This window comes from Medicago truncatula, chromosome 6 (assembly GCF_003473485.1).
Source record: "Medicago truncatula cultivar Jemalong A17 chromosome 6, MtrunA17r5.0-ANR, whole genome shotgun sequence".
Classification (NCBI taxonomy): Eukaryota; Viridiplantae; Streptophyta; class Magnoliopsida; order Fabales; family Fabaceae; genus Medicago; species Medicago truncatula.
Genome location: NC_053047.1, coordinates 24407452 through 24479540, shown reverse-complemented (window position 1 = coordinate 24479540; position 72089 = coordinate 24407452). Strand labels below are relative to the sequence as shown.

At 36.9% G+C, this 72089-nt stretch overlaps 1 protein-coding gene, 1 non-coding gene and 1 pseudogene across 2 annotated transcripts; all 3 read left to right on the top strand.

Annotated features, from left to right (window-relative positions):
• The first annotated feature begins 30468 nt into the window (after window positions 1-30468).
• LOC120575803 (lysine-specific demethylase JMJ25) lies at window positions 30469-32309 on the top strand. Its single transcript, XM_039827019.1, has 6 exons — window positions 30469-30492; window positions 30716-30854; window positions 31022-31026; window positions 31223-31287; window positions 31384-32142; window positions 32276-32309. Exons 1-5 carry the CDS (start codon window positions 30469-30471, stop codon window positions 32129-32131), a joined length of 981 nt encoding a protein of 326 aa, XP_039682953.1. The 3' UTR covers window positions 32132-32142; window positions 32276-32309.
• Window positions 32270-35410, top strand: LOC25479687 (lysine-specific demethylase JMJ25-like; annotated as a pseudogene).
• A 16936-nt stretch (window positions 35411-52346) lies between these two features.
• LOC112418414 (small nucleolar RNA R71) lies at window positions 52347-52453 on the top strand. The gene has a single exon (XR_003008628.2). It is a non-coding gene; the product is annotated as a small nucleolar RNA R71 (small nucleolar RNA).
• Window positions 52454-72089: the final 19636 nt, after the last annotated feature.

The following is a 72089-nucleotide window of genomic DNA, read 5'->3' as shown; positions in this document are numbered from 1 at the left end:
AAAGCTCGTTACAATTCATGGAGAGGAAGCATACCTGGTTAGTCAGCTATCATCTTTCTCTTGCATAGAAGCAGGGTCTGCAGAGGGAACCGCTTTTCAAGGTTTAACTGTCGAAGGTACGGAGCCCAAAAGGGATGGAGCTGCTATGGCTTCTTTGAAGGATGCACAGAGAGCCGTCCAAGAAGGTCAAGCTGCCGGCTGGGGCAGGTTAATACAACTCCGTGAGAACAAGCATAAGGAAGGTCTTTGCTTTTCCCCAACTTCAGGAGTCTCCACCAGAACATTCTACAGTGCTGGGTTTGTCAACACAATCACCGAAGAAGCAACTGGATTTGGCCATAGGCCTGTATTTGTTACACCAGGAGGCATTGCGAGAGATTGGGATGCCATCGACATTCCCTCAATCATGCATGTTTCTGAGTAATATGCCTTGTTGCTTAAGTATCTTGTTTTTCAAAATAACAATCCTCTCGCTCTGCCCAAAGCGAGAGTGATATTTTCTGTAAGGGCATGTTTGTTTCGGCATCGCCGTTGTTAATAAAAATTATCGTTTCTTTCACGACTGCTATTTTTAGTGCTTTTTCCTTGGAAATAATGGTAATGCCAGAAAAAACCAAAATATCTGTATTTTCTTATTAATTTCAAAAATCTGCATAAAAAACCTCTTTCTAAAATCATCCAACCATTTTACGCAGATTGAACTATAATAAACCTGTTGGGCACAGTAACCCTGCTTTCCCTCCGAATTTTGAATTCCCGGTGTACGAAGCTGAAGATGAGGAAGGTGATGACATACCGTATGAGATCACTCGGCTACTTGAGCAAGAAAAGAAAGCCATTCAGCCTCACCAGGAAGAGATTGAGCTTATCAACATAGGTACCGAGGAGAACAAGCGAGAAATCAAGATCGGTGCTGCTCTAGAGGAAGGGGTTAAAAAGAAGATCATCCAGCTCCTCCGGGAATATCCGGATATTTTTGCATGGTCGTATGAAGATATGCCAGGTCTAGATCCTAAGATTGTGGAGCATCGGATCCCCACAAAGCCTGAATATCCTTCTGTCAGGCAGAAATTGAGAAGGACTCATCCAGATATGGCACTCAAGATTAAGAGCGAGGCTCAAAAACAGATTGATGCGGGTTTCCTCATGACGGTTGAGTATCCTGATTGGGTTGCCAATATTGTACCTGTGCCAAAGAAGGATGGTAAAGTCCGGATGTGTGTTGACTTCAGAGACCTGAACAAAGCCAGTCCAAAAGACAATTTCCCATTACTTCATATTGATGTGCTTGTTGACAATACTGCTCAGTCCAAGGTGTTCTCCTTCATGGATGGTTTCTCCGGTTACAATCAGATCAAAATGTCCCCTGAAGATAGAGAAAAGACGTCTTTTATCACTCCATGGGGTACTTTCTGCTACAAAGTGATGCCGTTCGGCCTAATAAATGCTGGTGCTACCTACCAAAGAGGGATGACTACTCTGTTTCATGACATGATTCATAAAGAAGTCGAGGTATATGTGGACGACATGATTGTAAAGTCAACAGATGAGGAGCAACATGTTGAATACTTGACAAAGATGTTCGAAAGGTTGAGAAAGTACAAGCTTCGATTGAACCCTGATAAATGTACGTTCGGCGTCAGATCGGAAAGTTACTAGGCTTCATTGTCAGCCAAAAGGGCATTGAAGTCGATCCTGATAAAGTCCGGGCCATCCGAGAAATGCCAGCTCCACAGACCGAGAAGCAAGTCAGAGGTTTCCTCGGACGATTGAATTACATCTCCCGATTTATATCTCACATGACCGCAACCTGCGGGCCGATCTTCAAGCTACTCAGGAAGAATCAGCCTATTGTATGGAATGATGAATGCCAAGAAGCTTTTGATAGCATCAAGAACTACCTGCTGGAACCACCTATCCTTGTCCCACCCGTGGAAGGAAGGCCTTTGATTATGTATTTCGCAGTATTTGATGAATCCATGGGATGCGTACTTGGTCAGCAAGATGAGACTGGAAAGAAAGAACATGCTATCTACTATCTAAGCAAGAAGTTCACCGATTGTGAAACTCGGTATACAATGCTTGAGAAGACTTGTTGTGCTCTGGCCTGGGCCGCTAAACGCTTGCGTCATTATTTGGTGAATCATACAACTTGGTTGATATCTAGAATGGATCCGATAAAGTATATTTTTGAGAAAGCTGCTGTTACTGGGAAGATTGCACGCTGGCAGATGCTTTTGTCTGAATATGATATTGTGTTCAAAACTCAAAAGGCAATCAAAGGTAGCATTCTTGCCGATCATCTTGCCTACCAACCTCTTGATGATTATCAACCAATTGAGTTCGATTTCCCCGATGAAGAGATCATGTATGTAAAATCAAAAGACTGCGAAGAACCGTTGATTGGTGAAGGTCCAGATCCCAATAGCAAGTGGGGTTTAGTCTTTGATGGTGCTGTCAATGCTTATGGTAAAGGAATTGGGGCAGTCATTGTATCCCCGCAGGGGCATCACATCCCTTTTACCGCCCGGATTCTGTTCGAATGTACAAACAATATGGCCGAGTATGAAGCATGTATCTTTGGGATTGAGGAAGCAATTGACATGAGAATCAAACACCTCGACATCTACGGAGATTCTGCACTCGTCATCAACCAGATAAAGGGTGAATGGGAGACCCACCATGCCAAGTTGATTCCTTATCGTGATTATGCGAGGCGTTTGCTGACATATTTTACAAAGGTTGAGCTGCACCATATCCCTCGTGATGAGAACCAAATGGCTGATGCTCTTGCTACTCTATCCTCCATGTTTCGAGTAAACCATTGGAATGATGTACCAATAATCAAAGTGCAACGCCTTGAAAGACCTTCGCATGTGTTCGCTATTGGGGATGTGATCGATCAGGCTGGTGAAAATGTGGTTGACAATAAACCCTGGTACCACGACATCAAACAGTTCTTGCTAAGCCGAGAGTATCCGCCAGGTGCTTCCAACAAAGACAAGAAGACCCTGAGAAGATTGGCCAGTAGATTCCTGTTAGATGGAGATATTCTGTACAAGAGAAACTATGACATGGTATTGTTAAGATGTGTTGATGAACACGAAGCGGAGCAGTTAATGCATGATGTACACGAAGGTACCTTCGGGACCCATGCTACGGGGCATACTATGTCAAGGAAGTTGTTACGGGCAGGTTACTACTGGATGACCATGGAGCATGATTGCTACCAGCACGCCCGAAAGTGCCACAAATGTCAAATCTATGCTGATAAGATTCATGTGCCTCCGCACGCTCTCAATGTTATTTCATCCCCATGGCCGTTTTCAATGTGGGGCATCGACATGATTGGAAGAATTGAACCAAAGGCTTCAAATGGTCATCGTTTCATCTTAGTGGCAATTGACTACTTCACCAAGTGGGTTGAAGCAGCATCTTATACCAATGTGACCAAGCAAGTGGTAGCCAAGTTCATCAGGAACAACATCATCTGTCGATATGGTGTTCCCAGCAAGATCATTACCGACAATGGTACCAACCTGAACAACAATGTGGTGCAAGCTCTTTGTGAAGAATTCAAAATTGAGCATCATAACTCTTCTCCCTATAGACCTCAGATGAATGGTGTTGTAGAGGCCGCCAACAAGAATATCAAGAGGATCGTCCAGAAAATGGTAACCACTTACAGGGACTGGCATGAGATGTTACCCTATGCTCTGCATGGCTACCGCACTACAGTGCGCAGTTCAACCGGGGCAACCCCTTTCTCTCTTGTATATGGTATGGAAGCAGTTCTTCCTTTGGAGGTGGAGATCCCATCTCTCCGTGTGATCATGGAAGCAAAGTTATCTGAAGCTGAATGGTGCCAAAGCCGGTATGATCAGTTGAATTTGATTGAGGAAAAACGTATGGATGCCATGGCTCGTGGGCAGTCATATCAAGCAAGAATGAAGACTGCCTTTGACAAGAAAGTCCATCCTCGAGAATTCAAGACGGGGGAACTTGTATTGAAAAGGAGGATAAGCCAGCAACCCGACCCAAGGGGCAAGTGGACGCCTAACTATGAAGGTCCTTATGTTGTCAAGAAGGCCTTCTCCGGTGGTGCTTTAATTCTTACACACATGGATGGTGTAGAACTTCCAAATCCCGTGAATGCTGATATAGTCAAGAAATACTTTGCCTAGAAATATGAAAAGAACAGCGTGGTAGGTCGAAAACCCGAAAGGGCGGCCTAGGCAAAAATGCGCTTCCCGGTGGATCGAAAACCCGAAAGGGCGGTCCAGGCAAAAATAAGGGACAAAAAAAATATATGAAAAACTCGCTGAGATTGTACGCAACTCAGGCAAGAATGAGCGTCTCGATGAGCCGAAAACCCGGAAGGGCGGTTCATGCAAAAATGAGATTGAAACAAGAGGCAAGTAACTATATCTGGCCAACCACCGTTCCCTTGGGGCATCTGCAGCTGTTAATGACTATCTTCATCAAAAGCTCCTATGCTTGCGAATTCAAAGTTTCTAGGAAATGTAATGATTGCTGTGTTCAATGTGCCACCAACCAATAAAAATTACCATTTTCCAAGCTTTGTAAATCCGTGGAGTCACGCCTTCGGCTGACCACCACTCTTATACATCAATTTGAGCCTGTGCTTTTGTTTGAAACTCTACTTTCTTTTTACTTTCAAAGTTATGTACAAAAACATTTTCCTTCTATTTTTGATAATGACAAATGTTTGAAACAAACATCTTGAAAATTGAAAAAGTTTTTGAAAGCAAACCTAAGCAACAGGGTACATTCAAACGAACGTGCATGAGCGAGTGTATGTTGGTGTCTATTTCAATATATGTTACAAGCAGGTTCTCCTCCAGGATAGTCTGTGGTCAATGGCAAGAATGAAAAAACAGAATGAAAATGCATGAAAATGAGTAGGCTCGCTAAGTTGGAAACCCGGAAGGGCGGCTTAGGCAAAAATGAGCACCCCGCTGGATTGACAACCCGAAAGGGCAATTCAGGCAAAAATGGGGCATTGAAAAGAATTTATTTCCCCAGTGCATCGAAAACCCGAAAGGGCGATCCAGGCAAAAATGGGATGCAAAAAATGATGAATGAAAATTGAGAAAATAACATGCAAAAAGCATTGACCATAGATGCGACATCCACGATACACCCGACACTGAAATGCCCGGTAATGACGGCATTATCCCCAATAGAGTCTTCCGAGATTCTATCCCCAGCAAGTTGCATAGCTACCTGCCCTCAGTCATGGTTCCGATACGTCTCCCAACGACGTTATCTCCAAAGAGGATTTCCAGGAATGTGTAATATAGCACGAGCCACTACGTGCCCAATACTCCAGTGTCTTGCCTATCTCTACGGAACTGTGTCTACAAACTGCCAACAGTCATGCATTACAAGCATTCATACATGCATAATCATGCATATTACGTGCCCATGCATTTAATGAAATTGTTATATCATCCATGCATATTGCATTTCCAATGTCAACATCAGTCTCAATTCAATACTAATGTCGGGTTCTCTGTCAAAACCTTGTGAGCCAATAATATTGGTCAATTTCTACCTTTCAAATCAAATCGGCGTCAAGTCAATCTCAATCTATATTTTGTCAAAAAAAAAAAAAAATCCCCAGTGAATATGTTTCTGTTTGGTCAAGTAACCAGTTCGCCTCCAAGAACAACTTGCACCCGTTTGCTTTTCAATGTTATCGGGCGAGTTACCAGTTCGAATCCAAGAACAGCTTGCACCTGTCTATGTGTTTATGATTTTGGTCAAGTGGCTAGTTCAAGTCCAAGAACAGCTTGTACCTGTCTATCTGTTTCTGTTCGGTCAAGTGGCTAGCTCAATCCAATAGCAGCTTGCACCTGTCTATTTGTCTTTGTCTCCGGTGGAGTAACCAGTTCGCATCCAAGAACAAGCTCGCACCTGTCTATTGGCCTTTGCTTTCAGTCGAGTGACCAGTTCGCATCAAGAACAACTCGTACCTGTCTACCCTTTCCATGTCCCCGGTCGAGTGACCAGTTCGAATCCAAGAACAACTCGCACCTGTTTGTCTGCTTTTATTCCCGGTCAAGTGCCCAGCTCAATCCAAGAGCAGCTTGTACCCGTCAATTTGTTCCTAGTCCCCTACCTATTCTGTTATCTGTTATCTTGCCAATGTCTACCAATCCCGCAATGGATACGACATCTTTTGTTAGTTCCAACTCTCGTTTGTCTCGCATTCATAATCCAAATGTTGCATGGCATTCATGATAATTGAAAATGTGCAAGCGTATTTTTACGTCCAAACACAGTGCAAATGTTAATATTTAAGTATCTTCGTCCCGTCAAGCCAAAGACTCCGTCTCTTGACCCTCCAGACAAAGAAACTTAAATAGGGGCAGCTGTTATACCCTGATTTTGGACCTAAAAATACTCGTTCAAATTTCTTTTTTAAACACTGATATTTGTCAATTCGCTGTTGTTTTACTCTGAATCTTTACTCTCTTTTCATCTGCATATTTTACTGTCTTTGTCTCAAAGTACGTTCAAGCTCGATTTTCTTGCATAAAATTATTCAAAGTGTCTTTTCTTGCATTATAAGTCATTTAAGAGCTCTCTGAAACATCGCATTACTTTTTCTTGCATTTTCTTTCAAAAATCATACAAAAGGGTATTTTGATCATTTCCTGCAGTGGAACCCATTTTAGTCCCTGTGTTTGCCTCTGAGTCTTTTCAACTTGTCTGTACAAATCATTGTTGAGTCTTTGTTTAAAAATCATTTCAAAAATTGCATTTGAGTCAGTTTGGGTCAGTTTAGTCCCTAGGGGCATTTTGGTCTTTTCCTATCAAAATTTCGATAGGGAGGTATTTTAAAATACCTCATGTCAGTAATTGGTTCGTTTTAGTCCTTTTGTTGATTTTATTTTTTTGTTTCGCTTTACGTTTTGTTCAATTTACCAATTTTTAATTCAATTTTATTTTTATTACATTCTGGTCCCTCAAATAGTTTCCAGAATTGCATTTTAGTCCAAAAATTCTTAAAATTACTTTTTAGTCCTTTTTTTTATATTGCAGTTTAGTCCTCAATTTCACTTTTTTGCAGAAAGGTCCTTAAATCACAAATTTGCACAAGGCCGAGCCAACCAAGTCCAATAACAGGTGTCACCATTTCATTGGTCCAGGAATAAACATGGCAGTCTATAAATAGCTTTATTCTGCACAGATCCACTGATTCATTGACACATCACCAAAAACGAATCTCAACTTTCTCTCTCCATTCAGTTAGATCAAAACAGAAAATCACAGAGAAATCACCAAGAACATTCATAGAACCCTAAATTTCCAGAACCACAAATCAAAGCCAATTGCAATAGAATTCGTTGTTGTTCTCAGAGATTCACACAGAATCATCATCATTGAACCTTTACCTCTGCAATTCAAGGCGCGAATCCGCCATTGTTGACGGCAGACTCAAGCACCGATCACAGAGATAAAAGTAAAGAAGAAGAGGGAAGGAATTAGAGATTCAAACCGGCGAAGAAGATAAAGAAAACAAACCGGTGGAAAACACCGATTTATTTTCGGTTTCAAAGCGATAAAGCAACAAGACGAAGTTTTTCGAAGATCTCCGCTGAAATCTCCAATCAAAATCTCAGGTAACACTGAAACCGAATCTTTTTGCCTTAAAAAGTATCAACAAGGACGAAACAGTGCAGATCCATAAGATTTTGAACGGTTACATTAAAAAAAAAACAACAAAATCTAAAAAAAATTCAAAACCGCAAACATAAAATTCAGATCTACGTTGATTCGAACCTTGCATGCAAAATCTAGTGCCATATTCGTGTTCAGGACAAAAAAGGATATCTGAAAATATAAAAAAAAATTGAAAACGGAGAAGTTCGTTCAACTCCGGCGGCGGCGCCGCCACCCTTGGCCGGCCGGCCACCACGCCGGAGGAACAAGCTTCACCGGAGAAGATGAAGATCTTCCACCTTTTTTCCAGAATCCGGCGAGAGGGAAGAAGAGAGAGGTGAGAGCTTCTCTCACTAGGTTGAGAGAAGAGAGAGAAAGAACAAAGAAAAATGAAAAAAACCGGTGTGAACATGTATATATAGACGACTGAACCGGACCGGTTCAAGACCGGTCCAATCCCTTCAATCTTGAGCGTTGGATCTAGGGTTTCCCTCCCTGGATCAATCCAACGCTCCCTGTGCTTCCAGGCTTTTAGGTTTTGGGCTTGGGCCTTTTTTCTTTGCAGTTTCTTACGTTTTTGCTTTTTTCTTGCTATTTACACCTTGTTTTCTTGCTGATTGAACCCCTGCTTGCTCAATTTTTCTCTCAAAAAATTCTAGAAAAATTCCTATTGTTTTTTAATTCATTCTTGGTACTGTTGTGATGTTTTTGCATGTAAAAAAATGATAAAAACATAGGCGTTATTTTCTTGGTTAATTTGTTCTTTTTGGCCTAATTTTGTGAATTTCTTGCCATATTTTTCTTCATAAATTTTGGCACATGTTATGAACAATTAGTATGCAATTTTATGATAAATGTGATGTTGATTTTATGATTGTGCTACTGTTTTGGTATGATTTGTGTGTTTCTTGCATTTCAAGCAACTTTTCTTCTCAATATGTCTTGGTTATTTTCACCATTTCTTCACCATTCTATTTCATATTCAATTGATTACTTTTTCCTATCACTCATGTTATATTTTTCATCTTGTTTTGCTAACATTGTTGACTCATGTTTCACTCATCTCATAGCATCTCACCACATCATTCTCATTTCTATTAGATTAGGTTTTATTTCTTGCAATTTTTCCTTTTTTTGTATTTCCAATGGTTATGTAATATTTTAGGCTAGTTTAAATTCGTCTTTTAAATCCTTGCAAGACCATAGCATGTATTTAGGACTCGATGTAAAGGACTATGGACACTATAAGTGATGTACACCGACACAAGCACCGACACATGCACACACCCCACATGGATATTCTAGATGCATGATTAGGGAATGTATGTTTAGATGTATGCTTAGGTTTTACAACGCTTAGACAAAAATCATTTTCCCAAAAAATGTGAATAACCTCACTTGAAAACCTTTTTTCCAAAATAGGAGTCAAAACTCCTCATTTTCCTTTTATTTTCTTAAGTAAAAATCTTAATGAATTTTAATCATACTTAGACTTTATTTTGCAAAATAACTAATTCCACCTCACATTTTCCAAATCTCACGCCCTTGAGGCCTCTCATCTCCATTCTTCAAAATTCACCGACAAAAACAAAAACAATTTTCGAAAATGAACTACGTTTGGTTTTGATCCCTTAAAAGGGTACGTAGGCAATGAGTTAAAACTCCTCCAAGCCAAGTAAAAATAAAATCTCAACCATCTTCTCTCCCCCATTCTTCACTCAAATAAAACTTCTTTTTTAAGTAGGCAATAAAAATAAAGCGTAAGAATAAACTTAGGAGAACGGTTCTTATGGAATACCATAATCGTTCCGGGTGCCTAACACCTTCCCGTAGCGAAAACGACCCCCGAACTTAGACTCTAAGGGTTTTTTCTCAATTTTGCCCTTCCCAAGAAAAAATAGAGAATATCAAAGATTGAAAGGTTCAAGCCTAATTAATGACTTGACACCCGAAAATCGCGATAACAGAAATGGCGACTTCACTGGGGACTCTTTTTAAGCGGGTCACGCCTAGTTTTCCTTAGTTTATATTTACGCTTTGTTTTATTGTTTACATATGTGAATACTTGTTTATCTTCATTTGACGTGTGGGGTGAGAATATCAATGGGCTCATTCTCTTTCCGAATCTCGACAACTTTGTGGATATGAATGCTATTGAGATCTTCCATTCCAAGAATCCGGTTCCTACTTTGCTAGCTGACACATACCATGCTATCCATGACCGGACTCTCAAAGGTCGTGGGTATATCCTTTGTTGCGTGCCTCTCCTATATAGGTGGTTTATTTCTCACCTTCCGAGCTCTTTCCATGACAACTCGGAGAATTGGTCCTACTCACAGCGGATTATGGCTCTCACTCCTAACGAGGTGGTCTGGATCACTCCCACCGCTCAGGTTAAGGAAATTATTACTGGTTGTGGAGATTTTCTCAATGTACCTCTTCTTGGTACCCGTGGGGGAATCAACTACAATCCTGAGCTTGCTATGAGACAGTTTGGGTTCCCAATGAAGGCAAAGCCCATCAATCTTGCTACATCTCCAGAGTTCTTCTACTATTCGAACGCCCCCACCGGACAAAGGGAGGCTTTCATAGGGGCTTGGTCTAAGGTCTGTAGGAAGAGTGTGAAGCATTTGGGTGTGAGATCCGGTATTGCTCATGAGGCATATACTCAGTGGGTAATAAATCGAGCTGAAGAGATTGGTATGCCTTACCCTGCTATGAGATATGTGTCTGCATCTGCTCCATCTATACCTTTACCTCTACCTCCCACAACTTAGGGAATGTATCAGGAGCATCTAGCCATGGAGAGTCGTGAGAAACAGATGTGGAAAGCCCGATACAATGAAGCTGAGAATCTAATCATGACTTTGGATGGCAAGGATGAGCAGAAGACTCATGAGAACCTGATGTTGAAGAAGGAATTGGTTAAGGTCCGAAGGGAACTTGAAGAAAAAGATGAGTTACTTATGCGGGACTCCAAGAGAGCTAGAGGACGATGCAACTTCTATGCTAGATACTGCGGTTCGGATTCGGAGTCTGAGTCTGAGGATCATCCCACCACTTCCTATGCTTGAGAGTTTTATTTGTTTATATTTCAAAGTCTTCCCTTGGCTTAATATTTCAAAGGGATTCGCCTTGTAAACACTTTGTTTTGCTTTGCTTGTTTAGATATTGTTTACAAAGCTCCTAATTTGTCTAAAAATCCTTCGATGACCAAAAAAAGAAACTTTTTTTGCATTTGCATTTGTACATATCATGCATCATGTGCATCATTCATCGAGTCACAAAAGGTTTCCAAGTGCTCACTGCCTCCTGGTTCTTCTGCCACAGATTGAAAGGTGGCTCGTGCTCGGAAAGTTTACGAACCTGACAGAATACATCGGACTAGACTCTACAGAAAGAAGAATTTGGTAGCTATGGAAGAGGAAAATGCTCAGCTCCGTACCAAGTTAGCTTCTCTGAGGGAAGAATTGGCTAAGGCCAATGATACCATGACTGCTCTGCTAGCCGCCCAGGAACAATCAGCCACAGCTATTCCTATAGCCGCAGCTATCCCTATAACTACAAGTGTGATCCCAACTGCATCTACTGACGCTCGCTTCGTCATGCCAACTGGGTTTCCGTATGGACTTCCACCGTTTTTCACTCCTAGTACTGCAGCAGGCACTTCTGGTACTGCTAACAATGGTCCGATTCCCGCAACAAACGCTGTCTCCATCAATACTACTTTGCCTCAGACAACGGCAACTGTCACTGAGCCTCTTGTGCATGCCTTACCTCAAGGTGTTAACATCAACACACATCACGGAGACATCCCCGTGATCAAAACCATGGAAGAAAGGATGGAGGAACTTGCTAAAGAACTCCGTCATGAAATCAAAGCTAACCGAGGGAACGGGGACTCTTTTAAGACTCATGATCTCTGCTTGGTACCAAAGGTGGATGTCCCCAAGAAGTTCAAGATCCCGGATTTCGACCGATACAATGGGCTGACTTGTCCCCAGAACCACATCATCAAGTATGTCCGAAAGATGGGTAACTACAAAGACAATGATTCACTCATGATTCACTGCTTCCAAGATAGCTTAATGGAAGATGCTGCAGAATGGTATACTAGCTTGAGCAAAAATGACGTTCATACCTTTGATGAATTAGCCGCTGCTTTCAAAAGCCACTATGGGTTTAATACCAGATTGAAGCCAAACAGGGAATTCCTCAGATCTCTCTCCCAAAAGAAGGAGGAAAGCTTCCGCGAATATGCACAAAGATGGAGGGGGGCAGCTGCCCGCATTACTCCCGCTCTTGATGAAGAAGAGATGACCCAGACATTCCTAAAGACTTTGAAAAAGGATTATGTTGAGAGAATGATCATCGCTGCCCCGAATAACTTCTCGGAGATGGTCACCATGGGGACTCGTCTGGAAGAAGCCGTCAGAGAAGGAATCATTGTATTCGAGAAAGCTGAATCCTCCGTGAATGCATCAAAGAGGTATGGTAACGGACACCACAAGAAGAAAGAAACGGAAGTAGGGATGGTATCTGCCGGGGCCGGTCAATCCATGGCTACTGTTGCTCCTATTAATGCTGCCCAAATGCCCCCGTCGTACCCATATGCGCCGTACTCTCAGCATCCTTTCTTTCCACCATTCTATCATCAGTATCCTTTGCCACCGGGTCAACCTCAGGTACCCGTTAATGCAATTGCTCAACAGATGAAATAACAGTTGCCGGTTCAACAACAACAACAACATCAACAAGCTAGACCTACTTTCCCTCCGATACCAATGTTGTATGCCGAGTTGCTTCCAACTCTACTCCTCAGAGGGCACTGCACAACCAGACAGGGCAAGCCCCCACCTGATCCGTTGCCTCCCAGGTTCAGGTCCGACCTCAAATGTGATTTCCATCAAGGCGCCCTGGGTCATGATGTCGAAGGGTGCTATGCTTTGAAGTACATCGTGAAGAAGCTCATTGATCAAGGAAAGCTAACTTTTGAGAATAATGTCCCGCATGTCCTCGACAATCCTCTTCCAAATCATGCCGCTGTGAACATGATTGAAGTATGTGAGGAAGCTCCTAGACTTGATGTCCGTAATGTCGCAACTCCTCTGGTGCCTCTACACATCAAGCTATGCAAAGCTTCTCTGTTTAGCCATGATCATGCCAATTGCCTAGGATGCCTTCGTAATCCTTTGGGTTGCTATACCGTTCAAAATGACATCCAGAGCTTGATGAATGATAATTTTTTGACTGTCAGTGATGTCTGTGTGATTGTGCCAGTTTTTCATGATCCGCCTGTCAAGAGTATGCCTTTAAAGGAGAATGCTGAGCCTCTAGTGATAAGGTTTCCCGGACCGGTACCTAATACTTCAGATAAGGCTATCCCTTACAAATACAATGCTACCATGATTGAAAACGGAGTAGAAGTGCCCCTGGTATCCTTGGCCATGATGAGCAACATCGCCGAAGGAACTTCAGCAGCCCTGAGAAGCGGAAGAGTCCGTCCACCGTTGTTTCAAAAGAAGGCAGCTACGCCTACCATACCACCCATTGACAAAGCAACCCCGACTGATGTTTCTCATGTTACCAGAGACGCGAGCCAACCAGGCCAGTCTATAGAGGATTCTAATCTGGACGAGATTTTGAGGTTGATCAAAAGAAGTGATTACAAGATTGTGGATCAGCTGTTGCAAACCCCGTCGAAGATATCCATTTTGTCTCTACTCCTGAGTTCCGCTGCTCACAGAGATACCCTTTTGAAAGTATTGGAGCAAGCTTATGTGGATCATGAGGTCACTGTGGATCACTTTGGTAGCATAGGGGGAATATTACCGCCGGCAGCAATCTGTGGTTTAGTGAAGATGAATTGCCCGAAGCAGGAAAGCATCATAATCTGGCCTTGCATATCTCCGTGAATTGCAAGTCCGACATGCTATCAAATGTGTTAGTGGACACTGGCTCATCTTTGAACTAATGCCTAAGTCAACGCTGGATTAGCTGAGTTATCGGGGAACTCCCTTGAGGAGGAGCACTTTTCTGGTTAAAGCCTTTGATGGAACCCGTAAGAGCGTTCTCGGGGAGATAGACTTGCCGATAACTATTGGTCCCGAAACCTTTCTGATCACGTTCCAGATCATGGATATCAATGCCTCTTATAGCTGTCTCTTGGGAAGACCGTGGATACATGACGCTGGGGCGGTGACCTCTACCCTGCACCAGAAGTTAAAGTTTGCAAAGAGTGGAAAGCTCGTTACAATTCATGGAGAGGAAGCATACCTGGTTAGTCAGCTATCATCTTTCTCTTGCATAGAAGCAGGGTCTGCAGAGGGAACCGCTTTTCAAGGTTTAACTGTCGAAGGTACGGAGCCCAAAAGGGATGGAGCTGCTATGGCTTCTTTGAAGGATGCACAGAGAGCCGTCCAAGAAGGTCAAGCTGCCGGCTGGGGCAGGGTAATACAACTCCGTGAGAACAAGCATAAGGAAGGTCTTTGCTTTTCCCCAACTTCAGGAGTCTCCACCAGAACATTCTACAGTGCTGGGTTTGTCAACACAATCACCGAAGAAGCAACTGGATTTGGCCATAGGCCTGTATTTGTTACACCAGGAGGCATTGCGAGAGATTGGGATGCCATCGACATTCCCTCAATCATGCATGTTTCTGAGTAATATGCCTTGTTGCTTAAGTATCTTGTTTTTCAAAATAACAATCCTCTCGCTCTGCCCAAAGCGAGAGTGATATTTTCTGTAAGGGCATGTTTGTTTCGGCATCGCCGTTGTTAATAAAAATTATCGTTTCTTTCACGACTGCTATTTTTAGTGCTTTTTCCTTGGAAATAATGGTAATGCCAGAAAAAACCAAAATATCTGTATTTTCTTATTAATTTCAAAAATCTGCATAAAAAACCTCTTTCTAAAATCATCCAACCATTTTACGCAGATTGAACTATAATAAACCTGTTGGGCACAGTAACCCTGCTTTCCCTCCGAATTTTGAATTCCCGGTGTACGAAGCTGAAGATGAGGAAGGTGATGACATACCGTATGAGATCACTCGGCTACTTGAGCAAGAAAAGAAAGCCATTCAGCCTCACCAGGAAGAGATTGAGCTTATCAACATAGGTACCGAGGAGAACAAGCGAGAAATCAAGATCGGTGCTGCTCTAGAGGAAGGGGTTAAAAAGAAGATCATCCAGCTCCTCCGGGAATATCCGGATATTTTTGCATGGTCGTATGAAGATATGCCAGGTCTAGATCCTAAGATTGTGGAGCATCGGATCCCCACAAAGCCTGAATATCCTTCTGTCAGGCAGAAATTGAGAAGGACTCATCCAGATATGGCACTCAAGATTAAGAGCGAGGCTCAAAAACAGATTGATGCGGGTTTCCTCATGACGGTTGAGTATCCTGATTGGGTTGCCAATATTGTACCTGTGCCAAAGAAGGATGGTAAAGTCCGGATGTGTGTTGACTTCAGAGACCTGAACAAAGCCAGTCCAAAAGACAATTTCCCATTACTTCATATTGATGTGCTTGTTGACAATACTGCTCAGTCCAAGGTGTTCTCCTTCATGGATGGTTTCTCCGGTTACAATCAGATCAAAATGTCCCCTGAAGATAGAGAAAAGACGTCTTTTATCACTCCATGGGGTACTTTCTGCTACAAAGTGATGCCGTTCGGCCTAATAAATGCTGGTGCTACCTACCAAAGAGGGATGACTACTCTGTTTCATGACATGATTCATAAAGAAGTCGAGGTATATGTGGACGACATGATTGTAAAGTCAACAGATGAGGAGCAACATGTTGAATACTTGACAAAGATGTTCGAAAGGTTGAGAAAGTACAAGCTTCGATTGAACCCTGATAAATGTACGTTCGGCGTCAGATCTGGAAAGTTACTAGGCTTCATTGTCAGCCAAAAGGGCATTGAAGTCGATCCTGATAAAGTCCGGGCCATCCGAGAAATGCCAGCTCCACAGACCGAGAAGCAAGTCAGAGGTTTCCTCGGACGATTGAATTACATCTCCCGATTTATATCTCACATGACCGCAACCTGCGGGCCGATCTTCAAGCTACTCAGGAAGAATCAGCCTATTGTATGGAATGATGAATGCCAAGAAGCTTTTGATAGCATCAAGAACTACCTGCTGGAACCACCTATCCTTGTCCCACCCGTGGAAGGAAGGCCTTTGATTATGTATTTCGCAGTATTTGATGAATCCATGGGATGCGTACTTGGTCAGCAAGATGAGACTGGAAAGAAAGAACATGCTATCTACTATCTAAGCAAGAAGTTCACCGATTGTGAAACTCGGTATACAATGCTTGAGAAGACTTGTTGTGCTCTGGCCTGGGCCGCTAAACGCTTGCGTCATTATTTGGTGAATCATACAACTTGGTTGATATCTAGAATGGATCCGATAAAGTATATTTTTGAGAAAGCTGCTGTTACTGGGAAGATTGCACGCTGGCAGATGCTTTTGTCTGAATATGATATTGTGTTCAAAACTCAAAAGGCAATCAAAGGTAGCATTCTTGCCGATCATCTTACCTACCAACCTCTTGATGATTATCAACCAATTGAGTTCGATTTCCCCGATGAAGAGATCATGTATGTAAAATCAAAAGACTGCGAAGAACCGTTGATTGGTGAAGGTCCAGATCCCAATAGCAAGTGGGGTTTAGTCTTTGATGGTGTTGTCAATGCTTATGGTAAAGGAATTGGGGCAGTCATTGTATCCCCGCAGGGGCATCACATCCCTTTTACCGCCCGGATTCTGTTCGAATGTACAAACAATATGGCCGAGTATGAAGCATGTATCTTTGGGATTGAGGAAGCAATTGACATGAGAATCAAACACCTCGACATCTACGGAGATTCTGCACTCGTCATCAACCAGATAAAGGGTGAATGGGAGACCCACCATGCCAAGTTGATTCCTTATCGTGATTATGCGAGGCGTTTGCTGACATATTTTACAAAGGTTGAGCTGCACCATATCCCTCGTGATGAGAACCAAATGGCTAATGCTCTTGCTACTCTATCCTCCATGTTTCGAGTAAACCATTGGAATGATGTACCAATAATCAAAGTGCAACGCCTTGAAAGACCTTCGCATGTGTTCGCTATTGGGGATGTGATCGATCAGGCTGGTGAAAATGTGGTTGACAATAAACCCTGGTACCACGACATCAAACAGTTCTTGCTAAGCCGAGAGTATCCGCCGGGTGCTTCCAACAAAGACAAGAAGACCCTGAGAAGATTGGCCAGTAGATTCCTGTTAGATGGAGATATTCTGTACAAGAGAAACTATGACATGGTATTGTTAAGATGTGTTGATGAACACGAAGCGGAGCAGTTAATGCATGATGTACACGAAGGTACCTTCGGGACCCATGCTACGGGGCATACTATGTCAAGGAAGTTGTTACGGGCAGGTTACTACTGGATGACCATGGAGCATGATTGCTACCAGCACGCCCGAAAGTGCCACAAATGTCAAATCTATGCTGATAAGATTCATGTGCCTCCGCACGCTCTCAATGTTATTTCATCCCCATGGCCGTTTTCAATGTGGGGCATCGACATGATTGGAAGAATTGAACCAAAGGCTTCAAATGGTCATCGTTTCATCTTAGTGGCAATTGACTACTTCACCAAGTGGGTTGAAGCAGCATCTTATACCAATGTGACCAAGCAAGTGGTAGCCAAGTTCATCAGGAACAACATCATCTGTCGATATGGTGTTCCCAGCAAGATCATTACCGACAATGGTACCAACCTGAACAACAATGTGGTGCAAGCTCTTTGTGAAGAATTCAAAATTGAGCATCATAACTCTTCTCCCTATAGACCTCAGATGAATGGTGTTGTAGAGGCCGCCAACAAGAATATCAAGAGGATCGTCCAGAAAATGGTAACCACTTACAGGGACTGGCATGAGATGTTACCCTATGCTCTGCATGGCTACCGCACTACAGTGCGCAGTTCAACCGGGGCAACCCCTTTCTCTCTTGTATATGGTATGGAAGCAGTTCTTCCTTTGGAGGTGGAGATCCCATCTCTCCGTGTGATCATGGAAGCAAAGTTATCTGAAGCTGAATGGTGCCAAAGCCGGTATGATCAGTTGAATTTGATTGAGGAAAAACGTATGGATGCCATGGCTCGTGGGCAGTCATATCAAGCAAGAATGAAGACTGCCTTTGACAAGAAAGTCCATCCTCGAGAATTCAAGACGGGGGAACTTGTATTGAAAAGGAGGATAAGCCAGCAACCCGACCCAAGGGGCAAGTGGACGCCTAACTATGAAGGTCCTTATGTTGTCAAGAAGGCCTTCTCCGGTGGTGCTTTAATTCTTACACACATGGATGGTGTAGAACTTCCAAATCCCGTGAATGCTGATATAGTCAAGAAATACTTTGCCTAGAAATATGAAAAGAACAGCGTGGTGGGTCGAAAACCCGAAAGGGCGGCCTAGGCAAAAATGCGCTTCCCGGTGGATTGAAAACCCGAAAGGGCGGTCCAGGCAAAAATAAGGGACAAAAAAAATATATGAAAAAACTCGCTGAGATTGTACGCAACTCAGGCAAGAATGAGCGTCTCGATGAGCCGAAAACCCGGAAGGGCGGTTCATGCAAAAATGAGATTGAAACAAGAGGCAAGTAACTATATCTGGCCAACCACCGTTCCCTTGGGGCATCTGCAGCTGTTAATGACTATCTTCATCAAAAGCTCCTATGCTTGCGAATTCAAAGTTTCTAGGAAATGTAATGATTGCTGTGTTCAATGTGCCACCAACCAATAAAAATTACCATTTTCCAAGCTTTGTAAATCCGTGGAGTCACGCCTTCGGCTGACCACCACTCTTATACATCAATTTGAGCCTGTGCTTTTGTTTGAAACTCTACTTTCTTTTTACTTTCAAAGTTATGTACAAAAACATTTTCCTTCTATTTTTGATAATGACAAATGTTTGAAACAAACATCTTGAAAATTGAAAAAGTTTTTGAAAGCAAACCTAAGCAACAGGGTACATTCAAACGAACGTGCATGAGCGAGTGTATGTTGGTGTCTATTTCAATATATGTTACAAGCAGGTTCTCCTCCAGGATAGTCTGTGGTCAATGGCAAGAATGAAAAAACAGAATGAAAATGCATGAAAATGAGTAGGCTCGCTAAGTTGGAAACCCGGAAGGGCGGCTTAGGCAAAAATGAGCACCCCGCTGGATTGACAACCCGAAAGGGCAATTCAGGCAAAAATGGGGCATTGAAAAGAATTTATTTCCCCGGTGCATCGAAAACCCGAAAGGGCGATCCAGGCAAAAATGGGATGCAAAAAATGATGAATGAAAATTGAGAAAATAACATGCAAAAAGCATTGACCATAGATGCGACATCCACGATACACCCGACACTGAAATGCCCGGTAATGACGGCATTATCTCCAATAGAGTCTTCCGAGATTCTATCCCCAGCAAGTTGCATAGCTACCTGCCCTCAGTCATGGTTCCGATACGTCTCCCAACGACGTTATCTCCAAAGAGGATTTCCAGGAATGTGTAATATAGCACGAGCCACTACGTGCCCAATACTCCAGTGTCTTGCCTATCTCTACGGAACTGTGTCTACAAACTGCCAACAGTCATGCATTACAAGCATTCATACATGCATAATCATGCATATTACGTGCCCATGCATTTAATGAAATTGTTATATCATCCATGCATATTGCATTTCCAATGTCAACATCAGTCTCAATTCAATACTAATGTCGGGTTCTCTGTCAAAACCTTGTGAGCCAATAATATTGGTCAATTTCTACCTTTCAAATCAAATCGGCGTCAAGTCAATCTCAATCTATATTTTGTCAAAAAAAAAAAAAAATCCCCAGTGAATATGTTTCTGTTTGGTCAAGTAACCAGTTCGCCTCCAAGAACAACTTGCACCCGTTTGCTTTTCAATGTTATCGGGCGAGTTACCAGTTCGAATCCAAGAACAGCTTGCACCTGTCTATGTGTTTATGATTTTGGTCAAGTGGGTAGTTCAAGTCCAAGAACAGCTTGTACCTGTCTATCTGTTTCTGTTCGGTCAAGTGGCTAGCTCAATCCAATAGCAGCTTGCACCTGTCTATTTGTCTTTGTCTCCGGTGGAGTAACCAGTTCGCATCCAAGAACAAGCTCGCACCTGTCTATTGGCCTTTGCTTTCAGTCGAGTGACCAGTTCGCATCAAGAACAACTCGTACCTGTCTACCCTTTCCATGTCCCCGGTCGAGTGACCAGTTCGAATCCAAGAACAACTTGCACCTGTTTGTCTGCTTTTATTCCCGGTCAAGTGCCCAGCTCAATCCAAGAGCAGCTTGTACCCGTCAATTTGTTCCTAGTCCCCTACCTATTCTGTTATCTGTTATCTTGCCAATGTCTACCAATCCCGCAATGGATACGACATCTTTTGTTAGTTCCAACTCTCGTTTGTCTCGCATTCATAATCCAAATGTTGCATGGCATTCATGATAATTGAAAATGTGCAAGCGTATTTTTACGTCCAAACACAGTGCAAATGTTAATATTTAAGTATCTTCGTCCCGTCAAGCCAAAGACTCCGTCTCTTGACCCTCCAGACAAAGAAACTTAAATAGGGGCAGCTGTTATACCCTGATTTTGGACCTAAAAATACTCGTTCAAATTTCTTTTTTAAACACTGATATTTGTCAATTCGCTGTTGTTTTACTCTGAATCTTTACTCTCTTTTCATCTGCATATTTTACTGTCTTTGTCTCAAAGTACGTTCAAGCTCGATTTTCTTGCATAAAATTATTCAAAGTGTCTTTTCTTGCATTATAAGTCATTTAAGAGCTCTCTGAAACATCGCATTACTTTTTCTTGCATTTTCTTTCAAAAATCATACAAAAGGGTATTTTGATCATTTCCTGCAGTGGAACCCATTTTAGTCCCTGTGTTTGCCTCTGAGTCTTTTCAACTTGTCTGTACAAATCATTGTTGAGTCTTTGTTTAAAAATCATTTCAAAAATTGCATTTGAGTCAGTTTGGGTCAGTTTAGTCCCTAGGGGCATTTTGGTCTTTTCCTATCAAAATTTCGATAGGGAGGTATTTTAAAATACCTCATGTCAGTAATTGGTTCGTTTTAGTCCTTTTGTTGATTTTATTTTTTTGTTTCGCTTTACGTTTTGTTCAATTTACCAATTTTTAATTCAATTTTATTTTTATTACATTCTGGTCCCTCAAATAGTTTCCAGAATTGCATTTTAGTCCAAAAATTCTTAAAATTACTTTTTAGTCCTTTTTTTTATATTGCAGTTTAGTCCTCAATTTCACTTTTTTGCAGAAAGGTCCTTAAATCACAAATTTGCACAAGGCCGAGCCAACCAAGTCCAATAACAGGTGTCACCATTTCATTGGTCCAGGAATAAACATGGCAGTCTATAAATAGCTTTATTCTGCACAGATCCACTGATTCATTGACACATCACCAAAAACGAATCTCAACTTTCTCTCTCCATTCAGTTAGATCAAAACAGAAAATCACAGAGAAATCACCAAGAACATTCATAGAACCCTAAATTTCCAGAACCACAAATCAAAGCCAATTGCAATAGAATTCGTTGTTGTTCTCAGAGATTCACACAGAATCATCATCATTGAACCTTTACCTCTGCAATTCAAGGCGCGAATCCGCCATTGTTGACGGCAGACTCAAGCACCGATCACAGAGATAAAAGTAAAGAAGAAGAGGGAAGGAATTAGAGATTCAAACCGGCGAAGAAGATAAAGAAAACAAACCGGTGGAAAACACCGATTTATTTTCGGTTTCAAAGCGATAAAGCAACAAGACGAAGTTTTTCGAAGATCTCCGCTGAAATCTCCAATCAAAATCTCAGGTAACACTGAAACCGAATCTTTTTGCCTTAAAAAGTATCAACAAGGACGAAACAGTGCAGATCCATAAGATTTTGAACGGTTACATTAAAAAAAAAACAACAAAATCTAAAAAAAATTCAAAACCGCAAACATAAAATTCAGATCTACGTTGATTCGAACCTTGCATGCAAAATCTAGTGCCATATTCGTGTTCAGGACAAAAAAGGATATCTGAAAATATAAAAAAAAATTGAAAACGGAGAAGTTCGTTCAACTCCGGCGGCGGCGCCGCCACCCTTGGCCGGCCGGCCACCACGCCGGAGGAACAAGCTTCACCGGAGAAGATGAAGATCTTCCACCTTTTTTCCAGAATCCGGCGAGAGGGAAGAAGAGAGAGGTGAGAGCTTCTCTCACTAGGTTGAGAGAAGAGAGAGAAAGAACAAAGAAAAATGAAAAAAACCGGTGTGAACATGTATATATAGACGACTGAACCGGACCGGTTCAAGACCGGTCCAATCCCTTCAATCTTGAGCGTTGGATCTAGGGTTTCCCTCCCTGGATCAATCCAACGCTCCCTGTGCTTCCAGGCTTTTAGGTTTTGGGCTTGGGCCTTTTTTCTTTGCAGTTTCTTACGTTTTTGCTTTTTTCTTGCTATTTACACCTTGTTTTCTTGCTGATTGAACCCCTGCTTGCTCAATTTTTCTCTCAAAAAATTCTAGAAAAATTCCTATTGTTTTTTAATTCATTCTTGGTACTGTTGTGATGTTTTTGCATGTAAAAAAATGATAAAAACATAGGCGTTATTTTCTTGGTTAATTTGTTCTTTTTGGCCTAATTTTGTGAATTTCTTGCCATATTTTTCTTCATAAATTTTGGCACATGTTATGAACAATTAGTATGCAATTTTATGATAAATGTGATGTTGATTTTATGATTGTGCTACTGTTTTGGTATGATTTGTGTGTTTCTTGCATTTCAAGCAACTTTTCTTCTCAATATGTCTTGGTTATTTTCACCATTTCTTCACCATTCTATTTCATATTCAATTGATTACTTTTTCCTATCACTCATGTTATATTTTTCATCTTGTTTTGCTAACATTGTTGACTCATGTTTCACTCATCTCATAGCATCTCACCACATCATTCTCATTTCTATTAGATTAGGTTTTATTTCTTGCAATTTTTCCTTTTTTTGTATTTCCAATGGTTATGTAATATTTTAGGCTAGTTTAAATTCGTCTTTTAAATCCTTGCAAGACCATAGCATGTATTTAGGACTCGATGTAAAGGACTATGGACACTATAAGTGATGTACACCGACACAAGCACCGACACATGCACACACCCCACATGGATATTCTAGATGCATGATTAGGGAATGTATGTTTAGATGTATGCTTAGGTTTTACAACGCTTAGACAAAAATCATTTTCCCAAAAAATGTGAATAACCTCACTTGAAAACCTTTTTTCCAAAATAGGAGTCAAAACTCCTCATTTTCCTTTTATTTTCTTAAGTAAAAATCTTAATGAATTTTAATCATACTTAGACTTTATTTTGCAAAATAACTAATTCCACCTCACATTTTCCAAATCTCACGCCCTTGAGGCCTCTCATCTCCATTCTTCAAAATTCCTCTTTTTTCTTTTCAAACTTAAAATCAACCGACAAAAACAAAAACAATTTTCGAGAATGGACTACGTTTGGTTTTGATCCCTTAAAAGGGTACGTAGGCAATGAGTTAAAACTCCTCCAAGCCAAGTAAAAATAAAATCTCAACCATCTTCTCTCCCCCATTCTTCACTCAAATAAAACTTCTTTTTTAAGTAGGCAATAAAAATAAAGCGTAAGAATAAACTTAGGAGAACGGTTCTTATGGAATACCATAATCGTTCCGGGTGCCTAACACCTTCCCGTAGCGAAAACGACCCCCGAACTTAGACTCTAAGGGTTTTTTCTCAATTTTGCCCTTCCCAAGAAAAAATAGAGAATATCAAAGATTGAAAGGTTCAAGCCTAATTAATGACTTGACACCCGAAAATCGTGATAACAGTATTCATATTAACATTATATTTCGAATCTCTACTATTATTATAGTTTTTCATTAATAATCAAAGTTTCAATACAATTTGTTGGAACAAAATGTGTTTAACATCACCCTTTGAGTTTTGATGATAACAATGTATTAAAAATTGTCAATTGGATATGCTAATATTTGTTCAAGTGTGCAGGACCACAGACAAAAATTTAGTGTCTCTTTAAAGCACATGTTCTGAAGAACAAATGAGAACAATGAAATCTACAAGAAAGAAGCTTGAAGCATCTGAAGAAAAGAGGTTCTAAAGACAAGTGGTTCTGAAGATCATCAGAAGCTGACATCATCATAAGCACTCTCCTCAGAAGCAGAAGTCATTAGAAGCTGGAGACTGGAAGCTTCAGATTTTGTCAAAGACATTGGATGTTGGAGACTGGAAGCTGAAGACTGTAAGCTTCAGAGGAATTTGGAAGGCATTGGATGCTTATTCTTTGGAGAACTTTGGAAAAGGACAATAGTACAATTGTACATCCACTACCTCCACTACTCTGTTTTGTGCCTGCAATAGTACAAGAACAACATCTGTGACTACACTGGTATTCCTTCATATATGGAATGAATTTGAAATTAATCCTTCAGAGGACAATAACCAAATCAGGCAAAAGATCATTGGTGATTTGATCAAGCTTCAAACGACTCTTTTTTTATGTGCTGGCAATCAACAACGTCTCTTTCGCACCTCTATAAAAAGGAGTGAAGACCTGAAGAATTGCAAGACTCTTACAATAGTTTACAAGTGCCAAAACTCTGTTGAAATTGTTCCACATCAAAGTTCACTTAGAATTTCTTAACAACTTTCATATCTTAGAAATTCTAGAGTCTTAAAGAGTCTGTATCTGATTTGTATTGTGGACACCAATGATTGTATATCAAGTGTTCAACCTCAAACAAATTTCTTTGTAATTCTGTTTGAATAGAAGTCTCTTGCAGTTGTGCTTGAGCATAAGAAGTCTCTTGATTTAGTTCTTCAGCATAGGAAATCTCTTGCATTTGTGCTTGAGTAATTTGAAGTCTCTTGCTAGTTTTAGCAGTGAGCAATTGTAAACAGATATTTGATTTTTAGTGAACTCTCCTTAGAAGTGCAAGGGGGACATGACTACTTCCGGATTGTGGAAGGAACCTCTATAATTGCTTTGTGTCTTTCTTCTCTCTCTCTCTCTCTCTCTCTCTCTCTCTCTCTCTCTCTCTCTCTCTATATATATATATATATATATATATATATATATATATATATATATATATATGTTTTTATCCGCTGCATTTAGATTCTAAACATCACTTAAGAAGCTGAACTCTATCTGCTTCTGAACAGTGACTTCAGTAGGAGAAAACGATGAAAAAGTTAACACAATTCAAACCCCTTCTTGTGTTTTTCTCACCTTCACAATTAAGTATAAGAAAATAAATAGTGGAACTAGCGAGAAATGTGGCTTCCCCTGCGAGAGTGTGAGCCACCACATTAGCTTGTCGCCGAACAAACTCCACCCGAGAGTTGGTAAACTTGGACGAGAGCAAAGACCGGAAAGCCGTGATAATGTTGCCAAATTCAGTTATGTCTTCCCGACCCGAGTAAAGAGCGTCTTTTGTGGTTTTGGAGTCGACTTCAAAATCAATATTATCTAAGTGCATATCACTCGCCGATTGAAGCGCATGGTAAAGGCTTAAAGCTTCACCTATGTCAACCGGATATACATCAATAAGGTGACTGTTCTAGCCAAAACAAAGACTCCATCTTCGTCAAGAATGAAAATGCCAACGCCTGTTTTGTTACCTTGACTGGAGAACGCCGCATCAACGTTGCATTTCATACGGCCATCCTTGGGAGGCTGCCACCGCGGCTGGACAGCAGCTGGAACAGCACCAGCAGCAGCTGGAACATCACTAGCAGCAGCGCTAACAACTGCTGGTTGGATTACAGCAGGAATAACAACTATTACGGCAGAGATATCAGTGCTAACAGTGTTGGTTGCGTACCTACAGGAGCAACATACAAGCTTGCAACATACAAGCTTGCAACAGTAAGGCCATTTGCAAGATGCCAATCGTCAATCAAGGACCACGCTCTTTCCACCACTATTGCTCAAGTTTCCGTGACGTCTTGCCACACCTTTAAGTTCCTATGCTTCCAAAGACTCCAAAATATTGCAACCAACCGTTGAGAAAGTGTGGCAGATAAAGAATATAACAATGCAAAAATTGCCTCAATGGCCGAGGGTGACGATGCCAACACACCTTGAATCTCATGCCATAAACCTGCCATAGATCATACCTGAACTGCAAAAGAGCACTCAAAAAATACATGAGATAAATCCTCATGATTAGAGTCACAACTTACGCACTGAGTGGGACATTGAACACCTTTATCCAACAACCGAACACGAGTTGGTAAACAGCCCCGACACATACTGTAACGCCCTATTTTATTATTTATTTACTTTAATTGAGTTTAGATGTCTTTTTATAATTTAGTCGATTTATTTTGATGAGTGATATTTTGTTATGTTATATGTTGGTATATATTAGTATAAAATGTTATGTTATCTGGTGTAGAAATATATTTGTTAATTGGTGTAGAAATATTATGTTATTTGGTGTGGAAATATATATGTTATGTGGTGTAGAAATATATTTGTTATTTGGTGTAGAAATATATATGTTATATGGTGTAGAAATATATTTGTTATTTGGTGAAGAAATATATATGTTATCTGGTATAAAAATATATATGTTATCTGGTGTAGAAATATATTTGTTATTTGGTGTAGAAATATACATGTTAAAAATATATATGTTATCTGGTGTAGAAATATATTTGTTATTTGGTGTAGAAATATACATGTTATCTGGTGTATAAATATATTTGTTATTTGGTAAAGAAATATAAATGTTATAGAAATATATTTGTTATGGAGATATATTTGTTATTTGTTATAGAAATATATATATATATATATATATATATATATTATATATATATATTATATATATATATATATATTAGGATAGAATATTGAGACATTGAGGGCAGATTTGAAAAATAAGTAGGTTAATGATTTATATAAAAAGAGAGTTATATAGGTATATTTACATTGATTAGAAATATTGTACAATGAAAATAGAAAAGTAGGAATAATAGGTTTAATGTTATGAATATCTATAAATGATGAATGAGTTTTATTATGTTGAATAGAATTAATATATATCCAAGGATGAAATAAAGAGAAAAGATAATGCGGTAGATGATTAGTATATAGGAGATGAAAAGGAGTCTTACGTGATAAGTTGGTTTGTGACTAAGAAAGTTTCTTTGTTATGGGATTTGGTTTAGTTTTGAAGTGTATTGGTTGGATGATAGAGGTTTTCGTGTGAATTTGTGTTGTTTATAATGTATATTATGCTATTATTGAATTGAATCCCCTTCTACAAAATTTTTTTTTTTATAACTTTGTAAAAAGTTTTTTGACGTCTCCTTTCTCGTTGGTTTGAACGTCACGGATGTTGTTTTTGTTTTGATTGATTTATGTAAAATAAATTTGATCGCATGTTTAGTTTTTACTCTGATTTATGCAAAAAAAATTCAAGTAGCGAAAACGGGGTGTTACACATACGCCAAATCAGATTTTTTACTTTCGGGGGAGTTTTAAGCTTCCAAATGCCAGTCCAATATCCCGGTTTGTGAAGGTGGGACAAATCTACTAACTCATTGACACACAGTCGATAAGCACTACGCACCAAATAACACTCGTTCTTCTCAGCCTTTCAAAGTAATGTGTCATGCTGAACCTGCTCAGAGAGAGGGGTGTTTAGAATCTTAGCAGCCAAGTCCTCACTAAAGACTTGTCTGACAATAGGTTCGTTCCACTGTTTAAAGTAGGGATCCATAAGGCTATTTACGGATGCATGACTCACATACTTAGCTCTTGATATGTTACTAGGAATGGTTTTCCCATTAAGCAGCCATGACTCATTTAAAATGGGAATATGATTCCCGTGACCAATGCTCTAACGCGCTCCTCCACGAACTATGAAGCGAGCCCGGAGAATGCTACGCCACACATAGCTCGGATTATGGCCAATAGTAGCTGTGAGGTAGGAATTCTTAGGGAAAAATTGCGCCTTGAATATTCGAGATACAAGTAAAAGTGTTTTTAAAAGACAAAGTATATTGAATCTCTGCAGCTAAGAACAAGGCGTGCGAATATAAATTAAATGTCAACATAAATCGAACTCTAAATAAACTTCAATTGTACCCAAAAAAAAAAAAATCGAACTCTAAATATCTCTTCAGTAATTCTCATATCATGTTTGTCTACTTTTCTTTTCATTTCTTTTTCTTTCTCTTCTCTATCTCCAAGGGATTAGGCTTGGTCCTTTCTCTTATAATTATTTTTCTGCTTTCTTAATAATATTTTTATGAATCGGCTGCAAACGATGATAGTTTTTGGGAGGTGTCAATCTAATTAGGATATCATCGGTTTTATAAAAAAAAAACTCTAAATATCTATTTTAATCAAATTTTTTTTTTCTTTCGGGATAATCATATCTATATTTCGAAGCAAATTGTTGTTTTGAGACAATGTAGGTACAATGTAGCCCTTTAAATGTTCAAATAACACTAATTATGCTCTTAATTTAAAATGCACATAAGGTGTTTGATAAAATGTATAAGTGAGGTTTATTGCATGGGTAACACTCGACTTGGTGTATATATTCCTCTTGACATTTGACCTATTGTATGTATTTCTCATGAGCCATGTCACTTGGTTCATTGCATTAATAACACTTGAATTGTTGCATGCATTACTCTTAACACTTGGGATGCATTTTAGATGTCCAATAATACAAATGACATGGTCTTTTTGCTGAAGGACAAAGAAAGGTAGGATTGTCATTTTAAAAGTTATACATCTTGGCGCCTAACATAGGGCATTTCAGTAAAAAAACTGAACCCATCTTGCGTTCGGCGGAGCTTCAGTGTTTTCGTGTTCACTTTTCTCCATTGTTCGGTTATTCCAAAATCAATTGTTTTCACTATCACTGATTTTCAACTTTTGAGATAGTGAATAAGTTGGTTTAAATATGTATTTGATCCTTGCAATTAGGGGTTGTTTAAAAATTGGTCCCTGTATTCACTAATTCTTGCAAACTAGCCTTGCAATCATTAATTATTTAAAATTTAGTCCTTTGACCAACTTAATAACTGCCACGTCACTAATTTGATGACGTGGCAATCACTGCCAAACATGAAATTTCAATTTTGCTCTTAAGAAGAGGATAAAATATTGAAGAAAGAATTGGAAACCCAGGGGTAAAATTGGAATTTCATGTGGCGTGGCAGTGATTAAGTGGGGAGAGGGACGAAATTTTAAATGATTAAACAATACAGGGGTAAATTGCCAGGATTAGCGATTACAGGGACCAATTTTTAAACGACCCCTAATTGCAAGGATCAAATACATATTTAATCCTAAATAAGTTATATTTTGGATCAAAAATATTATTTTAGCACGTCTTTATAATATTATTATGAAGAAAAAAATTTGTAATTTGAATATTCAAAAATCAAACTAAATTAAATCATACTAAAATGGATTGGATCAAATATTTTAATATAATTATCCAAAATCGAACTAAACGCATGTAATCAAAATTATTCAAGTCACACTTCAAACACTTATTAAAACTTAGATAAAAAGTTTACACCCTCCCGTCACTCATATAAGCAAAAAATTACATTTTAGATTCATTCATTTAATGATGTATGTGGTCTATAATAAAGATCATGTGCATCATTAAATGAATGAATGTAAAAAATAGATTTTTGCTTATAATAGTGACCGAAGGGTGTACAAGTTTAGCTCAACTGATAAAAATATCGAAATTGTTAGATCAGACGTCGTGATTGAAGTTCGAACTTTAACACCTCCATTAATACGTGTGAGTTCCAATGATGATTTGTCATTTTGTATATTAAAAAAAAAACTTGAAAAATAAAATCTGGGTTGATTTATTTAATTTTTAGATTTAGATAGCTTTCCATCAAATATCAATCGATCAAAAAAAAAGATGGATTTCCATCAACAAACACAATCGTTGGGTTAGATTTAAAAACCCCCCTACCTTGAAAACACAAGTGTGAAGTGTCAAGTTTAATCGCATTGCATGTTTCTGCGATAGTCTTTTAGTACTCGTTTGGTTGTGCGTTTCCAAACCTCAAACTTGAGTTTGAAAAAGTAAAAGCGAGTTTGTTAAAAAATAAAGTGTTTGGATAATCATTTTTTAAATTGATTCTAGCCCTCAAAATTGATTCACATGGAAGCTAGTACTTGTAGCTTCTATGGTCACGGTGAAAATTCATCCAACTTAATTTGTTATTTTAATAATAGCTGCTCCCAATTTTCCATGTTTATCCTTATTTTCATTTCATTCAACAACCTGCAATTTTATTGTTCTCTTGGCTTTGATATATGTATTGAAACCCTTTTTGGTAATTACACATTTAAAATCAATTTTGATTTAAATTATCTAAACTTTATGGATTGATAAGAATCACTTTTATGTTAAGGTATCCAAACATAAATCAATTTATGTTCAGCTCACTTTTAACTAAAATTAATTCAACTAAAATCAATTCGGACAAAATCAATTATCAGAAGAAGGAAAATCGAGGTAGGAAAAGGAAGATAGTTTCTGATGAAAAACATTGTGACAAAGAGAAGAAAAAGGTGAAGAAGGAGAAGAAAGACCAAAGAGAAGAAAAAGGAGAAAAAGGAAAAGAAGAAGGAGAAGAAAATGCTGGAAAAATGAAACTTGATTGCATGCATAAGGTGACATCACTTGATCTCTTTGCTCTTTCAAGTTATTGTTATGCATGTTATTATTAATAAGGTACCCTCAAAGAGGTTATTACTATGAGACTTGATTGCATGCATGTCCTTTGTGTTGTGGCAAATGCAATAACAAAGCTTGTTTTGCATGCTTGTCCTTTGTTTTCTGTGTTCTATATTTGATTTGAAATGTGTCGGTGATTCATCATCTTATTCACTACAGGAGACTAAGAACAAGACAGAAACCAACAATGATCATGACATTGAGTTCTCCAAGTATATGCTGAAATACCTTCTTCCATATTTAAGAGAATTAGATCTAGAACAAATGGCTGAGAAGGAGATAGAAGCCAAGATACAAGGTATTTTTTCCTCCAAGACTCTCATCTTGCATCCTTTTTGTTTCTCTGCCTATGCTTTATAGGTCAGCTACGTGTCTCGGTGTCGGACATGTACCGTGTCCGACACTGACACGACACCAACACATATGACTACACTGAATTGTGTGATTTTCTTAAATTATTTGCAGACTCGGTGTGACAGTCTCCATGTCGTGTTTGGTGTCCGTATCCGTGCTTTATAGTAGTTGACTCTTTATTTTAGAATTAATTATATATACATTTTTTTCTTCTTTCTTTTGGATTACATTGTTTTCACTACTTTTATTGCATGCTCTTTTTGTTTAAGTTTGTACTTCAGCTCATCCATGTTTTTGGGATGAATATTACAGGGCTCTCACACTGATGAGCTAAAAATAGATGTAGCAGATTGCTCTAAAGATCAGTGTGCATGCTGGTAGGGACTTATAATTTGGCATATAATTTTTTGTTTTCTTAGCTATTATTCTATTTCTATGTTGTTGTTGACTTGACTTAACACTTCTTTTTGTAGTGACAACTGCCAAAGCTTAATATTTGACTACCACAGAAGCTGTACAAAATGCTCTTTTGACCTTTGTCTTCGTTGTTGCGCTGAACTTCGTCGTGGTGAGCTTCTAGGTGGTGCTGATCCAGTTGAGTTTGAGGTTATCAACCAAGGGCAAGATTATCTGCATGGTGGAAATGAAGAGATAACAATAACCTTAGAAATTGAATCGCATGCTGCCACCAAGCCTGAGATTCAGGAATGGTCAAAATCTGGGTGGCATGCAGGCAGTGATGGTAGCATTCGCTGTCCAAAACCCAATAATGAATGTGATCATGGTTTACTTGAGTTAAGAAGAATGTTTCCGCCAAATTGCATCTCTGAGGTTGTGTGTAAAGCAGAACAACTTAAACAAACCGTTGAACTTGAAGATAAAGAGGAGACTCTTGATAATGGTTGCTCTTGTTTTAAGCCTGTTAAGAAGGAAGATGATATACCGAATGATCGAGAGAAGGTGGCTTTTCGTGAAGATTCCCCTGAAAACTTTTTATACTGTCCTAGGGCTATAGATCTACAAAATCATGAGAAGGATTTAAGACATTTTCAATGGCACTGGAGAAAAGGGGAGCCTGTAATTGTTAGCAACGTCATTGAATCAAGTACATCTAGTATAAGCTGGGAACCGCTCGTCATGTGGCATGCATTTCATCAGTTAAATGATACCAATCACAATTCAGTTTCGGATGTGAATGCAATTGATTGCTTAACTAGTTAACTTGGTGCCAGGTTTGTATAATTTCTTAATCCTGAGCTTCTCAAATGACTGCTTAGTTTTACTAATTTGTTCTTACTATAGGTGTGATGTCCATATGTAGCTGATAATTTCTGAATTTTTATTCGAGTTGTTGATTAAATGCAGGGAAATATTAATGTGAACGATTTCTTTAGCGGGTACACAAATGGTCGCAAGGATAAGCTCGATTGGCCACAGCTATTGAAATTGAAAGATTACCCTCCTAATTTGTTTGAGAAAAGTTTGCCGCGCCATTGTACCGAGCTCATATCTTCCCTGCCATTTAAAGAATATACGGACCCTTTCAAAGCTGCTCTTAACCTTGCTTTGAAGCTGCCTGATAATGTTCAGATGGGACTTACTACATATTTTGCTTATGGATTTTCTGAGGAGCTTGGGCGGGGTGATTCCGTGACAAAGCTCCATTGTGATATGTCTGATGTAGTATGTTTCAATTTTGTCTTTCCTGGACTGTGTTTTCTAGAATGTCTTATAAATAGTTTAATGCTTATATTTTTGTTTCTATTTGAGTATCATATTGAAAGGTGCTGAGTTTATAGGATGTGTACAATGTCTTCGAAGGAAATTGCATTACGAGCCGACAGTTATGAAGTTCCAAATACATGCTTATATTGTTTTCCATCAGATGAATTATCTTTCCTGATTAATTCTTCGATTGTGTTTTATATTTTATGATTTGTGTCTGAGTGCATACTCTATTTGTGGATGATGAAATGTTGTTCTGTTTCTTTACAATTTGGCTTTTTAGGTAAATGTGTTGACTCATATTGCTAAGTGGAACTGGAAACTGAGAGTATTACTGCAATTAAGAAATTGACACAAAAGCACCTTGAGCAAGACAAGAGGGAGCTACTAATTGGTGATAATCAGGATGGAGAGACCAATGTTGACGGGCTTGATAATCTGTCTTCTCCCATGACTGCTTCAGATGAGCAAAATAGTGTTCGAGTCATGGAAAATGAAAGTGGATTATGTGATGCGAAGGTGGTTGATTCAGTTCATCACGAAAATAGTTTAGATGGTGCTCTCTGGGATATTTTTCGGAGAGAGGATGTACCTAAATTGAAGGAATATCTGATGAAGCATTTCAGAGAGTTCAGGCATATCTATTGCTCTCCTTTAAAGCAGGTAAAGTCAGATATGCGGATAAGAGATCTCAATTATCTGTTTACATTTTCCTTCATTTTCTCTTGTTTTCTCAGCTATTGATAACCTATGAAGCATGGATACGGACACCGAATACGACACAGACACCAACACACCGACACTGCTAATAATTTGAGAAAATCACATAATTCTGTGTAATTATATGTGTCGGTGTCGTGTCCGACACCAGGACACGCCTAATCTGAGGCGTGTTCGTGCTTCATAGTTGATAACTAAAATATGGTAGGTTCGCTAGTTATGTATGTATATGTATCTTCTTGAATGACATATTTTGGTAATGCAGGTTTTTCACCCTATCCATGATCAATCATTTTATTTCACTAATAGTCATAAGAAAAGGCTTAAGGAGGAGTATGGTTAGTAGTGGTTATAATTTTTCCTGCGTTGTTTGGTTTGAAGCTTGTACTCATTAAGGAGGCTTAATGAGTGTTGATCCATAATTGAACCATTTTGTTAACAATTCAACATTGACTTGTAGGAATTGAGCCTTGGAGTTTTGTTCAGAAGCTAGGAGCTGCTGTTTTCATTCCAGCTGGTTGTCCCCACCAAGTGAGGAATCTGAAGGTAAATTTTACGTACATGGTTGATTTGTTTTTTGTTTAATAGAGGTGTAAATTTTCCTTAAGGAAGTGTATATGTTGAAAGTATTGATTTCAGATTAAAGAAAAGGAGAGAATAAATATGACTATGGTTAAATACGGTTGAAAAATAACTTGATAACTAAGTATTAAAAACTAACGATTATGCTGCAAACTTCTTAAAAGTTTGAGTGCATCTTGGATCTTTTTGGAGGCTGCATTTGTTTTTTTACAATAACAGCGTGCCGATTAAACCTACAATTGCTTACAAATTACCCTAGCCATTTTCCACTAGCTCATCACTTTTATGTCTTGATTGATTTTCTTTCTAGATAATGTCAATGATATGTTTGTTGCAGTCATGCACCAAGGTTGCACTTGATTTTGTCTCTCCTGAAAATGCTGGCGAGTGCTTGCGTTTGACAGAGGAAATCCGTAAACTTCCAGTAAATCACTGTTCAACAGCAGACAATTTGGAGGTATGCCAGACTGCTTTTCTGGATTTGATTCTGACATGTATACTCTTGTCAATTAATTTTAGATATTGCATCTTTTATTTTGTTATTAGTTTCTTTCTATAATTTGATTATAGCTTAATATTAGTTTCAGAATCCGGGATTGACCTACCAAAATAACTGCCTGATAGGGAGTTTTCAGTATACTACACCTATTGTTGGCACTGTCATGCTGCATTTGTCGTAATCGTTGCACGTTGATTGGGTGAAATGAGTCAAGCATATTATTCACATTTCCTTGAATTAAACATATTTTACCATTAGATTTTAGACTCTGCAAGGTGCTATATAGTCCACTCTAGTAATTGTAATGTAACGTCAATTTACTGGAAAATTGAGGGTAGTAGGAAAAATAAATTTAGTAGACAATTTATATTTTTCTATCTAGTGTACGTATTCTGTATTTCTGTATTTGTTACTGTATTTCTGTATTTGTTTCTGTATTTGTGTATTGTTTTTCTGGTTGCTGCTTCTTTGGTAACTAACAGTTGAAAAAAATGATTATACATGCTTGCTATGCTTGATGCGGTAGAAAAGTTGGAGAAAGCAAGGTTAGTGATTGCAACTTAAGGCGAAAGGTTATCGATCCCTTCAATTACTATTAAAAGCAAAAATTCGCTTTTCAAATTTATTTAATAACTAATGTGTATCTGATATGTATTATAGACCAGATACATTAGTTACTCAATCAATCTAAAAAGTGAACATTTGCTTATAATAGTGATTGTGTGGCTGTACTTTATTTTAGTTTCTTTAGGCTCAAGATTTTGCCTACCATTCAATTTACAGGTCTGAGGAAACCGATGTTCCATGAGATTGGATCTAGTTGGGAATGTAACTCATTTTAAGTTGGTTAGTAAGGTGTTGTGATCTTCAGTTCTTTGTACTGCAACTGTAAGAAATGTTGTGTAATTTGTTCTATCTGGCAAACCTTGATGATATACTTTGGAATTATTGTATGACTTCTAATATCACTTGTATATCCTGTGCTTAATACTTGTGATGGTTAGGTTTATCGGCAGAAGCTAATATTAGTATAATATATTATGATTAAGCAGGGCCGTTCCAATAAAATTGGAGGCTTGGGTCTAATATCAAAAATGGCCCTAAATAAAAATAATTAATCATAATTTAAACAATTGCAAATTAACAATAAGCATTATTTCGATTTTAATTTGTTTGGTTGAATTTTTGTTGTTGAGATGTGTGTGTTTGGCCTAACTTGTCCATTTACTCTTTATTTTTGTCAAATAGGAAGTGTTTAATTTAGACCTACATAACAAAAGAAAATATTAACCTACATGCCAACAATTATACTTATACCCATACAAATAATTGAGGCCCCTATAAATTGGAGGCTCGGCTCCGTAGAGCTCCTTGCGCATGCCAAGGAACGGCCCTGTGATTAAGTCACCAAGTGAAGTGAATTATATTTAGGGTCCGTTTGGATTGACTTGTGATTAAGTCACCAAGTGAAGTGAACTATATTTAGGGTCCGTTTGGATTGACTTGGTTTTTTTTCGATATCTTAGGTACCGTTTGACCAGACTTTTTTTGGGTCTAAAAGCTACTTTAAAACAAAGTTAAAATAAAGCTCTTTAAGAAAAAAGCTAAAGCTGTTTGGTTTATTTTTTATTTTTTTTTAGTTCTAAAGTTATTTTTAATTTAAAAGTTGTTTGGCAAAATATTGTATAAACTTTCAATTTATTATCTTTTTGGTTGTGTCTGGGTTCGAACACGGGACCTTGCATATATTTATATATTTATGCATTGTCTATAAATAAAAAACTTTGAATTCATTATGAATTAACATAATAAATAAAAAAATGTCTAAAATATTTTTTGAAGGGAAAAAATGTTTAAAATATAAAAGATATATTTTTTACAAATACTATAACATGTCTAAGTGAAAGAATACGAGTGTCATGTGCAGTACTGGGCCAACCAACAACAACAAAATTGAATAACATGTCTAAGTTGCACACTAACATGACATTTTGTGTTGGAAATCCTTTTCTACCAATATAACGAATTTGATCTTTAGTAGGAACAATGGCTGGAAGATGTGTTCTATCTATTGCACCAATGCACCCTTCAAAATGAGGCCAATACCTACGATCATTTTTTATCTTAGAGGGAGTTTCTGCAAAGTTAAAATCCGGAGGCCTTACAATTTCCTTTGCTAATAAACATAAACTTTCCAAAACTTCCCCAAACTTTCTACTCACAGTCTCTCTTGATTTTCCGAATTTATTCTGAACATTTCGATTAGTTTCACTATGTGCGCAAGTCCAAAGGAACATAACAATTACCTCCAATGATGTCATTTCTTTAGATGGATGTAACCATCCTTTACTCACCAAAAAATTTTCAAGTTTCAATATGGCACGAGATTCCATCCTAAACATGTTATAACTTTCACCCCTAGTGTTAAGAGTTTCTCGAACCCAAGTCCATCCACTAGAATAAAGAAATCTATTACCTTGCTTTATTAAGTACTTCATGTGATAATCATAAGCGATTGCTGCTGCAACATAGCATATCTTATAAAACCCGCATTTTCTTTTTTTTTACTTTTCTCAAATGCTTATTGATTTGATTAGAAGACATCTGTATGATAATTTTATAACAAGGAAACACATGTGAATACGTAATCATTGAATTAGTTCAAATGCATAAACATAAATCTCAATGCAAAATTCTCAGCCAAATGCTCAATAACAAATACCAAATAAGAAAGGATAATATAGAATTTAATTGAATCTTAACTAAAAGCAAATAGAAAATAAAAAGTTGAATCTAAACTTAAAACTAGATAGTTTTTATTGTCACTCATATTTGTCTCACTGATACTTGTATAGAATCCAGTCTACCAAAGCATCCATAGAATCTTTTAATGACATCAGTAAGATTCTATTATCTTCATCTTTAAGCATCTCCAAAGCATAACTAAATTGTCGATTATTCAAATGTCCTTCCTCCTTCGTACTTTTCAATATTGTAACACAATCAAGAATTGAATATTGTCCACGAACATTAGATGTTGCTGCAATTTCATTCTTCTTAATTTCATTATGACCTTTTGCTGCTTGAACTAATCGCTCAAATGTGTTTCTCATAGTTGTTGCAGTCCCAACCTTGGTCTTACACTTTGTAACTTTCTCACCCATATCTGGTGAAACCTTTCTTTTCTTTCTTGATTTGTTACTTTCCATAGGCATAATATCATCCTCTTCTGATTCAATAATTTCTAGTGGCACATCATCAATAGCATTTTTATTGAATTTGTCACGTATTTCTTCCCATTTCTTATTCTTAAAAGCAATTTCCCGTTTCTCACATTTTCGAATCTCATCCATACAAATGTCAAGTAATACTTTAGTATAAAATGGGTTGTTCCACTTTGCTTTTTTCTAAATTTTCAGATTTAGAAGAAATATTTTCTTTGGTAGTCATAGCTGCATTTATATATAGAATAATAATAATAAACACTTTAGAAGAAAATATCACTTGTGGAAGAATGACATGTGCAATCTAATTTAACCATACAATATAATAAAGCAAGATTAGTTCTTTGACAAGTTTGTCATTTGTCAAGCAAACAAGGGTGGTTTCTTTTTAATGTGTATTTTGTTTTTTCCTTTTCTTTTTCATACTATATGGCATATAAAAAAGAGCAATTCTACATTCCATGATTGAAACAAGTTTTGGATCATATAAATTAGTTTTTTATCATTAAATCAACAAATCTCATCATTAGAGCATATAAAATATGATGAGATTTATTAATTCGATGATAAAAATTAGACTTAAATATATACAAGAGTAACTTAGACATGTCATACAAAAGTCTCAAAGAATAATCTAAATTTATTTATTCATAGTAGTAAATATGAATCTACTATAAATCTCACACACATCATAATGAATAAATAAAAGAATAGAAATTTGAAATGGAACAAAAAAACATGTACAACAATTGGAGAAGAGGTATATACATATATATTGATAATAGAGTAAGCAGATTAAAAAATAAAACATGCATGGAACAATCTAATTATTATACAATACAATAATATACATCTAATAGGTATCAATTATGAGGAATTGAAAAAAGAATGTTATAAAATAAATCGTTAATTTAACAAAACAATGAAAAAAAAGAACCTGGTTGATTTTGGCAAGAGGGTATTCGCAAGGTGCCAGTGAAAGAATTGTGGAACTGCAGAATATATCTATAATATGTATGTGTGTATATTTTTTTTATTTTTTTAATCAAAAAGGTTGGTAGCTGAGAGCTAACCAAACCCCAAAATAAATATAAAAAGAAACATTAGGTAACAAACAAAGGAGGAGGGGACTAGGCCAAAACTCCTTGCCCTAGTTACAAAATCTAAAAGCTGGCAAGCCAGACTTGTTGTGCAAAAAACTATCATTAATAAATGAAGGAACATCAGACCAAATAGATAATGATGTAAGAGATACAGCATGATTGGCTAAGTCATCAGCTACTTTGTTTCCTTCTCTAAAAACATGTGATACCATGCAATTCAATTGTCTGAACAATACCATAGAGTTGCACCACTTGTTTCTTAGCTCCCAAGGAACTTTATCTGGATGTTTTGAAGCCATAAGAACAAGAGCTGAATCAGATTCTATCCAGATGTTATGCCAATTATGTTGTTTAGCAATAGCAATAGCTCGCATGAAAGCGCATAATTCTGCAGTGAAAGAATTAAAGATTCCAAGAGGTTCAGCAAAACAACAAACCGCTTCAGCTTGACTGTTTCTGAAAATACCCCCACAACCTGACATTCCTGGGTTGCCTTTAGATGCTCTATCAATATTACATTTTATCCAAGAGACTGGAGGAGGTTGCCAAATTACTTCTTGGAGCTGATGTGTCTTTGGAGGGAGGATTCTGACATTGAAGTTCTTTAAGATTGTAAAGTCTCTGATAGAGTTGTTAGAAAATTTTGAAGTGTTGTTGCCTGATAGTGATGTATTGGAAGTAATCAAAGCCATGGCAGAAGCACATGATATACTCTTGTCATTAAAACGAGCTTGATTCCTGGCATACCATATGGTGTTAAGAAGATTTATAATGGCAGCCTTGATCACCACCTTACATTGTGGAGACCAATCCAAATCACAAACTTTCCAAAGTTCTTCTAAATAGTTAAAGGTCAGGGACATGTTGATAGTTCTAGATAGCCAAGCCCAAAGAATAGATGCAAATGGACATTGAAAGAAAAGGTGAATTGAATTTTCTGAATTCCTGCAACATAGAGAGCACATGGATGGAAAGTTGCACCCTCTTAGTCTTAAATTTTCATCTGTTGGAAGTTTTTCATGCATTAATCTCCACACAAGCATTGACCTAGAAGGAGGTATGTCTGAACTCCAGATTGTTTTAGCCCAATGCAAGTCCTGATTGTGTTGTAACTTGAAAGAGTAAGCTTCTTTAAGTTGCAGGGTACCTTGAGGAGAATGTTTCCAAAGAAATTGATCCTCTCCTTCCTCAATTGGTATGATGATTGATGTTATAACTTGAAGAATATTTGGAAACATATGTTGAATTGGTTCAGGAATCTGCCATTGCTTATTGTACAAGTAATCACTAACAGTTGACGTCAGAAGAGCAGCAATTGAATCAGGTATGTTGTAAGTTTCAGATAATGGGGGGCCACACCAAGCATCATTCCAGAAATTGATGCTCTTTCCATTTCCTAACAGCCAAATGGAGTTGTTCTTGATCACATTGAATTCATCTTTCATATTGCTCCAAAGAGATGAAAAGATATGGTGCTTGATTGTGGAGTTTTGTCTAAAACCCCTATCTTTTAAAATGACAGCCCAGGATTTTTGAGAGTGCATCATGTTCCAACAAAGACACAAATTAGTAGCACTGTTAAGGCTACATAGAGATCTCATATTGAGACCCCCTTGATTAATTGGTCTGCAAACCTTCTTCCAAGAAACTGAAACAAGTTTCCTTTTTTCACTATCTCCACTCCATACAAAATTTCTGATGCATTTTTCCAGATCTTTAAGAAGTGATGTAGGCCATGAAATGAAAGCTAGAACTCTTACCTTTTAAATAAATCATCATATCATCTGCATAAAAAGAGTGTGAAGGTATATGAGTGTTCCTGGAGCCCTTGATTCTTTCAATTTTCCCATCTTCCACCAACTTCTTGATACTCCTGCTAAGCACATCTTCTGCCAAACAAAAGAGAAGTGGAGATAGGGGGTCACCCTGCCTCACACCTCTGGAACAGTTGAAATATCCATGAGATTGACCATTAATTGAGATAGATAAATAAGTTGATTGTAGTATCACATGGATCCAATGGCAGAAAGAATCATTGAAGCCAAAACTTTTTAACACTTTCAGTAAAAAATTCCACTCCAAAGTATCAAAAGCTTTGGTTATGTCTATCTTCATGGCAATGTTACCACCATATGCTTTGTTATGCAACAAATTTTCAGCCTCCGAAGCTATACATAAACAGTCCTTTATGTTCCTATCATGTATGAATCCCATTTGTTCTTGAGAAACAATTGAAGGCATAATAACTGCAAGTCTGTCTGCTAGAACTTTTGAAATAACTTTGAATTTAAAATTAGCCATTGCAATTGGCCTATATTGGTCTATAGAAACAACATCATTTGTTTTGGGAATAAGAGCAATAATATTTGAGTTGAATCCAGGCAGAATCCATCCTGATGAAAAGAACTCCAGGACAGCTTTGAAAACATCTTCTTTAACTATCTCCCAAAAAAATTGATAAAAATAGGCACCATAGCCATCTGGTCCAGGTGCACTATCTTTTTTCAGAGCGAAGACAGCAGCCTTTATTTCTTGGTGAGAAGGCATCATGGTAAGCATTGTGTTTATGTCATCTGTCACAATATTTGGGATTACTTCCTCTGCAAGCAACTGCTCCTGCAAAACAATGTTAGTACAAAACATATTTTTATAGTATGAAACCACATGATCAGCTATTTGTGTGTCAATGAGCACATGTTCACCAACTTGGAGGGAAGTTATTTTCTTGGTGGATGATTTGATCTTTGCCATTCTGTGAAATTTTTTTGTGTTCCTATCACCTTGTAAATGCCAGTTAATCCTTGCCTTCTCTTGCCAGAACAACTCCTGCCTGTTCAGAGCATCTTCCACAATCTTTTGAGCATTCTTTTCAGCCTCTATAGCAAATTATCTGAGTGCCCATTGATTTGAATTTGTTCTTGAATGTCATATAGTTTCTTTTCAGCTACCTTCACATAGTCATGCACATTGCCAAAAACATCTTTATTCCATGTCTTAAGCTTTTGTTTTAGGATCTTCAATTTCTTATTCAAAACAAACATAGGGCATCCTATCACATTTGTGCTCCAAGCTTCTTTAACAATCTCTTTACAATCAGGATGAAGGGTCCACATCCTCATAAATTTGAAATTAGATGGAAATGATATACAAGACATTTGAATATCCATAAGCAAGGTGAAATGATCTGAGTGTATTTTAATTAGAGCAGAAACAGATATGGAAGTACATAAATCAATCATGGATTGATTGCATATAACCCTATCAAGTCTCCTTTCAGTGAGTCTCTGCCCTTCTCTGCCATTTGTCCAAGTGAAATCCACTCCTCTAGTTGGAAGATGAATAAAGTTGTTGGAATCTGACCAAAATTGAAACTCCTCAATAGGTAACCTTGCAAGGCTAAGCCTGCCTCTATGTTCATGTGCACCCATGATAGAGTTGAAATCTCCAATAAAACACCAGGGCAAGGCATGTTGAGAATGTAAACTAGATAAAGTGTTCCAAAGTAATCTTCTAGTTCTATAATTAGTGGAAGCATAAATAGCTGAACAAGCAAACAACTTATTATCTTCTAACACAGAAAAAAACACCTGCTGGTCATCAGAAGACAAAACCACAGGATCTAAATCTATTCTACACAAGCATCATAAATTAGGGAGCATGTTTTGTCTACTATTAACAGCAAATAGTTTCAAATTTAGATTAACTAACCATCTCCTTGGAAAATCAACAAAATCCATCCAAGGTTCAGAAAGTAAAATGACATCAGGTCTATGTTGCAAAATAAATCTCTTCAAAGCTACTCTTGTGGGTGGATTAGCCAAACCCCTTGCATTCCAATATATACACTTCATTTAGAAGGTTTGGAGGAAACCTGAGACCTGGTTGCATATGTATTTCTGCTTGAATGAATTAATTTCTTTTGAGCTTTTTTCTGTTTTTTTGACAGCATGATTTGAAAACCCTCTGCATCTACATCAGGGGAGGTTTCCACATGTTCCTTCTCTAAGTCTGCTATCAAGTTAACCTCATCATCCACATCCTCAACTAAGTTTTCCCATGATGTTTTAAGAAATTCCATATCCTTCATAACTCTGTCAGGAGTCTTAATGAGATGTGAGCTTCCACTATGAGCTCCATCTTCATTTGACAGATTATCATCTTGAACTTGAGCTTGTGTTGCATCTACAAAAGAACCTTGCATGCTTGAAGATGATGCATCTTTTGTTGCCTTATCTATGTTTGTTTCCCTTTCTAATTCTTCATTAACCTCAGCTTCTAGTTGTTTGTCTTGCTCTCTGAATTCATCACTGGCACTAACAGCTAGACCCTTGCCTTTCTCTTTTGCTACTTGACCATTCTCAACATTATTCACATTCTCTTTATCTTTCTCTTCCTCAATATCTATAACCTCTTTCTCAACATTCGTCACTTCTTTTCCCTTGCCCTGTTCTTGTCTCCCATCCTTTGTCTGGACAAAATCTTTCTTTGATTCCTTTGCTTGCTTCTTTTTCTTTGTAACATCATTTTCTGCCAGTTTTTCATCTTCGCCATACCACTTCTTACAATAGTCAACATGATGATCAATTGTCTTGCAAAATGAACAGAAATCCGGTACATTTTCATATTCTAATTCCACATAGAATGTGAAACCCTTACGTTCTACCAGAATCTTATGCCTTAGGGTTTGTGATATGTCAATATCCACCAAAACCCTAGCAAACTGTCCAAACGTTCTTTCACACATAGGCTTTGCAGTATTGTTGTCAGTGCATATTGGAGAGCCAATACCACTTACGATTGAGAAAATGATATTTTTTTCTCCAATACTCTTGAGCCAATCCATGTATCTTAACCAAGACCTGCGCAGAAGAGTTTTTCTGAAGTTTAGGGTTGAAATCTCTTGTCCAAGGGAACAATTTCAAGAATCCAGGGTTTAGATTCCATGAGGCTGCGAATCTAACCCTTCTAACATCTTCCAAGGTAGTAAAAGTGAATTCATAGTATCCCCTACCTATGAACTGCATCCCCCACACAGAGAGACCTTTCAAGTATTGCGATAACTTGGTTTTTAAGGCAACGACGGTCAAAGGCGTGGAACCCTTTGGCCAGATGATTCTACCGTGTAAATTCAACTTGCATGCATCCATTCCAGCTGAATACTCCTCCTCAGGGATCTGAATAGCAAGACCATCGCCCTTGATCACTGCTTGAGGTAGCTGCGATTGAGGAATATCACAAAGGTTGGTAAGTGCTTGTGCAAAGGTTTTTTGTGGTTTGGGTTGGTTGGTGGTTATTTTTTGTGGTGAAGAATCTAAATCTAAGCATTTCCAAGAGATATTGAAGGTTGCCATGGGTGAAAGGTAGATGAAGAAGAAGGCGGTTTAGGGTTTGGTGGGTTCAGCTTGATGGTGAACAGTGTGCAATAAAATCTCCAGAGCTTCTCTTTCTATCACTAAACATTGCAAGGGTTAAGTGGCTAATTCTCTGTGTGTATATATAATGAGAATAATTGATTTTTTTTTTTCCAATTATAGTTGAAGAAAGGGAATAAAAATATTCTGTGTCATTCATTGACAGCGTGAATAAAAATATTTGCGAGGTTGTAATAATCAAAAGATATTGAAATTAATATATAAGTGATAAGTTTTGTTTTCTCCTACCATTCTTGGTGGTTAAATCCTTTACCTTGCTTGGGAATTATTATGTAACAGGGTAGCTCTCTTTTTTGGTTTTTCCTGTTTTTGTTCCCCGGATTTCTTTGATTGTATTTGATACTATTCAGCTGGGTTTTTAGCATTTCTTGTGCTGAAATATTCAGGCGTTCAGTAATATATTCCATTTTAGCTTCTTCAAAAAAAAAATATATATAAGTGATAAAAAAAATAATAAAATTCCTTAAAAAATAGATAATAAACTTAAATGGAAACTCATTAAAAAAAATTAAATGGACCGATTCAAAAAAAAAAAAAAATGGAAGAAAAAAACATATTGAAAAAATAAAAGAAAAGGTTGCCGGCGTGAGTTGAAGAGATGTGCTTGTGAAATAAATTGGGGAGAAATAGTTTTTTGAAGTAGCATTCAACAACTTTTGGTTGAAGCTCATTCCATTCAATTTGAGTGTACCGGTATAGGATGGAGGTATCTCGGGGTGCCAACCTAGTTGGGATGTCGATGATGTCTCTTGATGTTGTGTCCACTCTCCTAGTTTATCAAAAAAAAAAAAAAAAACATTCTAAAAAAAGTACTTTTTTTCGAAGGTACTTTATTGATATTGTGTTTGGCCTAGCTTCTCCTTAAAAACGTAGAAAAGCTGAAAAAAAAGTCGTGCCAAACGGTAGCTTAGGTCATAAATTTACATTACCAAGCTCGGCTGGATTAACTTGTTTTTGACCTTATGCAAAACAAGATATGCAAATAAATAAATATTTGTGTATTATTTATTATTTATAATTTTTTGTAGTGAAAACTTAGGCATTCACGAAAGAACTTATTTATTTCAATGAGCTATTTTCTGTAAACTCAAAAATTAAAATCTATTAACCTTGATTGTTGTTTGCCATTAATAAGTAATCTTTCAAACAAAAAAAGTACTAGTGTTAAGTCTCAAATCAAGTCAACTATGTTTGATGAAGATACTCGGGTCCATTGTTTTCATTTTAAAAATAAAACATGGTTGGTACTAGTATTTTGTTTTGAAATCCAATTGGTCTATTTATTTCTGACGTTTATTGGGTTACATTTGGGGTATCTGTACTATATACGAAAGAATAAGAGTTTTTGAGCCGACTTTTTTTTTTTTATTATTTTAATTCTCTTAAAAAAAATTAGTTAATCCTCTCAAGATCTCATGTTCGATTCCCTCTGGTGCCAATTTCGGTGGGCAAGTCCATACGGCTTAGAACAGGGCCCCACAAGTGTGTGGTGGGATTGGTCCCCTCGGATTAATCGATCTTGGATCGGATACCAAGTTTTAAAAAAATTAAAAATAAAAAAAAAATTATTCGTATTATAACCTAGAACTATTTCTTTTTAAGGGGTTATTAAATGAATTAGCATCTATCTAATATATAAAGTATATAAATCCTAATTTTCTAAGTAGAAGTAATAATCAAGAACATGTATTTAAATTGAATAGAATGGATGTAAGTATATATTATTAAAAATAAATAAATAATTCAATAAAAATATTATTTAAATTTTCCCTATGAATTTATTAAATAAAAAATTAATATATATGTAGAAGGTGGCAAAGGATAGGAGTTCCAGTAGGGTGCCAACCTAGTTGGGATGTCTCTGAACTTCTTGATTTCTAACCTTCTTCTTGCCTTATCAAAAAAAAAAAAAAAAAATTATTTTTCAAACTTATTGAGGATAAAATTGAAAAACAAATAAATAAGTTCTAGTAGTACCCGACCCCAAACTTAAAATCTTGTTAATTACAAAGAGAAAACTCAAACTTAGTTTCAAATCATAGTAAGTTATAAAAAAATATTTTATCTAACATCTAGAGAAATCAGATGATATTAAGGTTCATAACTTGTGATATGATTTGTAAGTTAGTAACAAAAAAAAAAATAGAGCAGGTTCATATTCTCCGGTTCTAATAATATTTTATACTATTATTATAAAATTGATTATAACAAATTCATTTTCAAATTCTTAAAATGGATAAATGATGTCATCTTTTCAATAATTTTGATAGTATGTATTACGTAAATGAAATCCTTCAGGAAGTTTCATATATCACTATCAAGTGAATCATATAAATAAATTGTAACACATCTTTCATATAATTTGAGCCTTTTATGTGCAACTGAACTTAGTCAAGTATGAAAAAGTTCTTGAATTCACTTCAGGTGAATATGTATTTAAAGAATATATATCTCTTAAAAATAACAGTAGACATTTACCTATTCACTACAAGTGAACATATCAAACTCTCTCTCTCTCTCTCTCTATTATATAATGTGTGTGTGTGTGTGTATTTTAGCATTCTAATTCCCTTTTCGCTGACTTGATCATTATTAGTTCCCTTGAAGATCGAAACTATATGTCTCAAAGATTTCAAAGCCTATTTCGATGCCTTTGAAATCCTTGTCTAAATTCACTTGTTAGAATATCAAAGCTCCACTTTCGTTTTATGAATTGATATATATTTGAGATGATGGATAAACAATTATCAAACCATCCACTTTCGTTTCCACAGTTTGATAATGGTTGATCCATGTTAAAGCGGTGAATTTAGATAAGAAATTAGGGTTACATAAAATTAAGGCTTAGAGCTTGACTTGATTAGGATTATGTTATTTAGACTTATCCAACAATCCCAAGACAAAGAGAAGTCTACTGACTCATATTCATCGTAGACATGGAGAAGAAGAGAGAGAGCATAAAAGTAAATGACAAGAAAGTAAAAGAAAATAAAAGAACTTTTGTTAGAAAGACAATTGTCACTTATTGAATTCCAAGAAAAGATGAATATTTGTGATGGCTAGCTACTCTATTTATAGCATACATTCGACTTAAAATCTAATCAATTACATTACTAGAATGTTACACAAGAAACTGCAGGCTAAAATAGAGTAGCTTAAAATCTAAGCAAAAGTGACTCTGGAGGGTGGCATGGCCGTGCCAAGCTTCTGACTTTGTGGGAGACATATTTTTGTCTCCGAATCTTCGTATTTTCGTACTAAATCAGCTCCAAGTCCCTTTCTTTTGCTCCAAGACTCAATCCATCCAATATTCGTTCCTAAAATATAATAAAATGCAATTTGTAGTAAACTATCTAAAAAAGAAAATAATACTAATATAAAATAAACTTAAATCTAATTAAAACTAAACTAAATAACATATAAAAATGGATAATAAATGACTCATCAAACTCCCCCACACTTGAATCTTTGCTTGTCCTCAAGCAAAAGGCATAAACATGGTAGCACAAAATAATATTTTTATATGACAATTTAATTGAAACACATGTCTCCTCAAGGGCTTTAATTTCAAGCGTACACTAATCACAAACTCAAGTATTTCTTGTAAACCTTATTCAACCCAACAACCAAGTTCCAAGTGTGTGTGTGTGTAGTCCAACCCTATTCTTGCTCCTGTATAAGATAGATATTATGAGGAAATATATTCTAATCCTAGTGCTAAACCAACCAAGAAAAATTCTTTCTTCATTTCATATAAGAGAGATGGGAGTATTTGTGATCTTTTGATTTTTGCCATTTACACCTTTTTGGATATTTTATTTAAGGAAACAACACCTTCACGTAGGAAGTCGGAGGGCCTACCCCCTTCCTCAATCTAGATTCAATGGTGCCCCTTAAAATATCATCTTCACGTAGGAAGTTGGAGGGCCTACCTCCTTCCCCAATCTAGATTCAATGACGCTTTTTAAACTTTCTCAAGATAACATCACCTTCACGTAGGAAGTCGGAGGGCCTACCCCCTTCCCCAATGTAGATTCAATGATGCGACTTTGAAATCAATTTGGCTAATTGGCTATTTATAGACTCCCTTATACTAACTTATACTACTTTTACTTTTGAGAATTTTTAAAGGTCAACGTACCACTAATATTAGAACGCATTTCCTAAAAATACCTATCCACACATTTACTCAAGGGAAGCAACTTGTGCATTTCTCATTGGAGAACTTATTCACTTTAAAACAAGATGTGGGTATATCAGGAAAACTTAAAACACAAGAGTTTACTTTCATGTACAAGAAACGACCAACTAAGAGGAGACAATAAAAATTTTATGTCATGATTTATTTCTTTAAAAACAAGCTACTTAACCATGCCTTTTACAATAAAACAAAACAAAAGAATAAAGTTCGAGGGAGTTTGGAAACACTACGACTAAAGACACTTTATTAGGCTCCCCCCACACTTAGGAGAAACATTGTCCTCAATGATTCAAAATAAGAAAAATAGAAGAAAGAGTAGAGGAAGAAGTAGAATGAGATAGAGATTGAAGAGATAAGGTGAAAGAGAGGAAGAGGAATGCTCACATTTTTATTGAGGTCCATAGGGAGGACCTTGGAGGTGGAAGTGTTGCATCATGTTCCGAAGCATTTGGTTATTCTCTTCGGATATGCGGTTTCCCCTTAGGACATCATTTCTTAGCCCGGATAATTCAACACCTTGCCTTGTTGCTCGGTGCTTATCCTTTGTTCCTCGGTTTGCATCCATGCTCATCTTTCATTGTCGGCATTATGGTCATGGGGCTTCTCTTCATGGTGCATGTTTGTACCTTCCTCTTCACCTTGATTATGCTCTTCATGTACCTGTGATCCATCACCAACATACAACAAATTTGCCTCCACCTCGGTGTTAATCCGAGATGGGTTAGGAAGCAGAAACAAAAGAGGTATACGAAGTTTAAGTGCATAAGTCATGGGTGGATGAAGCTTAATGAAATTCATAGAAAAGAGGGTTTCAATGTTAAGCCTATATATTGTTGCCCTCAATTGGATTTATCCCTTCGTCCTCACCCACTCCAAACTTCCTAGCAATGAAGGTAATGATACCACCGACTACTATCTCAGCTCTATTATCAGGCCCATCACCTATGGAGGAAAGGTAATCAAGTAGGTAGAAGCAAGTATGAACGGGGTTGTTACTAAGCATAGCCCAAAGCATAAAGAGTTCATCCGTCCTAGTTGTTCCTACCTCTTTTCTACCCCAAATGGTACAAGCCATGACTCTTTGAAGGTATCTAAGCACTGGGTTGTGAATGTTACTAGCCTTATTGGCACGAGGATTATATTGTCTTAACCCGGTAATGCGTTTCCAAAAGCGAGCGGGGTCATAGTCTTCCGGCTTAAGATTTTGATTCCAAGAGTCGTGGATGAACCCCGCATTGGCGAAGCCCATCTCTAAGCAAAAGTTTTGAAGAGTCATCTCGTAATCAATATTCAAAAGCCGGAAGAAGACTCTATGATCAGGGTTATCAAAATTCATCCTATCTTTCTTAAATTCAATGGAGCTTAAGAACTCGTAAGTGAAATTTTCAAAACCTTGCATAAGTCTAAGCATATCAACCCATCCTAGATTTCCTAGTAAGCTAAACACATTATCCCTAAGTCCTCGCACACTCAAAGTATAAGAATCGGGATATCGACAAGGGTGTAAAGCTTTAGAGATAAGAATCTTATACCTGTCCCTTTGCATGGTGTCCTTGAAGATTATGCCATGATTCTTTGCTTGTGCCTTCTTCTTTGATTGTGGTCCTCCGGAAGAGCTTGCTCCACCTTTCCTAGATGCCATTATCCTTGACCTTGGTTTGACTTTTTGTGATGTTGGTAAGGGTTGGGTTTTGGGAAAGTTTTTGGTGGAAATGGTTGGTTTAGTGATGGGGTTAAAGGTTAACTGAGTTTTAAGAGTTGAGTTGTGGAAATTGGCGATGAATTTGTGGGCTTTGGATGAGGTTATTGGGGGCTACGAATTTGGATGATTTTTGGTTTGGGTGGGTGAAAGTTGTTTTTGAATGAAGGGTTGTGGTTGGGATGGTTTTTGTGATTGATTGGGTGAAGAAATTATGTGAATTGGTAAGTTTTGAAGGAGATATGAAGGTTTGAAGTTTTGTGGTTATGGAGGTTTTAGAGAGAAGTTTGAAGGTAGAGGGATGTTTGTGTAGGAGAATGGGGGAAGAAAAAGTGTGTAAAACCTTCCTGGAGTCGGGCACGCCGTGCCAACCTTAGCACGGGTCGTGCCAACTTCCTGGAATTTTGATGGTTTTTGGAAAGGCAAGGTCTGGCACGGCCGTGCTGAGGTGAGCACGGGTCGTGCAAAGGTTCTGGACATAGGAGCTTCAAAATTTTCCGTTTTCTTGAATCATACTTGGAGAATTAAATACAAAACAACTTAAAATAACAAAAAACAAACAAAACAAAAGCAGTTAAATGTGTGGGTTGCCTCCCACGAAGCACTCCTTTATAGTCATTAGCTTGATGTTAAGAAAGTGTCCTTAGAAAGGATCAAAGAGGTCATATTGTGTAGATGACGCTAATGAGCGTTCTTTGACATCATGACCTTTAATCATGTTACAAGAATAAAGAGCGGGACCTTTCATAAAATTCTCCAACTTAAATCCTATCATCTCATCACTCACTTGAAAAACAATCCTACCATTCTTAACATCTACTATAGCACCCGCAGTAGCGAGAAAGGGTCGTCCTAGAATTATAGGGCACTCATTGTCCTCATCTATGTCAAGCACCATGAAATCAGTTGGGATGTATATCCCTTCTATTTTAACGGGGATGTCCTCAACATATCCAACAGGTTGGATATCAAAACGATCAGCTAACTTCAATGTTGTTTCGGTAGGTTTCAACTCTCCTATTCCCATCCTTTTAAAGAGGGGTAAGGGAAACAAACTAACACTAGCTCCTAAATCACATAAGGCTCGGTTTAAGGTTTCACTCCCTATCATACAAGGGATGGCAAAACTTCCTGGATCTCTAAGCTTTGGAGGTGGCTTCTTGATGATTGCACTACTTTCCCTTGTTAAAGCTATTGTCTCATTGTGCTCTATAGCCTTTTTCTTTGAAAAAATTTTCTTTAAAACTTGGCGTATAGAGGCATATGAGACAAAGCTTCAGCAAAGGGAATCTTAATGCAAATCTTTTTAAGTGTGTTTAAGAATTTATTGAATTAAGCCTCCAAGTTAAGCTTAGTAAGCCTCAATGGGGAAAGGGCTTTGTTTTTGTCAAGTGGTTTCTCTATCACATCTTTCTCACCTAGAAGCTTAACACTCTCTCCCTTGACACTTTTGGCTTTAGCAACAGTCTCTTCTAACTTACTACCCCCAAGAGAAATAGCTTTGACATGGGCTTTGGGGTTTGTTTCGGTTTGACCGGGAAAGACTCCCAGTGTTTGAGAAGAGGTGGCCACTTGGGAGATTTGGGTCTCAAGCATTTTGGTGTGTGTGGCTATAGAATCTACCTTGGTATTGAGTTTGGAGAGAGAGTCGTTCAGAAATCCCGTTTGGTTTTTGAGCTCTTGAAGTTTTTTATTTTGATTCATCATGCAATTTTCTAACAAAATTTCCAAACTTGATTTCTGAGCCGCTCTCTGGTTGTTTGTATAGCCTAGTGGTGCTACTTGCCCATAGGAACCTTGAGGATTTCTATAAAAATTTTGGTTGGGTCTAGTTCCTTGGTTGTATTGAGCGTAGTTCATTTGTTCAATACCATTGGCAGCACTACCTAGCTGACAATCAACACCTATATGACCAAAAATACCACAGATTTCACAAGGATGAGATGTAGTAGAAGGTGTGACAGCATTAACATTAAGTTTTTCAAATTTTTGAGTTAAGGCATCAACCTTAGAAGCAAGGCGGTCATAATCAGAGACCTTGTACATACCTGCCTCCTTTTTGGAGGGTGTAGAGGTGGTGATGGCTCTTTCGTTGGTCCATTGGCAGTGGTTCTGAGCCATATCTTCAATCAAAGCGTAAGCCTCCATGTAGTTCTTATTCATTAATGCTCCACGTGCAGCTGCATCAACAGACATCTTAGTAGTATAAGTTAGGCCATTATAAAAAGTGTGGACTATGAGCCACTTTTCTAAACCATGGTGGGGACAAAGTCTAAGCATTTCCTTGAAACGCTCCCACGCATCATAGAGAGACTCCCTATCTTTTTGGTTGAACCGCGTGATTTGGTCTCTTAGTTTGGCAGTTTTAGAGGGGGGAAAGAATTGGGCAAGGAATGCTCGCCTCATTTGATCCCATGAAGTGATGGAACCGACTTCTAGGGAATGGAACCAAGGGCTAGCTCTATCACTTAAGGAAAAGGGAAAGAGATGAAGTCTTACGGCTTCTTGGTTCTCTTTTATAGTGCCATTGAGTCTAAGGAAGGAAGAAATATGGAGATTTGGATCCTCAGTGGGTGATCCAGAAAACTGATTTTGCTGCACCAAATTGAGTAGTGCAGGCTTGATCTCGAAATTGTTACCCTCAACCGTCGGGTACACGATAATAGTTTGTGGCTCTTCCGTTGAAGGAGTAGCATACTCTTTGAGAGTGCGTTCAACCATAGCAATATTATTTTGTGCCTCTCTCTTTTTCTTATGCAAATATCTTTCAATCTCAGGAATAAATTCTCCGAGACTTTTACTTCTTCGCATAAGAAATCGAGAACCCAAGAAGTTAATGGTAACAAAAAGAAAGAAAGAAGTAGAAGAAAAGAGGAAGAAGAAAGAGTTCTAATCACAAAGAAAGAGTTAATTAAATTAGTTTACTCCCCGGCAGCGGCGCCAAAAACTTGATGAGATAAAATCGCAAGTGCACGGTTTTACCGAAGTAGTAATAAAAGAGTATCGTTCCGACAGGGAGTAGTTTAATTCAATTAACCTTTGATGATGATTAGAGGAGAATCGAGTTGTAAGTTGGGGTTTTCAAACGATTGAATGATGATAATATAAAAGGAGCCTTGGGATCATTGGTTCATCAAAATGACAAGTCCTTCACAAACCAAACTATAAGCTTATAACTTTAAGTTATACCTAATTTCTCAAGACAATTTCTCTTTTGTTCCTCTAGCAACCAAGCCTATTTCGCTGACTTGATTAATATTAGATTTTGGTTCCTCTAACAACCAAGCCTATTTCGCTGACTTGATCATTATTAGTTCCCTTGAAGATCAAAACTATATGTCTCAAAGATTTCAAAGACTATTTCGCTGCCTTTGAAATCCTTGTCTAAATTCACTTGTTCGAATATCAAAGCTCCAGTTTCGTCTTATGAATTGATATTTGAGATGATGGATAAACAATTATCAAACCCTCCACTTTCGTTTCCACAGTTTGATAATGGTTGATCCATGTTAAAGCGGTGAATTTAGATAAGAAATTAGGGTTACAAAAGATTAAGGCTTAGAGCTTGGCTTGATTAGGATTATGTTATTTAGACTTATCCAACAATCCCAAGACAAAGAGAAGTCTAGTCACTCATGTTCATCGTAGACATGGAGAAGAAGAGAGAAAGCATAAAAGTAAATGACAAGAAAGTGAAAGAAAAGAAAAAAACTTTTATTAGAAAGACAATTGTCACTTATTGAATTCCAAGAAAAGATGAATATTTGTGATAGCTAGCTACTCTATTTATAGCATACATTCGACTTAAAATCTATGCAATTACATTACTAGAATGTTCCACAAGAAACTGCGGGCTAAAATAGAGTAGCTTAAAATCTAAGCAAAAGCAGCAAAAGTGACCCTGGAGGGTGGCACGACCGTGCCAATGCTAGCACGGGCCGTGCCAAAAGTAACCTCTTTCTCAACATTCGTCACTTCTTTTCCCTTGCCCTGTTCTTGTCTCCCATCCTTTGTCTGGACAAAATCTTTCTTTGATTCCTTTGCTTGCTTCTTTTTCTTTGTAACATCATTTTCTGCCAGTTTTTCATCTTCGCCATACCACTTCTTACAATAGTCAACATGATGACCAATTGTCTTGCAAAATGAACAGAAATCCGGTACATTTTCATATTCTAATTCCACATAGAATGCGAAACCCTTACGTTCTACCAGAATCTTATGCCTTAGGGTTTTGTGATATGTCAATATCCACCAAAACCCTAGCAAACTGTCCAAACGTTCTTTCACACATAGGCTTTGCAGTATTGTTGTCAGTGCATATTGGAGAGCCAATACCACTTACGATTGAGAAAATGATATTTTTTTCTCCAATACTCTTGAGCCAATCCATGTATCTTAACCAAGACCTGCGCAGAAGAGTTTTTCTGAAGTTTAGGGTTGAAATCTCTTGTCCAAGGGAACAATTTCAAGAATCCAGGGTTTAGATTCCATGAGGCTGCGAATCTAACCCTTCTAACATCTTCCAAGGTAGTAAAAGTGAATTCATAGTATCCCCTACCTATGAACTGCATCCCCCACACAGAGAGACCTTTCAAGTATTGCGATAACTTGGTTTTTAAGGCAACGACGGTCAAAGGCGTGGAACCCTTTGGCCAGATGATTCTACCGTGTAAATTCAACTTGCATGCATCCATTCCAGCTGAATACTCCTCCTCAGGGATCTGAATAGCAAGACCATCGCCCTTGATCACTGCTTGAGGTAGCTGCGATTGAGGAATATCACAAAGGTTGGTAAGTGCTTGTGCAAAGGTTTTTTGTGGTTTGGGTTGGTTGGTGGTTATTTTTTGTGGTGAAGAATCTAAATCTAAGCATTTCCAAGGGATATTGAAGGTTCCCATGGGTGAAAGGTAGATGAAGAAGAAGGCGGTTTAGGGTTTGGTGGGTTCAGCTTGATGGTGAACAGTGTGCAATAAAATCTCCAGAGCTTCTCTTTCTATCACTAAACATTGCAAGGGTTAAGTGGCTAATTCTCTATGTGTGTATATATAATGAGAATAATTGGTTTTTTTTTTCCAATTATGGTTGAAGAAAGGGAATAAAAATATTCTGTGTCATTCATTGACAGCGTGAATAAAAATATTTGCGAGGTTGTAATAATCAAAAGATATTGAAATTAGTATATAAGTGATAAGTTTTGTTTTCTCCTACCATTCTTGGTGGTTAAATCCTTTACCTTGCTTGGGAATTATTATGTAACAGGGTAGCTCTCTTTTTTGGTTTTTCCTGTTTTTGTTCCCCGGATTTCTTTGATTGTATTTGATACTATTCAGCTGGGTTTTTAGCATTTCTTGTGCTGAAATATTCAGGCGTTCAGTAATATATTCCATTTTAGCTTCTTCAAAAAAAAAATATATATAAGTGATAAAAAAAATAATAAAATTCCTTAAAAAATAGATAATAAACTTAAATGGAAACTCATTAAAAAAAATTAAATGGACCGAGTCAAAAAAAAAAAAAATGGAAGAAAAAAACATATTGAAAAAATAAAAGAAAAGGTTGCCGGCGTGAGTTGAAGAGATGTGCTTGTGAAATAAATTGGGGAGAAATAGTTTTTTGAAGTAGCATTCAACAACTTTTGGTTGAAGCTCATTCCATTCAATTTGAGTGTACCGGTATAGGATGGAGGTATCTCGGGGTGCCAACCTAGTTGGGATGTCGATGATGTCTCTTGATGTTGTGTCCACTCTCCTAGTTTATCAAAAAAAAAAAAAAAACATTCTAAAAAAAGTACTTTTTTTCGAAGGTACTTTATTGATATTGTGTTTGGCCTAGCTTCTCCTTAAAAACGTAGAAAAGCTGAAAAAAAAGTCGTGCCAAACGGTAGCTTAGGTCATAAATTTACATTACCAAGCTCGGCTGGATTAACTTGTTTTTGACCTTATGCAAAACAAGATATGCAAATAAATAAATATTTGTGTATTATTTATTATTTATAATTTTTTGTAGTGAAAACTTAGGCATTCACGAAAGAACTTATTTATTTCAATGAGCTATTTTCTGTAAACTCAAAAATTAAAATCTATTAACCTTGATTGTTGTTTGCCATTAATAAGTAATCTTTCAAACAAAAAAAGTACTAGTGTTAAGTCTCAAATCAAGTCAACTATGTTTGATGAAGATACTCGGGTCCATTGTTTTCATTTTAAAAATAAAACATGGTTGGTACTAGTATTTTGTTTTGAAATCCAATTGGTCTATTTATTTCTGACGTTTATTGGGTTACATTTGGGGTATCTGTACTATATACGAAAGAATAAGAGTTTTTGAGCCGACTTTTTTTTTTTTTATTATTTTAATTCTCTTAAAAAAAATTAGCTAATCCTCTCTAGATCTCATGTTCGATTCCCTCTGTTGCCAATTTCGGTGGGCAAGTCCATACGGCTTAGAACAGGGCCCCACAAGTGTGTGGTGGGATTGGTCCCCTCGGATTAATCGATCTTGGATCGGATACCAAGTTTTAAAAAAATTAAAAATAAATAAAAAAATTATTCGTATTATAACCTAGAACTATTTCTTTTTAAGAGGTTATTAAATGAATTAGCATCTATCTAATATATAAAGTATATAAATCCTAATTTTCTAAGTAGAAGTAATAATCAAGAACATGTATTATAAAATTGATTATAACAAATTCATTTTCAAATCCTTAAAATGGATAAATGATGTCATCTTTTCAATAATTTTGATAGTATGTATTACGCAAATGAAATCCTTTAGGAAGTTTCATATATCACTATCAAGTGAATCATATAAATAAATTGTAACACATCTTTCATATAATTTGAGCCTTTTATGTGCAACTGAACTTAGTCAAGTATGAAAAAGTTCTTGAATTCACTTCAGGTGAATATGTATTTAAAGAATATATATCTCTTAAAAATAACGGTAGACATTTACCTATTCACTACAAGTGAACATATCAAACTCTCTCTCTCTCTCTCTCTCTATTATATAATGTGTGTGTGTGTGTATTTTAGCATTCTAATTCCCTTTTCGCTGACTTGATCATTATTAGTTCCCTTGAAGATCGAAACTATATGTCTCAAAGATTTCAAAGCCTATTTCGATGCCTTTGAAATCCTTGTCTAAATTCACTTGTTAGAATATCAAAGCTCCACTTTCGTTTTATGAATTGATATATATTTGAGATGATGGATAAACAATTATCAAACCATCCACTTTCGTTTCCACAGTTTGATAATGGTTGATCCATGTTAAAGCGGTGAATTTAGATAAGAAATTAGGGTTACATAAAATTAAGGCTTAGAGCTTGACTTGATTAGGATTATGTTATTTAGACTTATCCAACAATCCCAAGACAAAGAGAAGTCTACTGACTCATATTCATCGTAGACATGGAGAAGAAGAGAGAGAGCATAAAAGTAAATGACAAGAAAGTAAAAGAAAATAAAAGAACTTTTGTTAGAAAGACAATTGTCACTTATTGAATTCCAAGAAAAGATGAATATTTGTGATGGCTAGCTACTCTATTTATAGCATACATTCGACTTAAAATCTAATCAATTACATTACTAGAATGTTCCACAAGAAACTGCAGGCTAAAATAGAGTAGCTTAAAATCTAAGCAAAAGTGACTCTGGAGGGTGGCATGGCCGTGCCAAGCTTCTGACTTTGAGGGAGACATATTTTTGTCTCCGAATCTTCGTATTTTCGTACTAAATCAGCTCCAAGTCCCTTTCTTTTGCTCCAAGACTCAATCCATCCAATATTCGTTCCTAAAATATAATAAAATGCAATTTGTAGTAAACTATCTAAAAAAGAAAATAATACTAATATAAAATAAACTTAAATCTAATTAAAACTAAACTAAATAACATATAAAAATGTATAATAAATGACTCATCAGGTAACTGATTAGTTCTATATACTCGTTGTGGTTATCATTCCTTTAAGCTCCTTTTCTTATTCGAGGCTTTGTATATTTGGAATCGATTGATCTAGCATGCTTCAGGCACGTTGAGACTCATTTCCATATTAGATTATCCGACAAGGACATCTATTTCATTTGGAGCATTAGCGGCTGATATTTGATTTGTTTAACTTTGCAAATGAGTTATATCTTGAGGATCAAGATGAGATAATAATATTTCCTTTCAAATAATTTATTTGAACTTCAGGTTCACATTTTCAGCTGCTTATTATCTCCCCCTAATATTGGAAAAACTAATCCATCAATTCATAATCAGTCTACTAGGCTGTAAATAAGTTGGCTCAGCACAATTAATGATAGATGGAGATTCATATCAAATCGATTTTCCTAATATTCTTTCAAGATTTATCTTAGTGCATTATATTGGAGCAATTGTGATATACACAACACATCCTAAATCCACTTGGATGAAAAATATTAGGTTGTTAACCTAAAACCAGTGATAGATTAAAGGGAGAACTTATATAGTAATGTGTTGGCTTGATGCAAATCAATACCTCAACATACAAGTATATTGATTCCCAAAATAGAGTTTATAAGATATGGTCTCATAGCCAAACCAGATTTTATAAGGTATGGTCTCATAAGTATCAATCATACAATTAACTTTTATGAGTATATGATATCAGCTGTTCAATGTTAATTTCAACTGACGAATGATACTTATCAAATGCTTTCTGAAAAGTTCAGAAAATAAACTCTGGTTATGAATATACATGTGATCATTTAGTTGATGCATTGATTCAAATCATATAATATTCAAGCATTTAAATATTACCTTATATAAATGAGAGACTCATTCTTTTAAATTGTCAACTTTCTCTGAGAGCTAGTAACATGTGATAGTTACTAGATTGAAGAATCTTCTGTCTCTTCAATATATATCCATTTTTTCAACTAGTTTCTGCATCATAATAGATCCGGGATAACCCAACCGGTCTTGCCAACGATTTATTTAATATAATTTGTAAACTTCTGGTTTACAATAATACGTGCTTCCATTGCATTAATAATATAATATGTAAACTTCATATTTACAATAATATGTGCTTCAATTGCACATATATAAGTGTAGTATAAATCAAAGTTTTTATTTTCTTTCACTACACTTATTTTCTCCTAAGTATATCTCATATAGAGACATTTAACTTTTTTTCTTCTTCAATATGATATTAATTTAGAATGATATCCTTGAAACATAATAAATTTCTACAAGACCTGGAGGAATATAATGCATTCTCAGTGCGTAACTCTATTACTCTCCAGAGTAGTTTATGCATACTTTTGTTTTAGAAGGAATCAATAATACAAATCTAATTTATAGTTATTATGTCAACTAACAAGACTCTCATTTCAAAACAATATAGTTCGTAAATCTTAATTATTTCAAAAGTAGCAATAATATCAAATTGCATTAGAAAAGAAATTATGTGGAGCATTCTACCCAAAAAATATAGGCGGAGCATAAATTATACGAAATAAAGTTCAATTTATCATGTGAGACTTCATTATTTCAATCAATGATTGTACTCTTACGTTCAATCACAAATGTGATTTACCGTTCAATATTTTTTTTTTTTTTTCTATTGTTTTCTCAATGTTGATACTTCACGAGAACATTCAAGAGGCATAAATATATATATATTTTTCTTTAATTCTTTTGATAGAACTTATTCTAAGATCAAATAGATCTTATATATTTGAGATGTGGTCAACTCTACAAATCTCTATGAACAATAAGCAAGTAAAATCACAATTTTGCGATCCTTCAAGAATGATTTAATATTAAATTTTAGTTCTTCAGGAGCTATATTCAAAATCTTCATAAACAATTATTAAAAGACTTCTTTATTTGAGCGATCCTTAAAATAAAAAATTAATTCTTCAATAACTACATTACATTCTTAATGTGTAACACTTCAATATCTTTTTTTGAAAAAAGATAAATAAAATTATATTTTCAACCATAAATCTATCAACACCAAGTAACATCATGATTTTTTCTATCCTTCGAGGATGAATGATATTAAATATTTTGATATTCAAGAAAAATATATATATATATATATATATATATTTGATCTCCATATATATTTAGTTCTTCATGAATTATTTACACATGATCTTCATAATAATCAAGAAAAATTCTTTTACGCAATCCTTCAGGGATGCTTGATGTGAAATTATTCAAATATTTAGCAAGAATATCAAACATGCTAATGTGTTAACTGAATAAAATTCAATAAAAAATTATTAAAAATATAAATTCAGTAGATGTTAACTGTAATAATTTGTGTTTCGCTAGAATTATTTTAATTAATTATTATATGTGTTTATATGCGCTTGTATATGTTTAGACTTAGGGGTATTTTGGTTATATATATATATATATATATGTTTTGATGATTTTTACTTAAATTGTTAAAAATGATGTTGTTGTAACTTGATGTTGAATTCATGATGAATATGTTGAAAATGATAATGTTGTTGTTACTTGATGTTGAATTCATGATGAATATGTGATAATTATTGTTTTGTTGATGAAAATATGTAACAACCCGATTTTTGCTAGAATTATTTTAATTGTTTTATTATGTGTTTTTATGTGCTTGTGTGTGATTAATTATCATTGGGTGCATCTTAATGGGTTTTAGTGCAAAGGGTATTTTGGTCATTTTGTGAGTAAGGGTAAATTAGTAATTTTTGGTGAGGAGCATTTTTAGTGTTTCAAGTGAGAACCATTATTTTATTAAGTTGCTATTGTGGTAAATAGTTGTGAGCCGGTAAGTGACCGTTGTTAGTATTTTGTCGTTAAGTGTGTAGAAACTTTTTAGAATTGTGATTGAGTGGGTTAAGCCCACTAAGGCATTATGGTTAAGACCATTTGAGAATAGTCTATATAAACCTTGTCTAAAGAGAAAATAGCATTCATTTTTCATTTCATAAGATTTTTAGAGGGAGGTAGAGAGAGAAAGTGCAAGAGAAGAGGAAAAGGGTTAAAAGAGAAGAGACTGGAAGACCTAAGAGGTGGTAGTGATTCTAGGAGATAAATTGACGCTTGGGCTACGATTTTTGCTAACTAAGGTAAGGGGGTTAGAATTCAACCATAATCAATTAGTTGTAATTTTTCATTAATTGCATGATTAAGTGCTTAATTGAATAAGTGATTATTTTGCTCTTACATGTTGAAATTCGTGCTCTTGTTATGATGTTATGTTTGAGTACATGAAATTGGTGATAATTGAATTGTTGTTGGTGAAATTGCATGTTCATAGTATGTGAAAATGGTATATTATGAATTATGCTCTAAATGTTGAATTATGCTTGTTATTGTTGAATTGTGATGAAGATCATGTTTAATTGATGTTGTTGTTGTTAAGATATATTGTTGTTGATGATTCATAGCTTGGGTGTTCATAAATCATGAATTTTGATGAGAAATAAGTTGTTGTTGTTGGTTTTTTAAAAATGGGTTGATTCGGTGAATTATGTTCAAATGACAATTGTTTTCATGTTTGATGTGTTCTTGAGAACCCTTTTAGTTGTTTTGACCTGTAAACAAACTTTGGAAACATATTTGAACATTGGGAGATCAAAATTGGGAATTTTGGGTGAAAAAGGGTTTGAACCCGTAATATTTTTCTGCAGAACTATGTCTGTTCGCTTAAGCGAACGCAACGAACAATCACAGTAGATTCTGGAACTCGGTCGCTTAAGCGAACCGTAAGCGAACCTTACTGTAACATGTAACGCCTCCGCTTGGTGGGCATGTAACACCCGAGGCTGATGAGGACGGGGAGTGGTCCGGTTCCTGGCATGCTTCTAGGAAAAACTGAATCACATCGGAATGAGAGGGATTCTGAGGCCGTACAGGTATGGGACTGCATGGTTGAAGGAAGGCTTATAAGAATTGTTTGATACTACCAATATCAACAAGATGCATCTTCTTTTCGGTAGCTCATTCCATAAGAACTCCACAGTTAAGCGTGCTTGACTTGGAGCAATTTTGGGATGGGTGACGTACCGGGAAGTTTCCCGGTAAGCGTGCGAGTGAGGACAAAACATGCTGAAAAGACTCGTGTTGGTTTGTGGGGTCAGTCGGCTATTCTGAAAGCAGTCTGGGATGTTACACTTACTGTAAGCTACTGGAACTTGTTCGCTTAAGCGAACAAGATGGTCGCTTAAGCGAACAGGCCTAGTTTCAGCAACCTTTGATTTTCGTTCCGAGCTTTAGGAGGCCAATCTGAACTTTGTAAAATGCTTCTTTCAATTTGTTTAATCTCTGTTTGTACTCCTAAACCTACTGGAATATGATTTACTCAATCGAATTTGGATTTTCTATTTTGATTGAAACTTGAACTTTTGGTAACTTTCGTATTTTACCGGAAATGGACTTTTGTGAACTAAAATGGATTACAAGTTGAGTCTACAGTGCATGTGGACTTAGGCAAGGCTTGTATAGTGGTTTAATGTCTTAATCATGCAAACTTCATTTTTTGGGTGGGAATGTGGAACATGTGAACTTTGGGTTTTCTCATACGAACTTAAGCTAACCTTTGAACTAATGTTTAATAGTTCGTAAGTGGCTTAAGCTCATGACTACAAGATTGATTAAGATGGATTTGTAGGTTTTAAAACTTGATTAAGTTACATAGCTTTGAAAATTATCAATGTTGACCGTTTTGCCACTTGATACGAACTTTGTCGAGAATGACTCTTTAAAGCCGTTTAACTTGTAAATCTTTGGTGAAAAGCTTTGTAAGGTTAAATGAAGTTATGTGAGTGACTTGTTAAGTGTTGGATATGATGTTCATCATAATATTATTGTATTTCATCTTTACTTGAAATGTGGAAATTCATGTATTGACATTGAATGATGATGGTGAAATGTTGTTGAGTGCATATGACATGTGACATGCCCCAATTTTTGACCCAAGACCCCACTGACACGCGTCGTTTGGCCCTGATCAGTCTCTGACTTTTCAGTGAAAAATTCGGCAGAGAGGTATACCTCATTTTTGGTTCCGAGTCGGGCCATCTTCTCTCTTTAATTTTATTTCTCATTTTTTATTTTTAGTTAAAATTTCCATATTTTATTCTTTTTTAAATTGTTTAATTTTAATTTTATTTTGTTTAGTCTATATCTATTTAGTTAATTATTTCATTTTTTTTAGATAAGTTCAAAAGGTCCAAGTCTGCATAATCTTTTTTTATCATTATTTTTCATTTTTTCATTTTAGTTATTATTATTTGATAAAATCCAAAAAGGTCTCAATCCAGATGAAAAATCTGTCACACGCTCACAACATAGAAAACACGTTCTTCCTCCAAAATCCAGGAACAAATTCATTTTTCTCCTCCCCAAACTTCTGATTTTCTGCTCATTCTCAACAAACCCTAACCTCAAATCCTTCACTATAAATTAAACCTGCACACACAGTCAATGGGACACACAAAAATATTTCAAAAAAAGCTTGAAATCCAAGACCTAGCCACCGCAATTTACAATTCACTTATGCATTTTCCTTTGAATTCAAAAGTTTTGCATTGTTTACTTTATTTTCATCGTTGCTGCTCATGGTTTAATTCCATTCATTCAATTTAAATCTGCAGCCGCCGATTGATATATAAATTGGAAAAACCTTATTTCATGCAATTCTGATGTTTCAATTGTTTTGAATTGTTTGCTGCTTGTTGGTCCCTTTTCACTCGTTGGTTTACTACTGCTAATTCTTGCATTGTCGCAGCACTTATTCTTTTTATTTAAAGTTTCCATCATTAATCAAGTGTTCGCGTTGGATGTTCTACTCCATTCCAATTGCAAGGCTGTGGTTGCTCTCCAAAGTTAAAGAGATTCCATGATCGGTAACCCCTTTGCGTTTCCCTTTTTTTTTTTTTTTTTTAATTTCTTCTTCATGCATTTTTATTTTCTCTAGCATTTTATTTATTTTCCTTCACGTTCCATTTTTTATTAAGCAAATCATTCATGCATATTTATTTTTTATCGTTTATTTTATTGCGCAGATTTTAGATTATATAATAGACTTTAATGTAAACCATTCATGCATTTTTTTAGTTTAGTTTTATCATATTTTAATTTATTTTATGTCATTTATCTTTATCGCACAGAACATAGCATGTATACTTAGGCTTAATGTAAATTTATCATGCATATTTATTTTGCCGCAGACTTTAGAATGTATATATAGGTTTATTGTAAATCATTCATGTGTGCGTGTGTGGGTGTATGCTTTATTTTTATGTTTCAAGGTCTTTATGGTGATCCAATGTCACCGCAAAGTACCTACGTTTTTACTTTTCTACTTTTCTGCTCCGTTGGTTTAATTTTAGCTATTATTCAAAAACAACAAAAACATGCAAATAGTACGAAATTACAAAAATATTGTTTATAATAAACCTTGATCCAAATCAAGTGTTCGCATTTTTATTTTCTTTTCTTAATCAAACTTCAATCAATCTAACTTTACTTCAAGTTGTTTTTTTTTTCAATATTAAAAAACACAAACAAATACTCATTTGGCACTTGGCTTTTCGTTTTAAAACCTTTTTTCAAAACTAATAAATTAGGTTTCACTTTCAGTCGTGAAATAAAAAGTGAGTCAAAAGCTAATCAAATAGCTTTGATCTCCGAAAAATGATGCGACAACATGTGATGGTGGATTGTTGGTGAATCCATATATGCTAAGTGTTTGGTGAGATTGTGGTGAATTGTTTGTATGAACATATATTGTTGTTGAGATATATGTTTATACATACATGACTGATGGTGAAGGATTTTATATCCACTGTCGTGAATGATTTGTGTGAACATATGCATTCTTGTCGAGTCATATGTTCATGCATTCATGACTGATGGTGACATATTTTATATCCAATTGAAGTGATTATGGTGTTCTGTTGGCATCATGGGTGACGACCTAGACGTTGGTGACGACGGTACCGCATGCATTTATGTGTCGTGTCTAGGGACATATCATATTGTGGCATGAGTCCTAAATGTGAAATAATTGACATACTTGTGGTTGTGAGTGATTGGTTGTGATATTTGGATTTATCATTATGAATTATTATTATATTCATGTTAATTATTTGGAACTTGAAATGATTCATTTATGTTCAAATTTATTTTATTGATTATGATTGATGTAAAGCTTACTTCCAGTGGTTTTGACCGCCTACCTGTCTGTATGGATGGGTAGACGACGTGAAGGATTAGTTGCTTCGGTGAGTTGCTTGGTGCTTGCTTGGATATCGGGAGCTATCTCCGGTATCGGTTTCCTTAGAGTCTAGGGTAGGCTCTGATCTAGGTGTATGTCTTATGATTTATCTTAGATTGACTATCCTGGATGTATTTATGTTTTGGAGAATTTTATGATGTATTCGATCTCATGGCATGTATATTTTGAGGTGTATGGTTATATCCGCTGCAACTGTTGAGAATTTTTATACATGCATGTTGTTTTGGATTTTATTGAAGACGTGGCGTCTATTTCTTGAATATTATATTATTCGCGTGTTTTATCGCTTTAATAGAAATAGGGCGTTACAGAATACATGAACTTAGAAGATGATAAATGTGAAGTTTGAATAAGTTAAGTTTTTTTTTTTAACTTTTTCATTTATGCACCTGAATTTGAAATGAAAACTGACACTGTTTGGCGCGGAATTAGCCTTAGGTGTAAACATGAAAATTGTAGGTATAAATGTTGTAACACCCCGTTATCCCAAAGCAATTAATTAATAAATAATTCATCAGAGTAATAACCCAAACGGGCATGTCACACTTCAATTTCAAAATTTCTTAAATAGAATGTAAAACTATTTAATAAAACATCCTTCGAAAATATCATTATTTTGCAGCGGAATATTTGCATCAAAACGACAACAATAACCGTTTAATCATCCATAAAATATCTTGGCATAAAAGCCTCATCAAATAAATCCAACAAAATTAAGTATAGGGAATGAAAAACAAATAAGAAATTCTCATCCCGTACGTATCAGAGCGCTAGACACTAGAGCCACCACCTACTACTCAGGATCACCTGCAAGTTACCCATAGGAAGGGCAACATTTTCAAGCAGAAGGGGTGAGATTCACAAACAATAATAATAATATATTATAATATCAATTGAATCTAACACCCTAAAATATCAATGATTATTCAATATGCATAAGTATTTCATAATCAACAACACCATCAATAATATAACAATTCAACCAACAACAACGACTCATGCAATGACATGACAACACCTCTAAGACTCCTCGATAAATGCAACTATGCATGTGGTACCATATTCAGGGCCGGAGCCCTCACCACTGTCGAATGGTTAAAGCATTCTTTTCAGGACATAAGTCCTCACCGCTAAACACCGCTTTGAACAACTAGTGTTCCACCGCTTTGAACGACAACTCGTTCCAGGGCCGAAGCTCTCCCGCTTTTATGCTTATGCAACAGACCCCACTGGTGTATACCTACATACAACCCGACAATGCATATATGTATATATGACTTACGACTTCACAATTCACAACAACTCATCAAAACCAATTCAACCATTTCCAGAAAATGTACAATTAATAATAATCAAACCAATGCATCAAGTTCATTCAACATAGTATATGTTCACTTGGTTTCATACTCAATCATCTCCAAATTTACTAAACTCAACTAATTCGATTACCAAGGTGTTTCTGTAGGACTCAGTGTGTATATAAAGGTTATACAGGTTGAAAGAAACCTTTTAAAATACTCAAAAGGATCCCCTAGTGCACGAGGCAAGGTTCAAAAAGTGGCCGACTAAGGTCATCTTCGCTTAAGCGATGGCTGGTTCGCTTAAGCGACCGACTTACAGAAAGTTGGGGTTCCGCTCGCTGACGGTTCGCTTGAGCGAACTCTTGGCAGAATCAAATTATTTTTTCGCTTACAGGCTCGCTCACGGTTCGCTTAAGCGAACTGACAAAACAGAAAACTGGGCAACTTGCTTGAGTGCTCGCTTAAGCGACGGGTCGTTCGCTTAAGCGACCATTCATCTGGGCAGTGCAAAAACCTACGGGTTCAAACCTCTTCTCACTCCAAAAACCCAATTTTAATCCCCTGATCACCCATAACGTTTTCCAACAGATGTTTACAGGTTCAATACACAACTAGGCATCTAAAGGAACACAAAACAGGCATCAACAACAACAATTCAGATCATCATAGCAATCATACAAAACTTCTCCAATTTATTCAACAAATTCTAATTTCATTCAAATTCTGATCATAGCAACATTATAGATTAAGAAATCATTCTGAATATCAAATTTCAACACATTAAACATGATTCTTACACCATTCCTTCCAGAATCAGCATCAACCCTAATTCCCAATTTTTATTTTCAAGAACAATTCAATTAGATCAATTTTCAGGAATTATATACTATGATTATTGAGAGATAGTCTCACCCTTACCTTAATTCCGAAAATCGGACGACACACGAATGATTCTTGGCTCTACTTGTTCTTCTCTCCCCTTGCTCTTGGTTCTTCTCTCCCAAAACTTGTTTCACGTAAAACGTTTTTCTGCCTTCTCTTTTCTTAACTCCCAAAACTTAACTCCCCTTTATTTCATTAAACTCCCCTTAATTCTATTAATTATTAATTAACTCCCCACACTCCAAAATAACTCTATTTCTCATATTATTCTCATTATATTAAAATATATTATATAATAAAATAATACACACCACATAAATCACAAATATCATTTAAAAACACATAAAAGACTCTAAATAATTCTAAAATATATAATTAAAATAATTCTAAAATAAACATATTATTTCTCATAGGAGTAACCCTCAGAAACACATGATTACCCTCCTGAAACTCAAGGGCCTTTCTCCGCTTGTCATCTTTTCCCTTATCATCTTGACTTTCTCAGTAGTCTGATGAACCAAATCCGATCCCAACACAAAACTCTCTCCTGACTCAAACCAGCATAAAGGACCTGCACCTCCGACCATACAAAGCTTCGAACGATGCCATACCAATACTCGAATGGTAACTGTTGTTGTATGTGAACTCTATCAACGGTAGGTGACTATCCCAAGCTCCACCTTGCTCAAGTACACATACTCTCAACAAATCCTCTAATGATTGGATCATCCTCTCTGACTGACCATCTATCTGCGGATGATAAGCCGAACTCAACCTCAACTTCGAACCCAAAGCATCTTGCAAACTCTTCCAAAATCTTGAAGTGAACCTCGGATCCCTATCCGACACAATACTCGATGGAACTCCATGCAACTTCACAATATTATGAATATAAATCTCCGCCAACTGAGCTACCAGAAAACTAATATTTATCGGGATAAAATGTGCCGACTTCGTCAACCTATCGACCACGACCCAAATGGCATCATGCCCTCTTGGAGTGTTTGGCAAACTCGTCACAAAATCCATAGAAATACTGTCCCACTTCCACTCCGGTACATCCAACGGTGTCAACAACCCTGCAGGCTTCTGATGTTCAACCTTAGACTTCTGACAAATCAAACACGCATACACAAACTGAGCAACATCACGCTTCAAATCAGACCACCAAAACAGCTTCTTCAAATCATGATACATCTTTGTAGCTCCCAGATGAATAATACTTAAGCTACTCTTGTGACTTTCTTCTAAAATCAACTTTTTCAACTCATCATTGTTAGGAATACAAATTCTTCCTCTGAATCTCAACACACCTTGAAGTCACTATCCTTAGTGCCATTACCAGCAACTATCAAATCAACAAACTTCACATCCACTTGCTGAGCTTCTCGGATACTATTCAAGAAATCACTATTAATTTTCAGCATCCCCAATTGAATACTCTAAGGTGTCAATTCACAGACAAGACTCAAATCTCTGAACTGCTCTAGCAAATCGAATTCCTTCACCATCAAAGCAGACATATGCAATGTCTTCCTGCTCAATGCATCTGCAACCACATTGGCTTTACCATGATGGTAATTCAAACCAAAATTGTAGTCCTTCAATAGCTCTAACCATCTCCTCTGCCTCATATTCAACTCCTTCTGATCAAATAAATATTTCAAGCTTTAATGATCACTGAATACTTCAAATCTGGAACCATACAAATATTGCCTCCAAATTTTCAAAACAAACACCACCGCAGCCAACTCCAGATCATGTGTAGGATAATTCTTTTCATGAATCCTCAACTGCCTAGAAGCATAAGCTACCACTTTGCCATCTTGCATCAAAACACCACCTAAGCCCAACTTAGACGCATCACAATACACAACAAACAATTCTTCCGGCTTAGGTAAAATCAAAATAGGATCAGTCGTCAATCTTCGCTTCAACTCATTGAAACTACTCTCACACTGAGCATCCCACACAAACGACTTACCCTTACAGGTCAATTGAGTCAACGGAAGCGCTAACTTCGAAAATCCCTCAATGAACCTGTGGTAATAACCTGCCAAACCCAATAAAGTTCTGATTTCTGTCACTGACTTCGGAGTCTCCCATTGTGATACCGCATCAACTTTCGATGGATTAACTGCAATACCACTACCAGAAATAATGTGGCCCAGAAAACTCACTTCACTTAACCAGAACTCACACTTCGACAACTTAGCATACAACTTTTTCTCTTTTAGAATTTGCAACACAATCTTCAGATGTTCTGCATGCTCTTCTTCAGTTCTAGAATAGATCAGAATGTCATCAATAAACACAACCACAAATTTATCCAGATAGGCATGGAAAATTCGATTCATATACTCCATGAACACACCAGGCGCATTAGTAACACAGAAAGGCATCACCTTGTATTCGTAATGTCCATATCGTGTCCTAAAGGCTGTCTTCTGCATATCCTCATCCTTCACCTTGATCTGATGGTAACCTGACCTCAAGTCAATCTTACTAAAAACCTTTGCACCCACCAACTGATCCATCAAGTCATCAATCCTCGGAAGTGGATACCTGTTCTTTATTGTAACTTTATTCAACTGACGATAATCAATGCACAACCTCATGCTACCGTCCTTCTTCTTTACCAACAACACAGGTGCTCCCCACGGTGAGACACTTGGTCTTACAAAATTCTTATCAAGCAAGTCTTCCAACTGTTTCTTCAATTCAGCTAACTCAGAAGCTGACATGCGATAAGGTGCCATCGACACCGGCTTCGTTCCCGGAGCAAGGTCAATTGAAAACTCAACCTCCCTCTCATCCGGAAAAACTTCAGGAAACTCATTCACCACTGGTAACATGTCAAACACAGCTTAATTTTCTAACGACAAGGATGCCATCAAAGAAAACATAAGAATTCCATTGCGCTCCAACTACTTCAACTGTTTAGTAGTTAGGAATTCTGCTCCACTCTCTTCTTCCGCAGAAGAAAAATGCACCGTCTTGCTAAAACAATTGATATGAACTCGGTTATACTCTAACCAGTTCATCCCAAAAATAACATCCATACCCGTCAACGGCAAACAAACTAAGTCGACTTCAAAGTCTCTACCAAACATAGACAACGAACACCTTAGACACACAAGAGAAGTAGTTACTGAACCCTTAGCTGGAGTTTCAACAACCATTTCTCCCTTCATATTAGATACAACCAGACCCAACTTATAAGCACATTCAATAGTAATGAAACAATGAGTAGCACCAGTATCTATAATAGCAATTAAAGGAGTACTATTAAAGAAACAAGTACCTTTGATAAGTCGGTCCTCACTAGTGGTTTGTGTACCAGTCAGAGCAAACACCTTACCACCAGTCCTAACCTTCTTCGGCTGTGTGCACTGCGAACTGATATGGCCCTCTTCGTTGCAGTTATAACATACAACATCACCACGCTTGCAATCAGCTAGAGTGTGTCCTTTCTGACCACACCTGAAACACTTCTTCTCATCTTTAGTACAAACATTACTCTTGTGGCCTTTCTCGCCACACTTGTAACAAACGATCTCAGCAGGAGCATCTCTCCACTTGGGCCTCCTCTCATCATTTAACCTCTGCTTACCCTTGTCAGCATGAGCACTATATGGCTTCGGACGACTCTGTTGTCCCTTACCTCTCCTTTCACTCATTACCTTGTAATGAGCCTTCGTATCCTCTTCATTGATCCTACAGCTGCTTACCAACTCAGAAAAGTTTCTGATCTTCTGATACCCAATGGCTCTCTTGATGTCAGCTCTCAAGCCATTCTCAAACTTTATACATTTGGAGAATTCAGCTGTCTCCGTAGTATAATGAGGGTAAAACTTTGCAAGTTCCATAAACTTAGCAGCATACTCTGTGACAGACATGTCACCCTGTTTCAGCTCCAGAAATTCAATCTCTTTCTTCCCTCGGACATCTTCCGGGAAGTACCTATTCAGGAATTCCCTCCTGAATACAGCCCAAGTCACTGCAGCTCCATCCTGTTCCAACACGGGTAACAAACTTACCCACCAGTCATCTGCCTCCTCAGCTAACATGTGCGTCCCGAACCGCACCCTGCACTTCACTGCATTGCATAACCCTGAAAATTTTGTCCACTTCTTTAAGCCACTTCTGGGCACCATCGGGATCATACCTTCCCTTGAAAAGGTCTCCAACATCTTCACTTCACCTTTACCAGCAGGAGCGTTAGGTTGCTGTAGTACAGCTTGAGCTACAGCCTCAAGTGCAGCAGCAATAGCAGCATCATTACGACCAGCCATCTCAAAGTTCTACATAAGAAGCAACAATTCAGAACAACAACAAAACAACATTAGAGTTGACACTCTATCCTAGGTGGCTCAATGTAACACCCCGTTTTCCCAACTTTATCAGAGTAAACAACATATAACGGAATGCTACACTTCTAAAATATAATAAATGAGATAATTAACTAATCATCCTTCCAAAAATCATCAACATATTATTTCAAACTCTGCAGCGGATTAAATTCATTAACATAGATAAGT

Excerpts from the sequence above, each read along its gene's own strand:
- LOC120575803 (XM_039827019.1), top strand. The coding sequence starts at position 30,469 with ATGAAACTTGATTGCATGCATAAG. Across the intron at positions 30,493-30,715 it reads AACTTGATTGCATGCATAAG|GAGACTAAGAACAAGACAGA; the intron begins GTGACATCACTT and ends TATTCACTACAG. Across the intron at positions 31,288-31,383 it reads AAAGATCAGTGTGCATGCTG|TGACAACTGCCAAAGCTTAA; the intron begins GTAGGGACTTAT and ends TTCTTTTTGTAG.